Source organism: Triticum dicoccoides, chromosome 7B (assembly GCF_002162155.2).
Source record: "Triticum dicoccoides isolate Atlit2015 ecotype Zavitan chromosome 7B, WEW_v2.0, whole genome shotgun sequence".
NCBI classification, from domain to species: Eukaryota; Viridiplantae; Streptophyta; class Magnoliopsida; order Poales; family Poaceae; genus Triticum; species Triticum dicoccoides.
Window position 1 is genome coordinate 179,470,194 of NC_041393.1, and position 57,300 is coordinate 179,527,493.

The window sequence follows — 57,300 nt, forward strand, 5'->3', positions numbered from 1 at the left end:
AACATAGAACTACATTAGTGCCATGTTAAATTTTGGAATTATTCCAGGTTCGTTTGTCGTTTTTTATACATTAATTGAGTTTCTGGTCATTTAATGTGCATAAGTCAAATTTGAACTACAAGCACATGCTCTCGTGAACCAAAGTTGGTTGAAAAATCACATTTGTGTCCTCGGGTGAATTTCTAGGTCCCATGCAAGAAATGAGAATAAAATTAAAACATCTGGGCATTGTGGCTCGGCCGAGAACATTGAGAAACTTGGTTTTAAAATTCTTGTAAATAAAAACACGTCTGAAAATCATGAAACTTGGCATGGATGTCATGTCATGGTACTACCATGTTGTGGTAAAAAAATGGCCGAATAGGAACAAATTTTGGTATAAGCTTCTTGCAAACCGAAGCTTCTCTCAAGAAGGCTCGTGGTTCTGAGAGGGAACGTGTCACCTTTGAGTGCGAAACGATATACGTTGTCCCTCTTGAGTTTATTTACAAAGGCAACATAGAACTACATGAGTGCCCTGTTAAATTTTGGAATTATTCCGGCTTCGTTTGGCCTTATTTACACATTAATTGAGTTTTTGGTCATTTAATGTGCATAATTCAAATTTGAACTATAAGCACGTGCTCCCGTGCACCAAAGTTGGTTGAAAAATCACATTTGTGTCCTCGGGTGAATTTCTACTCCCATGCAAAAAATGAGAATAAGATTCAAACATCTGGGTATCGTGGCTCGGTCGAGAATATTGAAAAACTTGGTTTTAAAATCATGAAACTTGGCATGGTGTCATGTCATGGTAGTACCATGCCGTGGTAAAAAATTTGGCTGGATAGGAACAAATTTTGGTATAAGCTTCTTGCAAATCGGAGCTTCTCTCAAGAAGGCTCGTGGTTTTGGGAGGGAACGTGTCACCTTTGTGTGCATAATTCAAATTTGAAATACAAGCACATGTTCCAGTGCACCAAAGTTGGTTGAAAAATCACATGTGTGTCCTCGGGTAAATTTCTAGGTTCCATGCAAGAAATGGGAATGAAATTCAAAATTCTGGGCGTCGTGGCTAGGTTGGAAACATTGAGAAACTTAGTTTTTTAATTCCTGTAAATCCAAAACACGCATGAAAATAATGAAACTTGGCTTGGTGCCATGGCATGGCACCAACATGCTGTGGTAAATTTGCAGCCCGATTTGCGAAGGCGCACACATTAACAATCAACAAAGTCATTTTGGAATAAGTGTTGTCACATTACAATCGGAAACACAAGTATTATTGAAACCGTGGGCGTTCTACTTACTAGTACCATTTACGTGCCGCCACGCGTCCCCATTTTTTATTAGCTAGGAGGTGTCATGCAGGGTAGCTATTTGAGTATGAGAGGCGTGCGATCAGACCCCTGTGCGTGCTTATCGGGAGGAGAGCCCTTTGACCTCCATCTGCCGTCCACCTCTCTCCCAAGGTCTCCATTAATGGCGCCCGAGCCTTTGTTTAATGGCGTGGCTATGTCTCACTCGGCTGAGATTTAAGAGAGAAAAAGGAAAATCTGAAAGCACGGATCTTGATGTAATATCTGATGAACCTATATATCATCTACTGCGACTTATAGCAAGACTGATGAATATATAAGGATGATTTTTTTATCAAAGAAGGGCTTTCCCCTTCCGATTTACATTATGAGACGAAGGGAGTACCAGATTGAAATCGCAACATCCCAAGAGGCCAACAAAGGCCAAACATCCGCGCTAGAACCCAACATTCCACAACCGACGACACAATCCACATCCTAAACCGATTATTACATCAAAAGAAACCAGGAAACTGAAGGAAGCCCAGCAGCAACTAGAAGAACAACAACGCCAGGGTCGCCACAGCAAGAGTTTTCTTCATTCCAACCTCGCAACATTGATCTTCCATAGAAAGATAAGGACGATTAATTGTCTTACATAATTATAAAGATAATTAAAAAAGCCACATGCGGCTACGCCCGAAATACACAAGGGCAAAAGAAGAAGGAAGACAAGGATCTGGCTCGCTGATCTCTACTTTCTTGATGCGTTGCTGCAGGCCGCGGGAACTAGTCTCTGCGGTGAGCGGCGATGAGCTCTTTTGTGTCCTCAAGACGCTGCTTGAGAACATCCACGGATTCCTCCACCATCCTTTGGCGCTCGTTGCGGAGCATGTCATTCTCGTCCATAAGTTTCTTGACGATGATGCCGGTCCTCTTCAACAAGGCACTGGTCTCCTCCTGCTGGTCTGCACTTCGGACGATCTTCTTCCTCAGCAGGTCGCGCTCGGCCCGGAGCCTCTCATTGCCCTCCCTTATTTGTCGGATGACGCCAGTAGCCTGTTCAAACGAGGCTTTCACGTCGTCCTGCAACCTCGCCAAGCCGGAGATCTAATCCATCTAGCTATGGACGATCACATGCATGCGCCTATAACAGTCGTCGCCTGCCCGCGAGAAATTTTCCTAGGCCGCCACGGCGCGGCGGGACATCTCTGCTGCATTCATGGCGCGGAGGGACATCTCTGCTGCTTCCGCAGCGCGGCCGGACCAGTCTGCTGCATCGACGGCGCGGCGGGACCTCCGTGCTGCTTCAGTGGCGTGGCGGGACCTCTATGCTGCTACTTCCGTGCGGCGGGACATGTCGGCTGCTCTCGCAGCGAGGTGGGACATCTCTCGTGCTTCCTCTTCCATGCTCGCCTCTCCCTGGTGGCAATCTCTCGACCCAGAACTGAGGCTGGCCATGGCAGACGCAAGGGAAGGATGCTGAATGACTTGTTTGTTTTTCTGGATGAGGAGTTGAGGAGGAATGTGCAGTCATCTTGGCATACTAGTATTTATAACCGAGTACTAATACGCTCCTAAGTGGGAAACCGTTTAGGTTGTGATCGGTGTGAACAGGTTTGGAATTCAATATAGCGTGGTACTAATACGCTCCTAAGTGGGAAACCGTTTAGGTTGTGATCGGTGTGAACAGGTCTGCAATATAGCGTGGAGTAATTTGGAATGTGACGATACGCAAGCTCAAAATTTATAACTACCCGCATGGCAAGCTCTAGGATAGTCCTTTTTTCAGACGCATTAAAAGTATCTCTCGGGACTTCTCGCACACACCATCGTGCCACCCACAAAAACTTGTACTCCGAGTTTAGTAGTACGTTATACAGGAAGAGAAGAGGTGCACGCACACACACGTCTGTTTTTTCTCGACAAGGAGGATGATGACCCCCGGCCTCTGCATCTGGGAGTCACACACGCATCTGTAGCTACGAATTGTAGTGTTCTCAACCATCGGATTGGCTCTATCATGGATGTACCTATATACTAAAACATGTCTAGATACATCTATATTTTGACAAATGGAAGGCATGTATTGTGGAATGGAGGGAGTGCTTGTCATCAAAATGGATAAAAAGGGACGTATCTAGAACTAAAATACGTCTACATACATCTCCTTTTATCCATTTTGATGACAAGTAGTACTTCTTACCCAAAGGAACTTTATATCCAACAGACACAAAATATCCGTTCGACTGTTGGAAATTACTGATCTGATGTCGAAGTAATTGCTGCATCTCCACCAAAACCCACTATTTCTTAAGCTAAAGTAGACCAAGGTAATCCCTATATTAGCATATTACTAAGTTAAACAGAAGGAACTGTCGAAACATTTAGGACATGAGCTTGTCAATCTGAATGTGGAGGGACACAAGCTTAGCCCCGGCCAACAGCTTGGGCGGAACTGTCAAGAAGGTCAGCTCCTGCACGTCGACGTCGCCGGGATCCTTGCTGCTTGTCACCTCCATTTCCACCTCGATGACGTCGGTCATGCCTTTGGGCTCCCCCGGCGGGCCGTTCGCCCACAGCTTGGCCCAGTAGTGCGGCAGTGGGGACGCCCCCGCTCTGATGCAGACGACTGACACGGCGATAGGCGCGCCGATGTCGAGCACGCCGCCGACCAAGAAAAACACGGGGCGGTCCTCCTCCGCGAACAGCAAGAGCCATGGCTCTGACAGTGGCACTTGGAGCTGGAGCACCTTGCCGTACAGGATCTTGTGCACGGGCATGGGATGCGCGTTGCTGATGTGGTGGTAGAGCACCGGCGACGGGCCTTCGTAGCCGCAGACGGGCACGGGGCATTTGCAGGGCGCGAGCGGACACACGCTCTGGTGATCGGTGAGCTTGTGGTAAGTGACTTAGAGCCCACATCCTTCGTGCAGGCACTCCACCCTCAGCGACGAAACGACGGCGTCCACCGCTGTATTCTGCATGTCGAAGCCACCGCCGCGCTCGCACTTCTGGCACTACCGCTGGTTCCCGAGGCGCTCGACGCGGCAGTCTGCGCAGGCCAGGTGCCCTCCCTTGCACTACAGAAATCAATCGAACAACACATTAATCAAGAAACCTGCACCTTGCTCAATCAGCCGAATGGACGAGGTGTATTCGAACATCATACACTGGAGGCGTCAAGGGGTGGAGGCACAAGGGGCAGTGGAGCACGGTGAGGTCCATCGAGACCTTAGTGAGCTCCCTCGTCGGTTCCTGTTCCGTCTGCATGATCTCGCCCTCCTCGTGCACAACCATCTCTCGCTTGGGCCGGGGCATTACAAAGCTTTACCATCACATATTTTATACTCTACGCATAACTGTCCTCCCGCATACCAAGGAAGGCAGTAGTTTGAGTTTTCTGGACAAATTTGCCCCTGCGCATGAGTAAGTTGCATAAATATCGACAGTAAATGCGCATGCAATGGTTGGCTGGTCCTCCTTCCTTTTCGCTTGAGTTGGCTTCCCCAGGCGATCAAGCTGCATCCGGCGCTGCACGCGTTTGCCTGTAGCCATTTTCTGCTTTGGAAACTGGTGCGATTAATGGGGGCAGAACTAATCGAGCGGGGGCACAGATGGAAACCAACGCGGACGCGCAGACTAATCTGAGAAAAACAAGAAAAAGTTATACGCAAAGTAAAAGGAATCGGAGGGAGTACTACTTCAAGGTGCATTAAATCAACACATGCAAGTATCAAAAGGAGAGTCACGGCATGCATGCATGCATTGTAATTAATGCATCGGTAACCCTAAATTATTGAAATATATCGAGTGCAGTGCTTTGATGTGTCGCGTCAACTCGTACATCAACGAGAAGTTTGATTATCCTCTCCCTCGCGGACTTAACTGCACCTGCCTTTGGCTGTATGACAGGTTGGCCACACACCTGTCGGGCCCACCTGTCATACACGCAAAAACAGGAGCGTCCCTCCCTCTCCCATGAGCGTGGTGGCTGGCAAGACTAGGAGAAGCTTTCGCTACACGCTCTCCCTCCCGCACGCGGTGGACATGCAGCAGTTCAATCGGTGTCAGATGGCTAGAAGCGTACTGTAGTACTCCTCCAGTGCAGTAGTACACCATCATTGTTCGACTTCCCGAAGAGGCGAAGAGCCAAGCGCAGCCCGGACGCTCGTGTGGCAGTTTCATGTGTAGAGTAGTCTAGATAGCATGTACCGTGCCTGTAAGCTTAAAATCGTTGGGGTCGGCTCCATGCTATGTGGCCGTCTCGAAGTTTTTTTAAAATTAAAATAGTCTTCTGGCCTTACCTGTCACCCTGGTGATTGTAGTTTGCACGGTCATCTGGTCAAGACAGGAATATATATTTTAATTTGTTTTTTTTTTGAAAAGGGGGGACTCCTCGGCCTCTGCATCAGAACGATGCATACGGCCACATATATTTTAATTTGTGGTGGGTAAATGTTAGAGGTTGCAGCAAATATATTGTACATTGCGGGTCTTTCAGCCAAGTTTAAAGGCAAGCATGTGGGGCCAGTGCTATGATGTGTCGCGTCAACTTGTAGAACAAGGAGAAGCTTGATTTTACTACACGCCTTCTCCCTCTCCCATGCGCGCTGTTGCTTGGAAACGAGGACCGGCTTTTGCTTAGTAGTACTTCTACAACAAGCTATCTGTCCCGCTCGCGGTGGACGGACATGCAGCAGCGGATTCGACATTGTAGAAGCAGTAGTAGTAACATCATTGTTCGTCTTCTCGAAGAGGCGAAGAGCCAAGCGCAAACCGAAAGTTGCAGTTGCGAACATTGGAGCACGCATATAGCCAGGCTCTTGCATGAGAAAAAATTGCTATGTGAGCCCACTATTGTACTAGTACGTACAACTACTTGCTAGTATAGCCCTGTAAACCAGAAAGGAGTATTTTCCCTTCTAGAGATTTCAACAAGTGACTAGACTACACCGAGATGGAGTACATATGGAGCAAAATGAGTGAATCTGCACCATAAATAAATACGTACTAGTTCTATCGTTTTCCTCTCCGAGGTGCACAATATTGAGTATACTGACTAGTCTCTTTTTGACACGCATTTACATTTTTTTGACACAGTACAGATGCAAGCGCTCATATACATGCGCATACACTCACCCCTATGAATGCACACACGCACGGCATTATCATCTTGAAATTTACGAAGTCACCATAGGCACCTAGTCGTCGACGGGTCCATAGGTGCTTGAATGCCAAGGAGGAAGAGGGTAGCGGTTCCCGAGATGTTGAACGGTCAATGATGCATCCTCAATTACATGCAGAGGGAATCAATTGGGGAAGCATACTAGAGGCAGCACGATGTGAATGCAACAGAGTTTGGACTCTCATATAATAAAGGTGCCCCACCACTCCAATCCATCTACTCCCAAGTCTCTGCGCAACACTGCTCACTCCAATCCAAGACCAAGTGACCAGAAGCCACAGGCACCTATGGAGGCGATGGACGCGAGCTGCAGTCGGCTGTGCCAAATCATCCAAGGCGCCGGCCTGCGGCCCCGCACCGTGCAGCGTTTCCAGACGATGCTGACGACCGCAGGCATCGTAGCCCTCGCCGATGCCAGCTTCGCCTCTCGCATGGACGACATGATGGTCAACTCCATCCGCAAGTTCACCGCCGTCAAGAAGCGCGTGGACGATCTTGCCGTACTGCTCCAGCCCGCGCGCCCAGGCTCCTCATTGCCTGCCACCCTCATCGGCCTACATGGTGACAAACTCTTTCAAGCCCTGGTGGCCCTGCAGGTGCTGGAGGTCGCGACAAAGAATGTGCACCTCGAGGCCGCACTCGCCGCGCAGCGCCTCGCCATGCAAGAAACCGTCGACCTGCACATCCATGTCTACGAGGAAATCGTCTACATAGGCCACTACAAGGCAAGCGAGGACAGAAAGACGTTGGCCTTCTTCTAGCGGCTGGAATCTTTGGACGCCATTGTTCAGAAGCACGTCGACCTGGCCATGAAAGCCGCTGCTACTTAGGCGCCGTTAGGTGGGCCGGCGCCCTGAGTCGAGGAGGTGGACGTTGTCGATGGATGCATCTCTTCTTCTTGCCTCCTGTATCTAGCACTACATTGCCTCGTGGCCTTAATGTTTTATTAGTATAGTACTCCCTCCGTTCCCAAATATAGGTCTTTCTAAAGATTCCAGCAAGTGACTACTACATACGGAGCAAAATGAGTGAATCTACACTCTAAACTATGTCTTCATACATCTGTATGTTGTATTCCATTTGAACTAGTATCTAAAAAGGCTTATATTTATGAACGGAGGGAGTATATGGCATTTTTTATTCCAGTCATAACATTTTCACTGTGAGGTGGGGCCGCAGTTGAGCAAACCCACCCCACCCACCGGGCGTCGGCCGAGTTTAGAATTAGAAGAGAGAAACGAGGGAGGAGAGCTAGCTGTAGCACGGACGCTGTTGTCAGATGGGACTCATGTTTATAGAATAGGAGTACTGAGCACTCGTGCCTCTTTTTTTTGAGGGAAAAATTAGTCGTATGTCTAGTACCACTAGTTGGGTGCGTGCGACCTATAGCTGTCATCACTTTAGGTCTCCTTTTCGAACCGCGGCTACGCTTCACAGTACATATTTTTTCACGCATTTATCCTCCTATATGTACTCCTAGGCTATTTCCACGTGCTCCCATTCGCCGACATGTGGGACATAGAGCATCTAGGTCGTAGTGCATGTACAACTCGGAGCATATGCCAGGGTACTTTACATTTCAGACCTCACGAATTACATGCAAACACCCTGCAGAAGAATAAATAAATCAATGAATTACTACATGAAACCAGATTATTTTCGTGGAAACCAAAGCACATTCATTAAATTTTGGACATACCACGTTTATAAAAAATGACCGGACCTAAACCAGTCTAAGGGCCTCTTTGATTTTTCTTGAAAAAAAGGGCCTCTTTGATTCACAGGATACTGAAAACACAGGAATGGGGAAAGTATGATGGCGATGAACCGAGACGAGGAGAACTCTAACTCAGTTAGAGGTTAAAGTTAGATTCTAACCCTGAACTAACTCTAAACCAAAGAGGTGTATGGATGGCAGGGTTAGATTGACAATAAATGCTCTATCTCAATCATTTGACTACTTTGGACCCTATTTTTAGTCAGACTAAAATAAGTCCCTTGGATCCAAGCACCCTCTTGGTGTGGCCAGCTCTTCTGTGGCCTCCTCCCGCTCACAATTGACATAAACGAACCATCTATACAAATCAAGCATGCAAAACATGATAATTTTTACTTTGTCCATACAAATGAGATATCCCACTTAAACATACAAGTCGTCAATCAAGCTTCACAAAATAAAAAAACACTTCATGAAACAAAGAATGAGCTAACTCATCACGGAAGTCGTTCACGATAGGGAGGGAGCCCGGAGCCCCTCACGCACCGAGGGAGGAGCTCGCCATCGTTGCTCTGGAGGAAGGCTCTATAGAGCCCAAGCCCTGGGAACCCCTCCGAAACCGGCCCTTGCGAGTTGAGGTCGACATCGGCATGGGTAGCAGGGTCGCTTGCCGCCGACTGGGAACTTAATCTTTGGGCCTCTAGAAATAATGCAAGCCTGGAACTAAAATACCTAGAAAGGTAAACTGAATCTTTGGGCCTCTAGAAATAATGCAAGTCTGAAACTGAAATACCTAGAAAGGTGAATTGAATCTTTGGGCCTCTAGAAATAATGCAAGCCTGAAACTTAAATACCTAGAAAGGTGAACTGAATCTTTGGGCCTCTAGAAATAATGCAAGCCTGAAACTGAAATACCTAGAAAGGTGAACTGAATCTTTGGGTCTCTAGAAATAATGCAAGCCTGAAACTGAAATACCTAGAAAGGTGAACTGAATCTTTGGGCCTCTAGAAATAATGCAAGCCTGAAACTCAAATACCTAGAAAGGTGAACTGAATCTTTGGGCCTCTAGAAACAATGCAAGCCTGAAATTGAAATACCTAGAAAGGTGAATTGAATCTTTGGGCCTCTACAAATAATGCAAGCCTGAAATTGAAATACCTAGAAAGGTGACCTGAATCTTTAGGCCTCTAGAAAGATTTATTACCTCCTCAAGCAGCATCAAACAATTCCATGCATGCACTGCAAATCTATAGCAAGTTTGATCAGGATCTACTTTTCCAAATCAGAATTAGCGCTAGAGCAAGCAAGATCAATGATTATGTCCGTGAGACAGAGAAGGAACGAACAAACTCACCCCGCTCGCGACCTCCCTGGTAGATGCGCCGCCGTCGCGCACAACAGAGGAAGAAAAACGACTAGTGAAGGGGGAGCGGGGCGACCTGCGAAGATCAAGGGAGAGGGCGGCTGGAGTAGGGCGGCGGAGGTCGGAAGGAGAGGGCGGCCGGAGGAGAGAGAGGGCGAGCGGCGCTTGGGCGGGCGGCCCTATGGGGAACAGAGAGGAGTCGTGCGAGAGGGGGGAAGCGATCTGGTGCGGGCAGGTGAGTTTTTTTAGGGGAGCAATCTGGTATGGGTAGGTGAGATTTTTTTAGTTCTCTTTTAGTGGGCCCGAGGATAACTAACCCAATTAGAACCTCTCCACCGGGCTAGTTTTTTTAGCTGGGTTAGAGCAAACTAGCTCAAACTAACCCCTCTTGTTTTGATAATTTGAGGCTATTTCAACCCAAACTAGCTCTAACTCATGGATCCAAACAAAGAGGAGTGTTATTGTACATGCTACAGTGTGGACCGTAGCACATTGTTTTTTATGGCCATATCACCACATTGTTTTCTACTGCTGGTTCACTGGGCTACCGTGTTTCGCACGGCTGGTTCACTGGGCTGTCGTGGTTCGCACTCCTCTGACCCGAGTAGTACTCCCTCCGTTCCTAAATATAAGTCTTCGTAGATATTTCACTGTGGACCACATACGGATGTATATAGATGCATTTTATGTGTAGATTCACTCATTTTTCTCCGTATGTGGTCCATAGTGAAATCTCTTCAAAGACTTATATTTAGGAACGGAGGGAGTAGTATAGTACTAGTATATACCGCATCATTCTTTGCTCCTTCTTACTACTCCGACATGTGGGAGAGCCAGCATCCGGGTCGACGTGTCATGCACCAGATTAGAGCGCGGAACGGAAGGGGGGCATCACCCCGGTCGGAGCGCTAGTAATTCATGACTATAGTGAGTGGTCATATCACAAGTCTTTCCAGCAGTAACGCGCCATCAAATCGCACAACCCCACTCGCTCACCCTCCTCGCCTCTCTGTCAAATCGCCTACCCAAAAACTGTCGTGCGTACTACCCGGAAAAAGCCCCGCCCTCAACTTTTAACTACGCGAAAATTGTTCGAGCTTGGTCGTTCTATATAAATACAATACTTACTGTATGTTTATTCACCCGTGGGGTTGTTCAATGAATGGAGGGGCGGGGAGCACAAGTGAACAATACTGTAGTACTAAGTAGGAGTCGTAGAGTAGTCACCTTAAATAGAGAGTTTCTTTTCTTTAATGCCACGTACACAAATTGAAACGCTTGTTGTGGAGAGAAAAAACATAATCACTCCACTATATATGGACGCAGGGGCCTGAGCGCTTGATTTACTAGGGTTTCTCTCTTCATTCTCTTATCCTCTCTAGATATAAACAAGACAACGGTAGCAACATTTTCTCTCTGCTCACCGCTGGTCATAGATCCGGCCGGATCCCTTCGGCCGGTGTGTGTAGAGAACTAAAAGGTGCATCGTTCACGCGGTCATCGCCGCCGAGGGAGGAAACCCATAGCTGCCGGAGGGGCCCGATCCTCTGCCCGTGCCGTTCTCTTCGACACAGCGCCGGCTCGAGAGGTCCTCCGACCCTTCTTCCTCCCTGCCGTATTGTCCGCGGATCCGACCTGCCGCCGCCGACATCCCGGCGACCCTCAGGTATAAGTTCTTCGAAAGCGGCCTTGCTCTACTGCCCCAGCTCCCCATGTGTCTGCATGTGCATCTTTTTCTACTCCCATCAGCTCTTCCAAAGCCACCTAAATTTTTAGTATTATTAGAGGTAAAGCTACTTCATGCATTCGAATCTCGGGCTTTGTTCAAACAACGAAGAAAGGGGGGAAAGTTGTAGCATGAATCTAGGACTTGATTCAAAGAGGAAATAATATGGTGAAAGTGGTAGAGACCAGATACCCAACCGGTCTCTTGGTTGAAAAGGGAAATAATGGGAAAACGCAGTACAAAATGGATAAGGAACAAATCTATTATTGGTTGAAAAAAGGATATAAAGTGGCGGCTGGTGGACAAGTCAACAGAGTATGTCCAGGATTAGATTTGTTGCCATCACATAGTAAAAGGTCTCCAGGATTAGATTTACTGCCCTCACATAGTAAAAGGTCTCAGGATTAGATTTGCTGCCCTCACATAGTAAAAGGTCTCAGGATTAGATTTGCTGCCCTCACATAGTAAAAGGTCTCAGGATTAGATTTGCTGCCCTCACATAGTGAAAGGTCTCAGGATTATATTTGCTACCCTCACATAGTAAAAGGTCTCCATGATTAGATTTGCTGCCCTCACATAGTAAAAGGTCTCCAGGATTAGGTTTGCTGCCCTCACATAGCGTGAACAAGCTCGGCATCACCACTTTATGCCTCCTTGTAGGTACATTGTGTTGATGCGTCCACTGTCGCATGTCCTTATACCAACCTTTTGCTGTTGTTGATGTAAGGGGAATGTAAAATGAAGCGATCACACTGTTACCTTAGGGACATGTCTAACCAGTGTTATTGTTAATCTAATGCCTCCAGTGATAAGATGCAATTAAACTATGTTACAAATGGCACTCCTGCTGTTTTCCCCAGTATGATAAGTAAGTTGCTCCTTTACGCTACTGAGTGTCCTGGTGTCCCCACGGTCCCATGCCCTTAAACCAACTCTTTAGCTGATGTTGATTTACTGTGTCTGGTAAACAAGCAATGCCACCATTAAAGTAATCCCATATCTGAGGAATCTCATTGTTGATGGTAATGCTTCTGGTAACATGAAGCATTGCTGACGTTTTAAAATTTCTACTGTCCTTGCATGATTGCCATGAACATAATTAAGATGCTTATTTTCATTTTGTATATGTTTCGTATATTCTTATTGACCAGCAACTGTTTACTTTCTATCATTTTGTGCAGATAGGGATATCCATTTCACCTTGTTGCTATTGTGACCTTTTGGTGAACTGCACAAAACACTTTTTTTGGAATGAGTGTCTTGTGCAGTTCAACTAAAATGTCACGTGGGAAACATCTCTCAATTTTGGTGGAACTGCACAAAATGGTGATTGTAGTTTCCAAAATCTCCGTCAAGTTCTGCTGGTAATCTCGTGCAACATTTTATTAGCCTTTGCAAGATGGAGCCATCACTCTCACCACAATGGCACTTTATTTTAGTGGAACTGCACAAAAGGATAAGAAAATTATAGTTGCACCTTACATGAGCCGGACAGCCAACCTTAATGTTCCTCAATTTTAATGCAACTACTAAAGAAGAACCTGCCAGCTCACAAGAGCAAGTACTTCTTGCTAGCTGAATGATGCAATCTTTGCTTCATTTCAGGTGAACCGCAGAAAAAGGCGCATGAATTGAATCATGGAACTCCAGGCAGACCTCATCCTAGTGGAGCTAGAGGTTGAGTTCAAGGAGGCCGCTATTAATGTGAAATCATGCTCTCCTGTCTCCTTGTTTGTGCTGTGCAAACATGTTGTGCAAACGGGAATACTCAACTACATATGTTGTGACGGTCAAGAGCATTCGCCAAGTTCTTCGATTGTATGACATGGCTAGCCATGATGGATTTAATCCCGATATTCACTTTATTAAAAGGCTCTAATGGGTTGGTTCTGAATCTTGCAAGCTGGGAATTAATGAGATGTGTAGGCATCTTTGTTGTACTTATTATTTGAATCTTATTTGTTGGTTCTGAATCTTGCAAGCTGGGAATCAATGAGATGTGTAGGCATCTTTGTTGTACTTATTATTTGGATCTTATTTGTTGGTTCTGAATCTTGCAAGCTGGGAATCAATGAGATGTGTAGGCATCTTTGTTGTACTTATTATTTGGATCTTATTTGTTGATTCTGAATCTTGCAAGCTAGGAAACACGGCATGATGATGCAGAGGACAGCAACCATAACAAACAGTTCAAACTTGGTAGTATTATCTTTGTGAAAGTGCGACAAATGTGCTGATCATGTGCATCCTGAGAATAATAATTCTAATTGTTGTGCATGTTGATCCCGTGGCGCTGATAGAACGAGCCAATGCATTGCTTGTTTTAAGTATAAATTTCTATTAAAGCTAATTAAATTTAAGTAAAGTGACCACTAACTCCTGCTATTACAGTACCAATACAGACCCGCTCGTGAATCGACGTGTGGCCAGAGTAGGTTTTTTTTAATGGAGGCGTTTGAATGCGCCGAGGGTGCATCTTCTGCCAGGCGTGCAGCAGACAAGGGGGGGTAGTAACTGTTGTCGCATGTACACACTCAGCTTACTGTTGAATCCAGTTCCCCAAGAGCTGAAAAACAAATTGTTGCCACCGCCTACACACTCATCCACTCAAAGAGACTCCAATGGCAATCCGAGGGGTGAGCCTGCTGGATATGGACTTCAGCAAGGAGTTAGTTCGCCGTTCAGTCCTATGGCTGCACCAAGTTGAATGTGATGTAAACCAACGACACGGACTCGGTGAACCTCTGCCTCGCCTCAGTCCTATCGCTGCACCAGGTTCTGGAGCATTCGCCCGTTTCATCGGCAGAACCGACTGCACCTTCGCTACGGTTGAGAGAAGGAAGAATGCGACGATTCGGCTATCTGGTGCAACAAGCTTGTCGACATCCAGAAGCAATACAAGATCATCAGCAACGGGCAGGAGAAGGACTCCGTGGTTGACCTCGCTGAGACCATCATCGACCCCTGATATGCCAACGTGAAAGAAGACGACCTGAACGCGTGGGAGGTACCTCTGAATCTAGCCTGCATAACCTACGCGACCAAGGACGCATATGCATGCTACGACATGTACATGCAGATCTTAGACATGAGGGCGTGTCTGCTTCCCGTAACCGACGAGTACACGGACAGCCGCAGCGTCATGATCAAGCGTGCCAGGAAGGTCTAGATGTTGTACTTTATCTGTTTATAAGCACCTTTATCATCTGAGTGTTTCATGCATTAGCCTATGTGTCGTAATTATCTGTTTTGACTGAAATATTTCTTTTAAGAACCCATTAACCTGATTGCTTTTTTAGTGCCTATTTGCTTATGTATGTAAACTAGTTCACTTGTCCGTAAAAAAAATAGTTCACTCGGCTGTCGTGCTTTGAATCTCCTTCCTCCCAACATATTCCTCTCCTCAGGTGGACTCAGCAGGTCTCTGAATTTTCTCCCACTTTCTTTTTCGATGTAAACTGAGTTTTCTCCCAGTACTTTCCCCTAGAACCAACTCCACTGTCCCACGTCTAGCCTAAAAATAATAACACCCCACGTACTATTAACTCATCAAATTAAAATGATATTTTATTTCGTAAGTTGAAAGTCCTTACAAAATAATAATAATAATTGTTTATATATAACTTGCCAAGTTAACTCCTAGTGATTGCGTACATAAGCTTGCAAAGATTTTACTGACGTGCAATCATGTGTTTATGTTTTTATAACATTTCTCCGTCTAGCCCAACATGATATTTTCACCCAGCCCAGCAAGTCCGCGGATTTCGAGAAAAATGCAAATGGGATTTGAACGGGCTGCATAGATGCTACATCATTGTTTCATCCAGCCCACCAAATGAACTAAAAAACAAATGGACTGGCTGACATGTGGGCCAGTAGGTCGAAGCCTAAGAAGGCATTGGATTTACTTCCAACGGCTGGCATTCTTCTTCAATCTCTCGTCTTCTTCCCCCAGCGCTGCCGGGACCGCCTGCTCCAGCCTTCGGCATCCAGCGGCGTTGTTTTGCGCTCCTCAGTGAAACGCTATCTCGCCGACGGCCAGGCCATCCCTCCACTCCGCACCTCCTGTTATTCGCTGCCGAGTGTAGGCCCACCCCGCACCCGAACCAGTCAAGTTTCCCACTCCTCTCCGTCTGTGACTCCACTGCCGCGTCTTCCCCATCTCCGGGTCGTTCCAGTCTGGGGCCTTGCCGTCATCCACCACCTCGGTGCGCTCGGCGTAGCGTGATCAACATACGAGAGTCATCGGAGGAGGACTATACGTGGAGACCCTGACGGCTGGGACCCACGAGGTCCATGGTTGCATGCAATGAAAGTTCCTCCTTATTATGCACTGTACGTGCACTGTACGTGGGAAGGGCTTCTATATTTCGCGAAAAAAACGTTCCACCCGCTGACAGGTCGGACCCACCAGCTATATCTTCGCACGCAAGGAAGTGCCTCCTTATTACGCACCAAAAAATGAATACCCCCTGCTAGCTGGGACCAACCATAGTGGGTGGCTGACTTGTGTGCCTACTAAGTTGACGAGGACGGAGGGCTTTGTCAACTTAGTCAATATGAATGATTCTAGCTCCAGTGACCATACGATGTCCATCCAACGGCCATAGTGCTTCTTCAACCTCTGGTCTTCTTGCTCCAGCCGCCCAAAGTAGCGCCGGTCGTGCCGCGTGCTCTTGCCTCTCGTGGCCGGCTGTGATGTCGCGGAGGCCTCACCGCCTCCTACTGCTCCTACCGCTGGCCCAGGGTATCCCTCTATTGACCCACACCCCCTGTTATTCTGCGACGACAGCAGCCTCACGCTGCAGCCGAACCAGTGAACCCTCGAACTCCTCTCCGCGTGGGCATCCACTGCCGCGTCTTCCCCGGCTCCGCGTCATCCCCTTCCTAAGCCTCGTCGTCGTCCACCGCCTTGGTGCTCTCGGCGCGGCGTGGTCAATGTGGTCAACGACCAACTTCCATCGGAAGAGTACTGTACGTGGAGAGGCTGACAGCTAGGTCCAAGGCCACAGCCCAGTGTTTTTGTGATTTGCCAAGTAAGTCGCTTTGTCAGGCCTGTTGTGCTGCAAATCTTTCAAGACGAGGAGAGCTTCATTCGGCTGGCCGAGAAAATGGCCTATCAGTAATGAGAAATGGGATGTACATTTTTAAAACACATCAAACCGGCAATTAGTTTCAAACATCTTTTTTTCATTTCGAGATTTTAAATTACATTAATTTTTATCCATGGAGAATTTGTTGGATTTTATATTGATATACATTTATTTTTAAAATCAGTTTGAATGTGAGTCGAAATTTCGGGATTAAAAACAGTTCGGACCGCACCAAAATATGCAAAATTTCGTATAATTTTTTAACCGTGGCCACAATATGGGCTGTAATGCTAACAAAAAGAATATGGGCTCCAAAAAAACTTAAGAATTAGCAAATGGGCTGTAAATTATTAGAAATAATGGTAGATGGGTTGTATGCTATTTTCCACATATTTGAGGCTTTCCTCAAAAAAAGGTTGACGCACAAACAGTGACTGTTGGATGTCCATCCAACGGCCGTCGTGCTTCTTCAATCTCTGCTCTTCCTGCTCCAGCCGCTCAAACAAGCACCGGCGGGACTGCCTGCTCCCTCCTCCCTGCGGTCGGCTGTGCTTCCGCGCAAACCTCACCGCCCCACCGTACTCCCATTGCTGGCCTAGCCATCCCTCTACTCACCCACACCTGTTGTTATTCTCCGGTGACGGCAAACGAACCAGTAAACCCTCGTACAGTCGTACTCCCCTCCGCGTGGGAAACAACTGTCGAGTCTTCCCTGCCTTTGTGTCGTTCCCTTCCTAGGTCTCGCCATCGTCCACTGCCCTGGTGCTCTCGGCGCAGCCTGGTCAACGTGGTCAACGACCGACATGCATCTGAAGTGGATTGTACGTGGAGAGGCCGACAGCTGGGTCCACGGCCGCACGCAAGGAAATGCCTCCTTATTACGTGCAAAATAATGATTCCTCCACCTGACATCAGGGACCCACCGAAAGGGCCTCTGTATTTCACGAAAAAAAATGTTACCGCCGCTGACAACTCGGACCCACCAGCTATATCTTCGCACGCAAGCAAGTGCCTCCTTATTACGCACAAAAAAATGAATACTCCCCCTGTTAGCTGGGACCCAATATAGTGGCAGGCTGACTTGTGGGCCGACTAAGTTGACGGGGACGGAGGGCTTTGTCAACTTAGTCAATATGCACGATTCTAGCTCCAGTGACCGTACGATGTCCATCCAACGGCCGTAGTGCTTCTTCAACCTCTGGTCTTCTTCCTCCATCCGCCCAAACCAGCGCCGGTCGTGCCTCGTGCTCCTGCCTCCCGTGGCCGGCTGTGATGCGGCGGAGGCCTCACTGCCCCCTACTACTCCCACTGCTGGCCAGGTCATCCCTCTACTCACCCACACCCCATGTTATTCTGCGGCGACGGTAGCCTCACACCGCAGCAAACCAGTGAACCCTCGTACTCCTCTACACATGGGCATCCACTGCCGCGTCTTCCCTGGCTCCGCGTCGTCCCCTTCCTAGGCCTCGCCGTCGTCCACCACCCTGGTGCTCTCGGCGCGGCATGGTCAACGTGGTCAAGGAATGGCTTCCATCGGACGTGAACTGTACGTGGAGAGGCTGACAGCTAGGTCCACAGCCACAGCAAGGAAGTGCCTCCTTATTACGCGCAAAATAATTATTCCTCCACCTGACAGTGGGGACCCATCGGACGGGCCACCGTATTTCGCGAAAAAAAACGTTTCCCCTGACTGCTAGGACCCACCAGCTACATCTTCGCACGCAAGGAAGTGCATCCGGGCAAAAGAACGATTCGCCCCCCTGACTGCTGGGACCCACTAGCTACATCTTCACAGGCAAGGAAGTGCCTGACAGTCGGGACCCACCTGGTCGAAGCGTACGTAGGGTTGTCATTCTGGTCGCGAACGTGTACGTACATACTGGTCGTTGTAGAGGCACGCACGTGTCGTAGTAGAGGTGCACACGTAGCATGTACACGTACGTACAACGACGAGGGTGCAAGAAAGAAAATACGGCCACGTACGTACATACGGGCAGGGTCTCGAACGCCTACTCGCGCATACGTACATGGCTGGGTCAGAACGGAGAAACAGCGTCGTCGTCGTGTTCATGGGGAGCCAACCGGCTGGGTTGGAACGGAATGCGTGGTCGTGTTCATCGGGAGGGCTTGGACGGAACAGGCGATGGAAACGAGGCCTGGCGTACCGCACAACAGAGGAAACGGACCTCCTACATTCGGAATGGGGTCCTGTTGATCGGGAGGGGTGTGGTGTACCGCAAAACGGAGGAAACGGACCTCCTACGTTCGAAACGGGGGTCCTGTTGATCGGGAGGGGTGTGGCGTACCGCAAAATGGACGAAACGGACTTGTGTTGGAGCGCTACGGTCGAAACGGGGGTCATGTTGATCGGGAAGGGTGTGGCGTACCGCAAAACGGACGAAACAGACTTGTCTTGGAGCGCTACGGTCGAAACGGGGGTCCTGTTCATCGGGAGGGGTGTGGCGTACCGCAAAACAGACGAAACGGACTTGTGTTGGAGCGCTACGGTCGAAACGGGGGTCCTGTTCATCGGGAGGGGTGTGGCATACCAAAAACGGGACTTCGCGGTATACTGTTCATCTCCACCGTCGACCTCCTCCAGCCTCCATGGGCAACCGTCGACCTCCTCCAGCCTCCACGGGCTCCTGTTCATCTAGCCTCCACCGTGCGCTACTCCACCGGCTACTGTTCAACCACCCCTCCATCGTCTACTGTTCATCCAGCCCTCCACCATCTACTGTTCATCCATCCCTCCACACCACGGGGTCCTGTTCAACCACACCTCCACGGCCACCCCTCCACCGTCTACTGTTCATCCAGCCCTCCACACCACGGGGTCCTGTTCATCCAGAGGCAACGCCACCGCTCACTGTTCATCCAAACCCCCTCGCAACGCTCACTGTTCATCCAATCGATTGGCTTCAGTTAGCAGCAGTAGCGTAGGAAAGTTAACAGCCAATCGATCGATCGCTCGGGTTCAGTAACGTGTAGCTTGCAGTGCAATCGCTCGGGTTCAGTTAGAGCCCAACGCCTCGCTCGGGTTCAGTTAGAGCCACCGCCTCGCACACACGCGCGTACGTGTACAAGAGAAACGCACATCGCTCGGCCCCCGACCTCCCACCGTAACCGGCAACTTCCGAAATTTTCCTTCCCCTCGCTTCTACCACGGTTTTTCCCGTCATGGACGGCCCAAAGAATGTCATGCAGCTGCGTGTCCGGCCCGCCCATGACGAAAAACCCATTTTTTGTCATGATTTTTTGTCATAGAGGTAGGAGCCCACCACATCTGTGATGATACCGGGTTTTGTCACAATTATCGTCATAGATGTGTCATATGTATGACAGAAAAAAATTCGTTCGGCCCAAAATGTCACGGATGTGTCTTTTTATTGTAGTGTATGCTTGTTTTACCTTCCTATGCTAGTTGATTATTGTTCCCATAAGTTGTTTGCACACAAAATCTCTATGCATAGGAAGTGGGTTAGACTTAAATGTGCTAGTCATATGCTTCATGATGCTCCCATTATTTTTCAATTCTTATCTTTTATGTGAGCATCATTGTCATCATCATGCCTAGCTAAAAAGGCATTAAAGAAAGTGCTTGTTGGGAGACAACCCAATATTTACCCTTACTGTTTTTGTGTGTTCACATGATTATGCTACTTTAGTAATCATGTTTTATAGGTTTTGTTTCAATAAAGTGCCAAGTAGAACCTTTGGGAAACTTGGGTGAAGTCTTTATGATCTTGCTGTAAAAAACAGAAACTTTAGCGCTCACGAGAATAGCTGCCATTTTTTACTGGAGAGGGATTTTAGGTTGATTCTTTTTGCAGATGATTAATATACAAATTCCTCAGGTCCACCAATTTATTTAAGAATTTTTTGAGTTCTATAAGTATACGTTTGATACAGAGTGCTACAGACTATTTTGTTTTTGAAAGATTCTGTTTTCTATGTGATGTTTGCTTATTTTGATGAATCTATGAATATTATCGGAGGGTATGAACCATAGAGAAGTTGGAATACAGTATATATTACACCAATATGAATTTAGAATGAGTTCACAACAGTACCAAAAGTGGTGATTTATTTTCTTATACTAACGGAGCTTGCGAGTTTTGTTTTGAGTTTTGTGTTGTGAAGTTTTCAAGTTTTGGGTAAAGATTCAATGGACTATGGAATAAGGAGTGGAAAGAGCATAAGCTTGGGGATTCCCAAGGCACCCCAAGGTAATATCCAAGGACAACCAAGAGTCTAAGCTTGGGGATGCCCTGGATGGCATCCCCTCTTTCGTCTTCGTTCATTGGTAACTTTACTTGGAGCTATATTTTTATTCACCACATGATATGTGTTTTGCTTGGAGCATCATTTTATTTTGTTAGTATTTGCTTTATGTTATTTAGAATAATGTTTTTCTTATATATTCTCAATAAAAATGTCAAGGATAGCCTTTGCCATGCTTATTTTGCAAGTATACATGTTGCTGTTTCAAAACAGAAAGTTTACCGCTGTTGGAAAAATTCCCTAGAAAATTCAGAGAGTGATATAATGTTGAATCTTTTTGCATAATGAGCTCTGATAAACCTTCTACAGCGTAGTAGTTTTCTTATAATTTTTGGAGTTGGGTAAGTATGATGAATCTTGCATTATTTACAGACTATATTGTTTTGGCATATTGCTGTTATGTTTGCATTGTTTGCATATATTTGCTTGTTTAATGATTCTATTTGAGGATAGGAGTATTAAATATGCAGAGACATTTAGTATGAAATGTTGAATAATAATGTTAGTAATTTGTTACAGTAGAAAATGATAAGGTTATTGCATTGTTTTATACTAACTTATCTCACGAGTTCTTGTTGAGTTTTGTGTGGATGAAGTTTTGTTTTTGAGATTTAGGAAAGCCGTGATATGAGAGGAATTAAGGAGACACAAAAGCTCAAGCTTGGGGATGCCCAAGGCACCCCAAGATAATATTCTAAGAAGTCTCAAGCACCTAAGCTTGGGGATGCTCGGTAGGCATCCCACCTTTCTTCTTCAACAATTATCGGTTAGTATCGGTTGAGCCTAAGTTTTTGCTTCTTCACATGAGTCGTGCTATCCTTGCAATGCTATTTTATTTTGTTTTGCTTGCTGTTTAAATAAAATACCAAGATCTGAAATTCTTAAATGAGAGAGAGAGAGTCTTCATATAAGCTACATAATTATTTAACTACTCATTGATCTTCACTTATATCTTTTTGGAGTAGTTTGTCATTTACTCGTGTGCTTCACTTATATCCTATGAGTAAATGGTTGAATGAGTTGAATGTCACAAATCTGGGGAGTAATGACTTCACATCTAAGAAGTAGAGGTAGTAAATTTATTGAAGGTTAGCAGCATTGTATTGGTCATTTGAACAATTCATGAAAGAATATTGAAGGAAGAGAGATTTCACATATAAATACACTGTGTTAGACATCGTTTATAATTGTGAGCACTCATTAAGTATGACATGCTAAAGAGTTTATGTTGGACAAGGAATACAACGTAATGGGTTATGTTTTCTCACATCTCAGTTAAAGTATATTGTCATGGATCATTCAAACATGTTGAGCTTGCCTTTCCCCGTCATGCTAGCCAAAATTCCTTGCACCAAGTAGAGATACTACTTGTGCTTCCAAATATCCTTAAAACCCAGTTTTTGCCAAGAGAGTCCACCATACCTACCTATGGATTGAGTAAGGTCCTTCAAGTAAGTTATCATCGGTGCATGCAATAAAAATTGCTCTTTAAATATGTATGATCTATTAGTGTCAAGAAAATAAGCTTTATATGATCTTGTTATGTAAGCAATAAAAGCGACGGACTGCATAATAAAGGTCCATATACAAGTGGTAATATAAACTGACGTTCTTTTGCATTAAGATTTTGTGCATCCAACCATAAAAGCGCATGACAACCTCTGCTTCCCTCTGCGAAGGGCCTATCTTTTACTTCATGTCTTTTACTTTATGCAAGAGTTAAGGTGATCTTCACCTTTCCTTTTTTCATTTTATCCTTTGGCAAGCACCTCGTGTTGGAAAGATCCTGATATATATATCCAATTGGATGTAAGTTAGCATGAACTATTATTGTTGACATCACCCAAAGGTGAATACATTGGGAGGCGACACTATAAGCCCCTATCTTTCTCAGTGTCCGATTAAAATTCCATAACCATAAGTATTGCATGAGTGTTAGCAATTGTAGAAGACTATATGATAGTTGAGTATGTGGAGTTTGCTAAATCAAAGCTCTGACATAGACACTTCCTGAAAATAAGATGAATTGTAATTGTTTGATGACTAAGAATGAAGTTTGCTAGTTTTCAAGAAAGTTTATGGTCTAAGCCTTAACATGTGAATAGCTTGTTACTTGATCGTGAGAAGTTTTATGAGATGAACTACTGTTTGACATATAATGATGCTAGAAAAGGTGATTGAAATTATCATTGATCAAACTTGTGCACCTGCTAGCATTCACACTTCATAAATTCTTTCTTTTATCATTTACCTACTCGAGGATGAGCAGGAATTAAGCTTGGGTATGCTGATACGTCTCCAACGTATCTATAATTTATGAAGCATTCATGCTATTTTATTATCTGTTTTGAATGCTTATGGGCTTTATTATACACTTTTATATTACTTTTGGGACTAACCTATTAACCGGAGGCCCAGACCATATTGTTGTTTTCTTGCCTATTTCAGTGTTTCGAAGAAAAGGAATATCAAACGGAGTCCAAACACAATGAAACCTTCGGGAGCGTTAATTTTGGAACGAACATGATCCGGGAGACTTGGAGTTCATGTCAGAGAAGCTTCGAGGAAGCCACGAGCGTGGGGGAGCCCCCCCCCCCTACTGGGCGCGCCCCCTGTCTCATGGGACCCTCGAGCATCCCCCGACCGACTTCTTTCACCTATATATTCCCATATACCCTAAAAACATCGATGGAGAAGATAGATCGGGAGTTCCGCCGCCGCAAGCCTCTGTAGCCACCAAAAGCCAATCAGGACCCTGTTCCAGCAACCTGTCGGAGGGGGGATCCCTCATCGGTGGCCATCTTCATCATCCTGGTGCTCTCCATGACGAGGAGGGAGTAGTTCACCCTCGGGGCTGAGGGTATGTACCAGTAGCTATGTGTTTGATCTCTCTCTCATGTTCTCTCTATGGCACGATCTTGATGTATCGTGAGCTTTCCTATTATAGTTGGATCTTATGATGTTTCTGCCCCCTCTACTCTCTTGTGATGAATTGAGTTTTCCCTTTGAAGTTATCTTGTCGGATTGAGTCTTTAAGGATTTGAGAACACTTGATGTATGTCTTTCCGTGCTTATCTGTGGTGACAATGGGATATCACGTGATCCACTTGATGTATGTTTTGGTGATCAACTTGTGGGTTCCGCCCATGAATCTATGTATAGGGGTTGGCACACGTTTTCGTGTTGACTCTCTAGTACAAACTTTGGGGCACTCTCTGAAGTACTTTGTGTTGGTTGAATAGATGAATCTGAGGTCGTGTGATGCATATCGTATAATCATGCCCACGGATACTTGAGGTGACAATGGAGGAGCTAGGTGACATTAGGGTTTTAGTTGATTTGTGTCTTAAGGTGTTATTCTAGTATGAACTCTATGATAGATTGAACAGAAAGAATAGCTTCATGTTATTTTACTACGGACTCTTGAATAGATAGATCAAAAAGGATAACTTTGAGGTGGTTTCGTACCCTACCATAATCTCTTCGTTTGTTCTCCTCTATTAGTGTCTTTGGAGTGACTCTTTGTTGCATGTTGAGGGATTGTTATGTGATCCAATTATGTTATTATTGTTGAGAGAACTTGCACTAGTGAAAGTATGAACCTTAGGCCTTGTTTCCTATCATTGCAATACCGTTTGTGTTCACTTTTATCATTAGTTACATTGCTGTTTTTATACTTTCAGATTACAAATACCTTTATCTACCATCCATATTGCACTTGTATCACCATCTCTTCACCGAACTAGTGCACCTATACAATTTACCATTGTATTGGGTGTGTTGGGGACACAAGAGACTCTTTGTTATTTGGTTGCAGGGTTGTTTGAGAGAGACCATCTTCATCCTATGCCTCCCACGGATTGATAAATCTTAGGTCATCCACTTGAGGGAAATTTGCTACTGCCCTACAAACCTCTGCACTTGGAGGCCCAACAACGTCTACCAGAAGAAGGTTGTGTAGTAGACATCATGGATCTCTTTTGTTCCAAAAAAAAATTGTCAAAAAGTTTCGACTCATTTGGAGAACTTTCATTTCTGCACAAAAAACAACACCACAATAGTTCTGCTGAAAACAGCGTTAGTCCGGTTTAGTTCCATGCAAATCATACCAAAACCATATAAAACTATTGTAAACATGGCATGAATACTTCATAAATTATAGATACGTTGGAGACGTATCACGCTCCAATGGAGTTCGGCGAGCATAAAGTGGAGACCCACGCGAGGGAGACGGATCTCTCGATGGTGTACACCAAAGACCCAGCCGTAGTCGATGACTACATCAACATTATGGAGCAGTTGCTTGCTCGAGATAAGTACAAGGTGGTCGGCATCAACCTCCAGTACACTGATGGTCATCCGGCAAAGATCAGAAGGTTGTCGTTACCCAGTTGTGCGTGCGCCATCATGTGCTCATCTTCCACTATTGCATGGCCACAGAGCCTTGCGGCTGTTTCGACGGGTTTGTCAACAACATCGACTACAAGTTCTCTATGGTGGAAGCCTGCAATGTGTAAAGGCACTCAAGGTTACAGGCTCAGCCTTCAAGAACCTTGTTGAAATCCGTGGCCACTACAGGGTATGGGGCAACACGAAGAAGGACTCCCTGGTTGAACTTGCCTCAGCCATCATCGACCCCTACTACGAAAAGATGAAGCAGGATGCTAAGAGAACAAATTATGTATCCTAGCACGGGGCCTGGACGCGGCAACTGGATGAACCTCACCTCAGGTTCGCGACCAAGAGGGTGTACACATGCTACGAGATGCACGGGCAGATCATTGACAAGACGAACTGCCTCGTTACCGAAATCGATGAGGTCGGATCGAGCCACAAGCAGAGCAGTAGCGACAAGCGTCCCAAGAAGTAGATGATGATCAGATGATCGTTTATCCTAGTTAATTATTTATGTAATATATAGTTGATTTTGATGTGTGAAATTTCATGTGTGTAGTAGCCGATGTAATTGGATGTTTAATTTGGTTATTCAACCATGTCCCTATAAGTGTGTGTGTGTGTGTGTGTGTTGTTGTTGTTGTTGTCTTTTATGCAATCCCAATGCACAGCACACACGTATTATTAGCAGCAAGCGTCTGTGTTATTATTGTTCTTCGCACACATTTCTGATTACAGGCCTGTTTGCCATGTATCACACACATCTTGTTAAATTGAACCGTCTCTGTTATCTTCGCTCAACGCAAACAGTTCATCCGAGTGAACTATTTGCCCTCTATCGCACACACCTTGATCTGACTGGCCGTTTCTTTTGTTCCTCCTAATCACAAACAATTCATCCGAGTGAACTGTATGCCGTATATCGCACACACCTTCATCTGGATGCTCGTTTCTGTTCTTTTGCCTCATTGCAAACAGTTCATTGAACTGAACCGTATGCCCCGGATCGCACACGCAACTAAATTCTGAACCATGTTTGATGTATCCGCCATCGCAAACGTTTTGCATCTTTTTGACGATTTTTTTACATCACCGTTTGTGACTAATGCATTGCACACAGTTTCGTCGAAGGGTCTCTGATTGTAGTGTCGCGTTAGCAGTATCCTACAGTAGTGGTATGTTTTCTTTCAAGAGGGAAGCCTCTAGTGAAACCTATGGCCCCCGGGTCTATTTTCCTTCATATGGTCTTAAATCTCATTTTGCTCATCTTGAAAATTTAGTGGGCCAAATTCCCGATGAACAAACTGAATTGGTAAATAAGATGACCGCTAAACTGGATTTTTTAAATAATGATGAAGATCTTAAAGTGATTGGTGTGGCTCCTATTGAATCTTTGTTTTCTAATATAAATCTTTATAAAGGTGGGACTGGAGATGAGTCAAACTAGATGATTCCCCCGCGCGTTGCTGCGGGAATTCTTAGTCCTACGCCAGGTGGTAATGCATAAATAAAATAACTTGTTTGAATAAGATGGATATATGATCTTAAGATGATATTTTTTTGGAATGGACATAATACTTGCAGTATAATTATAAAGATAGCAAATATATTTTTATGGCATAAGTAATCTCATATCATTTACATTAACAATATTGTATATAAACACTCTAAGAGCCGGATTCTCAAACGGAGATGCGATGAAAGGTTATGTACAAATTCCCATTACTTATTGTGTATTATATGTGAGTCCTGTTGTAAATATATCTTCTGCATGTTATTACATAAGCTCTACATAATATGACCAAGTTGTTCATACATAAAAGCAAGTGTAAAAATAGGGTGTGTTGCAAAAACATTAGTTTGTTCTTGTTTTAACATCTCTGGTAGCTTTTATAATAATTAGTGTGAACACCTACGAACATATTCCTCTTTCCAAATGAGACGGGTATGCTCTGAGGTGAAGCTAATGCAGGTAGTAGTAGCGGATACTTGACATGAAGGGATGATACCGTACTCATGCTTCATCTAGCTAATGATAATATGAAATCCCTACTATGAAATCTCTACAAAATATTAGAATGGGCTAATGAGTCTGGGCATTATATGCAAGCCATACAAAATTCTGATAGATCGTACACTGAGATTGGACAAAGATCAGTAACATTGTGCATGTAGAATATAAGTAAAGAAGATGGAACTTCACAATTGACAGAACCAATGAATATTTTGAGGAGAGATCAATTAATATTGCAGCTGAAAGAAAATAGAAGGTGCCTGGAAGAAATGACGATGTAAGTGAAAGCAACATATCAATCACCTGCTACTTGAGCAGGAAAAAGAAGGTACCTACGTACACATACATGGAGGTAAGAGGGCAGAGGGAATTGCAAGCTTTCCCTTTTTAATAAAGTGTCTAAGGCATTAAGACAATCGGCAAGAGCACCATCGAAAACTAAAAAGTGCACTGGAATAGCACCACTTGAGCTATCAAATGCTTAATAAAAAAATTTAATGGCACACCTGCTAGTTTGATTCACAGCGTTAAAGCTTGTGCTAAGCAATTCAGTAAGCATATCCCAACAAAGCAGTAGGAGCAGCAAATGAGCAGAGATATTGAATTAACTTAAAAGGTGGGTTCCTCCAGAAACAATGACATAAAATTAATCTCTAGAAGAAAAACTATGTCTGAAAACTATAGATGTTCTAGGACTAAAGGTGCCAATGACCATGGGAAATAAATAACAGGAATTCCAGCGCTTTAAGCATGGAATAAACAGAATAATAAATGCATGAATAGTAAGGAAAATCAGGTGACTATGAAAGAACAAAGTAAAGGCACATGAATTTCATCTTGGCAAGGTGATGATCCATGGTATGAGCCATGGAGATGGATTCAAAATCACAATTTCTTGGCTGCAAATATATGGGCATGAAGTCAGGTATACTATTTAATAACTTTTATTTTGAAAGAAAAGGCAGAGCAGTTTCTGCCTTATGCATTTCAAAACATGTATGGAACATGACTGACCGAGGTCAATTACGTGAAGGTAATGTTACGTTGTGCGGAAAGTACAGCTGGCCATTACCAAGCTGTGTTAAGCTAGAAACAGAGGAGTGGAAAGAGAAAAGAGGTACAGGTTATGTATTAACTTTGTTAACAGGTTAACTGAACCTTGGTCCTGTGACTTCTGGCTGTTGGGAGCAGTGATTAAAATATGCTTTTGTACCTGATTAGATTAATTACGTTGTATCTGATTGTGTACCTACAATATGCAAGATCAAGTTAATTAGGCAGATCCCAACTGCAAAGAGCCATGTTCTTCCTCGCCCAATGCAAGGCACGCCTACCGGCTCGCCGAGCTCATGCCAGAGCAAAGGGAGGACCGAAGGGGCTTCACGACGGGAAGCAGCAAGGTTCATGTTGCCTTGCGATGGAGCGGAGTGGAGTGTGGAGGGCGGCTCAGCCGAGTGAAGCGGATGCGGAAGGTCAGAGGCGCCCGGCTAGGTGAAGCTGATGTGGGGCACTGGTCAGGCGCTGCAGGTCCCCGACGACACCTTTCTCTTCTCTTTTTTGAAAGGTACACCGCGCAGTATTACTGGACTTGTATTAAGGTAGTACTCCTACAACAGTACAATACGCAAAGGACGACGAAGCCGCAGACGTAGAAGAACACCTGCAGCCAACCCTGGTCACGGAGAAACACCATCGCTCGATGCTCTCTGCGCCGCAGTTGTAGTCCGCCCTTGAAGGAGAATCTTGAAGGCGATAAACACGCATCAGACGGAGACACCCTCCATGCCTCGTCAAGATCGTGGCGGAATACCCCACCTGAATAGGTTGAGGCCTGATTCCGCGGAGATCGAGCCACATCTTTGAGAGCTGGATTCTGGCGGTGGCGACCGAAGATGAGATGAGCAGACGAAGCACTGCTTTGTTCATTAGAGAAAATGCGGTGAGAGCCGTGGAGGTGGAGCCATGGAGGATACGATGCATCTGGTCTTTTAGAATGATTTGTATGTATCGCAAGGAGAAGCAGTATTGCGATCATATGGAGATCAAGCTAATTTATAGGGAGGGCAAAAAAAGATGCAAGGAAGGGGAGAAGACGGCGAGCGGCGATAGCGTGCTCGGGCGCGCGCGCTCCTGGTATGAGAGCGAATGGAGCATGGTCACGTGGCTGGTGGCAGTTATGACTGCCGGAAATGCAGATTCGTATTAGCGCGATAAATGGCGGATACACTGTAGTGGCACCGTATACTCGACTTGGCGGAACGATGCATTGCCGTGAAGGAATTCCACCATGATGTACGGCTGGACTGGTGGTACAGGTCCTATAGAACGAGGTGTCCAACAAGGGGTGGGGCCATTTAATACGACACCTCAGGTTGACTGGACCTTTTTTTCTGTATACCCTCCCTCTGATGCTTATTGAAGAATCAATTACATTTTTATAGTTTGCCTCCTGGTCGTTAATTACATTCGGTGTAGATTCATACATAAATTTTGAAAAAATGATACGAGCCGGCCTTACAATATGTATTTCGGGTACGTTTGATTACATTTCCGGTGTGTTCGTTAACTCTATGTTAATTCAGCTGGCACACGCTCAATACCTACGTGTGAGTCCCACCTGTGAGTAGCAAGGAAAGAAAGAAAAACCATTATACAAAAATAAAGTGATAGCCGCTGCACCACCTGGTAGTTTCTGTCAATAGTGGAGAAAGACGTTACTTATACTCTTTAGAAGAATAATTGATTTGGAACCAAAACGTTGCATCAAGGTTTGAACAAGTGTTTTTTTCTTCTTGATTTTGGTACTTTTCATTAGATTGAAAAAATTGAAGTGATATTTTATTTTGGATTCAAACTCAAGAGTGTCGCACGTGTCCCGCAGTAGCAACTGCACCACATGCTATTTCTGGTTAATGTTATGTAATGCTATATATATTTAATCCGGAAAATTGTCTTCAATCTAAAATGTGTGTTGCACGGGTTTACTGTGTGAGTGCTTCTCTCATCACCATTTTTCCTGGTCGATCGGTTATGGAAAATTCCGTGAGCCCATTTTTTAGAAGATGCTCATATGCAGATGTTTTCACATAACAACTTTTGTCCAAATGATAGGGTGTGAACCATAACGGCTCATATGCAAAAGGTATTGATGGAGAGTTAACGACAATTACATAAATGTACTCAAAAGTATCTGAAACACAAGTTGTAGGATTGATTTATGTCAATTTCAAGTTTATGTATATATGTGTACATCCAGTGCAAGTTTATGTATCAAAATTCTACCTAACGAGAGTGGCGTTTTGGCACATGGGAGCATATGCTCCTGGATTTTAAATTGTGTTGAAACATATTTTGAAATGTAACAAAATTCTGACAAAATGATTCTCGCGTACATCTTGACATTCTAAGTGCATACAAACTCGTTTCGTAGAAAACCGACAATTTTTGTGTCACATGCAAAAAAGACAAAATTTAGTGTTAAAAAAAGGATTTTCATGAGACTTTTTGTGTCTTTTTTACACAAGGCATATAAAATGTCGGTTTTTCATGAAACTTGGCGTGCGCACATACAATGTTGAGATGTGCGTATCAAATTTGTGTCCGGAGTTTTTTGACATTTTGAAATATATTTTTTGATGGCAGGAGCATATACTCCCATGTCCAAAGGGAATTCCTATCTAACGGAAGCGGTATATTGGCTCTCGGGTGTATATGCACCCATGGGTGAACAGTGGAATAGTTAAAATAGTTTTTAAAATCTTTTTTTTGGTGATGCGATATGCTCATGTACATGAAGTCCGTGCCAAATTTTGTAGAGTTTAGACATTTCAGTAGCTCTTAGTAAAGAAGACAAATTTTGGGCCTATGAGAAACTTTTGAAAACAACACTTTTCGGATCTCTTTTTTTTCATGAGCTCCTCAAATGTCATTTAGCCACGAATTTTTTCATGCACCCGGCGCACTGAATCATCCTGGATTCAAATTTTCTTCAGTTTTGTTGAATTATTTTTGCTATTTTTATTTTATCGTTCACCGGGGGTGCAGATAAGCTTGGGCACCAAATCAAATGTACAGCAAACAGTTGATGTATATGGTTCAACGTCTGGCTCTACTAGCGCTATCCGTTGACACATTTGAACGGTGTCTGCGGACGGACATTTAGTGTGTTCATTTTGATGGACAGCGCTTGGAGGCCTAATTATTCTTTTATTCTTTCTTTTTTTTTGCGGTGGAGGCCTAATTATCCATCGGCACATAAGTACATTTGTTTCCGGATGTAGAATGGCATATAAGCCAGCGCTGGGAGCTCCAGTTATCGGAATCCTCGAGGGTATATGCTCGTCGCCCAGCTGAAAAAATCTCTATTCTTCTTTTTTCGGGGAAATCTCTACCATAGTCGCTTCCTTGGAAGTTGCAAGATTTTTCTGCAAATCTAAAAAATGTGGGGCTCCTTAAAATATGATTGCGATGAGACACCATCGACGACCGACCTGCCGGGCGTCAGTCACGGATATCATTTTGACCGAACAAGCAGGCTGGTACAGGACACAGCGGCTCTCACGTGCCTGGCGGAAAGCTCTACATGTGGGTCCGCTCTTTACCTATATGGCAGGGAATACTTAATTTGCGTCTGTGCTAGCTATACACCCCATAATACCTGATACATCCCGCATCCCCATGCAAACGTGCGCTTCTCGATTCCGGGAGCGAGCGAGCTCGTCCCCTCCTGTGAATTACTGAGAAGACGGTTCTTGATCGCCTAGATTAGTTCCCGTCTAGTCGTTTCTCATGGATTTCGTGAGTATCTATGATGTGGGCTACTTTAATTGCCAGTTCGCTAGTGGGAGAAAAGAAGAAAGTATACTTTTTCCCCTCAAATTCTTCCTCAGGCCTCGTTTGGCACAAAGGGATTTGGGAGGATTTCGGAGGAGGGGATTTGGGAGGATTTGGTGAATCCCTCCCTTCCACCCAATCCCCTCAAAACCCCTTGAATCCCCAAAACCCCTCCATCCCCAATCCTCTTCGTCTAAAATTTCTGTTTGATAGGCAGGGTTTGCCAAATTGACATAATATGGTATAGAACATCTAAAAATTCAATCTTTACAATGTAACTAACTCCCTTGTATCCTTGCTACGGAATTGTAAAGGCCACCTAATAAAAATGAGAAAAGTTGCTACAAGGGGGACAATTTAGCTGTAGTTTTTCCCAGCAGCAACATAATTTTGCATGACTCGAAATCAATATATCATCACAACATCATAATTTATCATAACAACATGACTTCGAATCCCAAATCCCAGGAATCATAATTTATCATGACAACATGATCTTTCGCAGCAACAACAGTTCATCACAGCCCCAACATAATTTTGCAGCAAAGATAACGCAACACAAGTACTTCTGGAATAGCTCAAGATCAGTTATAATTTCGCATACAGATATATCCATCTTTTGGTGTCATGATCATCTATCTTTGAGAATCTGAGAGAAAGTTATCCCTCCAGCTTGTTTATTGTTGCTTCTTTTGGTGCTTGAGAACCTGATGAAACAAAAAGAGATGAATATTAGAGTGCCTTCAGAATAACTTATAACTATAAGTTTTGCTAGATGAACATTAGAGTGCCTTCTGGAACATAAGTAGGCCTGTAGTACATCAAGTTTCAGGAATAGAACAAGCAAGGAGTATTGTACTTGTAGTAGGAGCATTGTACTACTAGCAAGAAACAAGAAATAAGTTTGTTGGCAAAATTATGTATTCTAAGCTACAGAATGGTCATCATCCATAACTTATGAAGAGTTGAGGTTTCAACGCTCAAGAACAAGTCCATTATATGACAAAATAATAAGCCACCACGCCTAACGACATCCATGCTCCGAGCACCGCCACCCAGATGCAGCAAGGATGGACAAGCATCGCCATGCCACCAATCTCATCATTGCAGTTCACATACCCAAGCACTCTCTTAAAAAAGGCATACTCAAGTCAAGCATTCAAACTTCCGAAGTTAGCTGTCGTTCAGTTAAACATAAAACCCAAACATTCCAACTTCCCAGTTTAGCTACCGTTCAGTTTCAGGAAAAAAAGGAGTTACTTCCCCACAAAAAGAAAACGGAGAAAGGAGTCAGCTAGCTTTCTTGCAGACTATACGTACGTGTGAAACATAGAATCAGATCACGCAAGTTATACAGCAGGTCATACATATGTTTAGAAAACAAAATAAAGCAACAGCCAGCAGATAATCTTGAGCAGATGCAGCAGAGTGAGCTACAATATGAAAAAACCACTGCAACTATGTAAGCCACAACACCCATACAAATACATGAAAACATCGCCACACTTCGCCAACAGCAAACCGCCTGATGCCTATGTATTATATATAGGGGTGGAACGAAGTAGTCCCAGATTTAAAATAAATATAGGAGTTCAGGAGAGACAAAGTTGAGTTGTTATAAATACTGCAAATGGGGTTGTGTGTATGTGCAGGTTCGCCTCAAGGCACACAACCATGAGATGAACTATAGTGCGAGTTTTTTGCCAGGAGCTTCAGAGCACAAATAAGTTTAGACAGAATTGCCAGAGTTTTCTAGACAGATTCAAACATGTAGACTAGACAGATTCTGTCATATGTAATAACTCGGCACCACCAAAAACCTTGGCAGATTTGATTTGATTTGTTAGCCGTACTACAACAAAATGAGGGAGTGCTAAATGATAGTGACACTAGGTTCATGAGATATTATATTATCAACTAGATAGATGTTCACAGGAGCAAGAACAACAATCTTAGTTTTCATGAAGTGGGGCAAAATGTCAAAAGAGAAATGGAGTAAGGTAGCTTACCTTAAGTACGTTGAGTCAACTCTGCCATTTCGCTCCGAAGAAACACTGCAGCACTCTCTTCATCTTCGGCGGCAGAATTAAGAAAGATCTCACGGTTCTCAACACTTTTGAACACTTTGTAGGCAGTGGCTCGTTCATCGCGGCGGATGCTTTCCATCTTGTGCAAAACAGCAATGCACTTGCTGATGGAGAATTCTTGGGCATTTTTTGCCCCGACCAATAGAGCAGACTCCTCCTCCGCTTGCTTTCGTTTGATCTCCACATATTGTGACATCACTTCCACCATAGGATCATCACGCTTCTTACCCTTCTTTGATTCCTTCACATGCTTGTTGCTTGAAGTAGCAGCACCACCTCTTTGTGTAGCATCTCTTGAACCATCACTTGGGGCAGCACCTCTTGGACCATCACTTGGGGCAGCATCACTTGGACCATCACTTGGGGCGGCATCTCTTGGATCATCATACATGTGTAAATCATCACCGTATTGATTCAGGTCAAAAGAGAAGGCAGTCTTCTCTCTTTCAACTTCGAGATCACCATCACTCACTTCTGTAACCTCAGTTGATGTGAAATTGAAGTTACCTTCTGCTATATGCCCTGCACAAACACCCAAGTTGTCATTAAAGGCCACACAGCAATGAAATGAAAATTCATTATAAAGGACAACAAAAAGAGAGGAAATGAAAATCCATTCAACTCAGTAACTCACCATCATACAGATCACCAAGCTTATCGTAGAGGGGAAAGGGCTTATTCTGGAACTTAGCAATTTCTGGCCACGACTGTATATATAAAAGAAATGATTTATCAAACTTAGACTGCTCAAAAATAAGATTGATTACAAAAGAATGGAATACAAGTCATCAAGTTTTGCAAAGACAAAATGTACAAGAAAAAGGCTAACTTCTCCTCCACCTTAATTCTTTTATCCGATATCAGATTTTCTCTTCTAAGGTAAGATGCCAAAGCCCGGAAGATACGTGGCTCCATCCTATAAGCTACTAGGCAATTCTTCACATGGCCTGTAAGGATATCATCAACCCGCTTCTTGCCATATAAGATGGAGCTATGACGCTGAGTTCTCTCGATTGGCCCTCTACTGCGCATTCGATGCAATACGGGCAGAATAAAGGACATCATATCTTCATCATCCTCGCTTCTCCTCTTCCTAATTCGATCGATAATCTTGGAGTTCATCTCAGCACTAAAACTAGAATCAGGAAGCAACAAATAAGAACTACATTTTAATGGTTTACTTGACTTGAAGCAAATTATTAATAAGACATACACACATAGTAAGACTACAAGAGCCATCAAGTAGGATATAGTACTTCGGTTAAGACATGATAGAAATAAGGTCAAGAGGCCAAAAAGTTGGTGTATATTACCGAATTTAGGCGTGACAACTGGATCCCAAGATGGACGCAACTCGTCCACCCCAACAAGAATCCAAGCAGCAGGCCTCTGTCAAAATAAGACATACCAGCAGCATGTAAGATGACACACAATCATTCATATATACTATAGAAACAAACATCCCTACTGCATTGTTCCACCAACACTCGTGGAGAATTAACCAAAAGTTACATCTTACCGGGGAAAAGGCCAGCTCTTCGGTCGGGGTTAAGGAGGCTGATGGTGGTTGAGCGTGGAAGAGGCTGCAAGGTCCATGGAGGGAGAATAAGTTAGCAAGGTCCATTACATAGATTCAGTTCAATGGAAATGCTAGCTAGCTAGATAATAAATGAATGACAGAAATGAAGTGAGATAATCTAAATCTTATGATAAATAATTCTGAATGTTGACAAATAACTTGAGCACATCAACCATGTATAGATGTGTGTATGAGTATATGAAAGACAGACTGGAAGATAATAACCTAGCAATTTTTTTATAACGAATCATCACAATCTGTAGGTGACACAGAAAAAATATGACGTCTCCCTCGAATGGGCTCATTTTTCATTGTTGTACATTACTGTTGGCCTGAGGAACTGCTGAAAACAAATTGTAGTGCCTCTCAAGTTTGTTGTCATTGCACTGGAACACAACATTTACATTACTTTCTAAAAAGATACGGCAGTATTCAGTTTAGATGAATAGAAAAGCCAGTGTTGGTAAGATCGTCACTGATATAGATATAGTAGTACCACAGAAACTACTACTACTTGCAGATAAGCAGAGTCAGCAGCAGAGATACATCAGCCAGCCACAATTGTCACGGCAAAACTAGTTCAGTACAATACTAAATTGAACATGGACAAGTCTTTGGCCCTGGAATAAATTTACTCTTAAAATAAGAAGATATCCAAGCGGTAGGATTCTATCAAAATAAGAACATATCTAAGTTGAGAACACAGGGAGAAGATAGCACAAGGCCATCCTATCCTGTACACTGCGGCATGCATGTTCCTGTGAGAGCATGTTCATTTTGATTGTATCCTGTATATTGTTGTACTATGTCACACAAATATGTAGGAGTGATCCGACTACTCATCATAGAAATCTCATATGAGAACATCCATCCAAAAATTTCATGACCAAATTATACTGAAAATCAGGTTGGCATCCATCCAAATATAGTATACAAATTGCATATGTAATCAGGGTAGTTCTAATACAATGTAAGATGCATGGGAGTTGCGTGTTGCAAGAAAAAAGCATCAGTCTATTAGGACAAATCAAGTAACGGACATGCTTCAGAATTCAATTTCAAAAACCAATAAACACCAAAATTTGGTAATGGTATATATATCAAGCATGAATACAATTTATGTAAACACAAAATCACAAGGGAGGATTTTATGTTCTAATCATATGACTATATTACAAAAGCGAGCAAATGAGAAAGCATATGTCGAACATTCATAACACTGACAGCTGGTTATCAAGTACAAGTATCCACTTCCAGCAAACCCTGTACATACCAAGTTGCCGACTAATGATCACATTGTCAAGTCAGATTAAGCGAGTCAGTAGTTAGTTCCCCAGAAAAAGTGCAGAGCATATATATATTGAGCGATATACATGACCATATCCACTAGAATTAGAAATGGTTGTGCTCTCCTTGACAAGGAGCAAAGCAAGAAACAGTTGTGATAGATAGTGACATCGTAGACACACTGTACAGTACAGGCAATTCCCTGCAAGATCTTAACAAGTCACTATCTGCAAAAGCTCTTGAGAGGATAGTGGAAACAATTTAACTCATTATCTGCTCATTAGCTATACACTAAGAGCAAACTGATTTACTTGTTTACATGGTAGCTTACAGGCCAACATTGGCAGGTTCAGAAAGAGTAATTTGGCCATTAACACGAGATGTTCAACAAATCCTACAGTACGACGAGCAATCACCATCACCATCAGAAAATCACGGCAATCTCGCCGGATAGGGTTAGGGTCCATGTGGAGTTAGGGGTAGGAGACGGCGTTCTTGGCGAGCTTGCCGGTGATGACGAGGCGGACGGAGGACGTGCGGGATGTGGCAGCCATGGCGGCGGGGAGAGGAAGGGGGAGGAGGGGAGGGGCGGGGCGGCGATGACTTACCACCGGGGAGAAGGCCAGTATGCTGGAGGAGTGACACCGGCGTTGAGGCGTTGAGGCGTCGGGGCGTCGGGCAGACTCGGGCGGCGGCGTCGGCGCTCCTCCTCTCACCGGCGGGGCTCCTCCCCTCCGTGGCGGCGGCGTTGAAGATCCGGCAGCGGGGCTCCTCTCAGTGGCGTGGAGGAGGCTGGCGGCGTGCGCTGGGACGAGAGATTCCCTGAGTCCTTCGACGAGGGTTATGAGTCGCGTGGGTTCGGGAGGATCGAAGGGGATTAGAGAGCGAAACTGCTCCATGCACGATGCTCATGCACGATCTTTGCACGACCTGTAATCCAGCGGCCAGTGCCCTTTTAGCTCATACCATGTCCGGCTGGATTTAACCATCGTGCGTGAATCGTCTGAAATCTGTCGTGTGTATAGCACTTCTCATTAGAGAGGATCGGCCCCTGAACTTTAAAACCGGATCAATCACCCCCTGAACTTTGCAAAACCAGATAAATGTAACCCCTGAGCGATTTTGAAAGGAATTGAAGGTGGTTTTCTTACCAATGATACCGACTAGGCTGTTAATGATGCTGACTGGGCAGCGGCAAGGAACGGTTTGGGGTTAAATTTCCCCATTTTCTCGACCTTCCTTTTTGCCTCTGTTCGCCGGCCGCCGGCGTCAAATTCCTAACCACCGTTGCTTCCCCGACCGCCCTGACTTCGCCTACGAGCTCCCGTGCGCCCCTCTTACCTTCTTCCCTGTCCGATTCCCTCACTCGTAGGCGTCGCCCCGCTCGAGCTCGAGCTCGAGCTCGGCCGGCATGGCCATGGCCGAGATCGGCCGTGCACGCGCCCGCCCAGCCACACCGCGCGCCTAGCCTGCAACCTCCCTTGGCCGCAACCCTGCAGCTTCGCAAACGCGCGTGCCCTCCCCTGGCCGGCCCCTCCGCTAAGCCGGCCGTGCTCGGGCGAGTGTTGCTTTCCTGGCAACTCGTACGATGCCGGGCGGGAAGGAACGAGGATGATTACACAGTGAACAAGTGGGGCTCTGCAAGTAATAGCACTTGGACTTAGTTGGGACCAAAATCGCATGACGAAAATTACGTGAATCCTAGACGCCTCACATGAACAACAAAATTGACAGGGAAGCAAAGACCGGATTAATAGAACGACAGTGCTCAGATTGGTCAGAGAATCCCGGCTAGCTTACCTCATAGGCTCGAGGAGTGGAAAGAAGGGAAGGCGGAAAGATGCAAGTAGCGGCCTGAAGCACGACCGGGGTGGGTGCCGTACGAGTTCCTCCCGGCAGTGTGCGACCTTTGCCGCTGCTGCCATGCGTGAGAAGATTTACAAGGAGGCTGTCGGCGACAAGGTGCAGCAAGACAGCGGCAGGAGTGACGATATCGGCGACGTCTACATCGGCGAGATCACCATGGGACTTGCAGCATTGATCTGAACCTGTACAACGAGGTGGAGCTTGATGGATTGCTCAAGGACTGGATTTCATGGCGAATCTTTCACTGCCACGTCAACATCATTACTTGCCTAGTTAGTGATTATTGATAGACTTACTGGATCAACTAGGAGTAGATCAGTGGGATATAATCTGTATTCGGGTGTTTACCTTAGCGTTCCGGCCATTGCTGGTTCGTCGTTGGAGGTCTGCGCACGGGCAGCGACGGTCGGTGTAGAAGTGCACGAGTGGCAGCGGTGGAGTGGCTGGTGGCGCTTCCCATCGCTTCAGTGCCGCCCTCTGGATCGGATTAGGGTTAGGAGTGGGGAAACAGTGGCGGCGACGAACCTCGTACCCTGTGCCCTGGTCCCCACCTCCTCTTTATAGCACTGCGCGATAGGGGCCCACCAGCCTTGCTTGGGCTGGACGCCCCCGATCAGGGCGTGGGTCAAGGGCCCAATGAGCCGTTGGGCCCATTGGAGGAGAGATTAATCTAACAATTATTACCAGCCCATTCAGCATCCTTAATAAGAAAACCACCTTCAATTCTTTCCAAAACCGCTCAGGGATGAAATTTATCCGGTTTTACAAAGTTCAGGGGGTGATTTATCCGGTTTTGGAGTTCAGGGGGATTTGATCCATCGAGGCAGATTTGAGGGGGAAAAGTATACTTTCTTCGGGAGAAAACAAAATGACTGGAAACAAATGGGCTGCCATGTACGCTAGACTAATGGGCTGCCAGTTTGCTAGCAACAGAAAACTGAACGGGCAGAAAAACAAACCATGGGACAAAAACCGAATAGACACTTTGTAGAGAGCCGATGACATGGCCGGATAGCTGAGGTGGATAGGTTGATGAGGTGGATAGGCTGATGAGGTGGATAGGTTGCATGTGAAGAGAAATAAGATAGTGGGGATCAACTATTTAGGTATTATAGATTTAGCTAGAAGGCCTCCCAATGATTCAGAGTAAAGATCTTAATGCAAAAATTGATAAAAGTGGGATTGAAGAGGTCAAAACTTTAAGTAGTGATGAACCCACTCTTTTGGATTTCAAGGACTTTAATTATGATAATTGTTCTTTGGTAGATTTTATTTTCTTGTTACAATCAATGTTGAATTCTCCTCATGCTTATAATCAAAATAAAGCTTTTACTAAACATATCATTGATGCTATGATCAAATCTTTTGAAGAAAAACTTGAGTTGGAAGTTTGTATCCCTAGAAAGCTTTATGATGAGTGGGAACCTACTATTAAGATTAAGATTAAAGATGATGATTGCTTTGCTTTGTGTGATTTGGGTGCTAGTGTTTCAATGATTTCAAAAACTTTATGTGATGTGTTAGGTTTCCGTGATTTTGATGAGTGTTCTTTGAATTTGCATCTAGTGGAGTCCACTATTAAGAAACCTATGGGAAGGATTAATGATGTTCTTATTGTTGCAAATAGGAATTATGTGCTCGTAGATTTAATTGTTCTTGATATAAATTGCAATCCTACATGTCCTATTATTCTTGATAGACCTTTCCTTAGAACAATTGGTGCAATTATTGATATGAAAGAAGGAAACATTATATTTCAATTTCCATTAAGGAAGTTCATGGAACACTTTCCAAGAAAGAAAATTAAGTTTCCATATGAATCTATTATGAGAGCTACTTATGAATTGCATACCAAAGATGACAATACCTAAATCTATGTTTTATGCCTAGCTAGGGGCGTTAAACAATAGCGCTTGTTGGGAGGCAACCCAATTTTATTTTTGTGTTTTTTGTTTTTGGTTCTTTTTTTAAATAAATACACATTATTGCTTCTCTAGCAATTGTGTTTTGGTGTTTTAGTTAGTGTTTGAGCCAAGTAAGACCTTTGGGATGGCTTACGATGATAGTTGTTTTGATCTTGATGAAAAACAGAAAAAATTTGCGCTCAGTAAAATAATTTTAAAAAAATCACAGAAACGTGCTTTTGATTTAAATTTTTTACACCAGATTGATATACAAATTACCCAAGTTATCCTAATGTTTCAGAATTTTTAGGGTTACATAAGTATACGAAGTCTCCAGATTGCTATAGACTGTTCTGTTTTTGACAGATTCTGTTTTCTATGTGTTGTTTGCTTATTTTGATGAATCTATGGGTAGTATCGGGGGGTATGAAGCATGGAAAAATTGGAATACAGTAGATATAACACCGATATAAATAATGAATGAGTCCACAACAGTACCAAACCGTGGTGATTTATTTTCTTATACTAACGGGTCTCATGAGTTTTCTGTTGAGTTTTGTGTTGTGAAGTTTTCAAGTTTTGGGTCGAGATTTGATGGACTATGGAATAAGGAGTTGCAAGAGCCTAAGATTGGGATGCCCAAGGCACCCCAAGGTAATATTCAAGGACAACCAAGCATCTAAGCTTGGGGATGCCCCAGATGGCATCCCCTCTTTCATCTTCTTTCCATCGGTAAATTTACTTGAGGCTATATTTTTATTCACCACAAGATATGTGTTTTGCTTGGAGCGTATTATATGATATGAGTCATTGCTTTTTAGTTTTCCACGATCATCCTTGCTGCACACACCTTTTGAGAGGGACACACATGAATCATGATTTAGTAGAATAATCTATGTGCTTCACTTATATCTTTTTAGAGCACGACGGTGGCTTCATTCTATAGAAATTGTTGAACTCTCATGCTTCACTTATATTATTTTGAGAGTCTATAAACAACATGGTAATTTGCTTAGGTTATGAATTTAGTCCTAATATGACGGGCATCCAAGAGGGATATAATAAAAACTTTCATATAAATAGCATTGAGTACTATGAGAAGTTTGATTCCTTATGATTGTTTTGAGATATGAAGATGGTGATATTAGAGTCATGCTAGTGAGTAATTGTGGATTGGTAGAAATACTTGTGTTAAAGTTTTTGATTCCCATAGCATGCATGTATGGTGAACTGTTATGTGATGAAGTCGGAGCATGATTTATTTATTGATTGTCTTCCTTATGAGTGGCGATCGGGGACATGCGATGCTATTTTCCTACCATTCTATGAAGGAAATATGCCCTAGAGGCAATAATAAAGTTGTTATTTTATATTTCCTTATTCATGATAAAGGTTTATTATTCATGCTATAATTGTATTGATCGGAAACTTACATACATGTGTGAATGAATAAACAAATACCGTGTCCCTAGTAAGCCTCTACTAGACTAGCTCGTTGATCAAAGATGGTTAAGGTTTCCTAACCATGGGCATGTGTTGTCATTTGATAACGGGATCACATCATTTAGGAGAATGATGTGATGGAAAATACCCATCCGTTATCTTAGCATAATGATCGTTCAGTTTATTGCTATTGCTTTCTTCATATCAAATACATATTCCTTCGACTATGAGATTATGCAACTCCCGAATACCAAAGGAATATCTTGTGTGCTATCAAACGTCATAACATAACTGGGTGATCATAAAGGTGCTCTACAGGTATCTTCAAAGGTGTTTTTTGAGTTGGCATAGATCAAGATTAGGATTTGTCACTCTGAGTATCGGAGAGGTACCTCTGTGCCCTCTCGGTAATACACATCATAAGAAGCCTTGCAAGCAAATGACTAATGCGTTAGTTACGAGATGATGTATTACGGAATGAGTAAAGAGACTTGACGGTAACGAGATAGAACTAGGTATAGAGATACTGATGATCGGATCTCGGGCAAGTAACATACAATGGACAAATGGAATTACGTATGTTGTCCTAATGGTTCGACCGATAAAGATCTTTGTAGAATATGTAGGAGCCAATATGGGCATCCAGGTTCCGCTATTGGTTATTGACCGGAGAGGTGTCTCAGTCATGTCTACATAGTTCTCGAACCCACAGGGGCCGCACGCTTAACGTTCGTTCATGATATAGTGTTATATGAGTTATATGATTTGGTGATCGAATGTTGTTCGGAGTCCTGGATGAGATCACGGACACGATGAGAAGTCTCGAAATGGTTGAGACGTAAATATTAATATATAGAACGATGGTATTCGGACACCGGAACAGTTTCGGGATGCATCGGGTAGTCATCGGGTCACCGGAAGGGGTTCCAGACACCCCCCCCCCCGGTTAGTGTATGGGCTTAATGGGCAGATGAGGGGACAGACCAGCCCACAGGGGTGCCCCTCTCCCTGGCCGGCCAGCCCTAGGGAAGGAAAGGGGGAGGGCTAGCCCCTCCTTCCTTTCCCTTCTCATGGGAGAAAGGAAAAGGGGGCGCCTCCCTCCCCTGCCTTTCCCCGCACCCATACATGGCAGGGGGGCACCACTTGGGAGGAGACCCCAAGTAGGATTCAACCTACTTTGGGCGCCCTCCTGGCTGCTCCCTCCGCCCCCACCTATATATATATATGAGGGAGAGGGCTCCTAGCACACCAGAACATCATCTTAGCCGTGTGCGGCACTCCCTTCCACCGCTTACACCCCCAGACTTATTTTCATAGTGCTTAGGCGAATGTTGGGGAAATGAGCACCTATGGGATCACAAGAATCCCTTCTACGTTCGGTGGGGAGAGTAGCTTCATGAAGAGCAGGTCTAGGAGTCAGCACAAGGGGATTTTACCCAGGTTTGGGTTGCAAAGATGCGTAATAGTCCTTCTTGTCTGGATATATGTGTTCTTGAGCTTTCGAACTAGCTGCGGTGCATGCACAGTCCAAAAAGTCTGAATCCTCTCCTAGTATGCCTCGGGCCTCCTTTTATACGTAAAGGGGTTTCCATAGTGGCACACAGGAGGTGGAAAGCAAGCTACAGTGTATGAGCTTATCGCTCGGCACCGTAGGACAAATGCATTTAATGCGCTGCTGATGTCTACTACACAACCTTCTTCTTGTAGATGTTGTTGGGCCTCCAAGTGCAGAGGTTTGTAGGACAGTAGCAAATTTCCCTCAAGTGAATGACCTAAGGTTTATCAATCTGTGGGAGGCATAGGATGAAGATGGTCTCTCTCAAACAACCCTGCAACCAAATAACAGTCTCTTGTGTCCCCAACACACCCAATACAATGTAAATTGTATAGGTGCACTAGTTCAGCGAAGAGATGGTGATAGAAGTGCAATATGGATGGTAGATAAAGGTATTTGTAATCTGAAATTATAAAAATAGCAAGGTAACTAAGGATAAAAGTGAGCACAAATGGTATTGCAATGATAGGAAACAAGGCCTAAGGTTCATACTTTCACTAGTGCAAGTTCTCTCAACAATAATAACATAATTGGATCACATAACAATCCCTCAACATGCAACAAAGAGTCACTCCAAAGACACTAATAGCGGAGAACAAACGAAAAGATTATGGTAGGGTACAAAACCACCTCAAAGTTATCCTTTTTGATCTATCTATTCAAGAGTCCGTAGTAAAATAACATGAAGCTATTATTTCCGTTCAATCTATCATAGAGTTCATACTAGAATAACACCTTAAGACACAAATCAACCAAAACCCTAATGTCACCTAGATACTCCATTGTCACCTCAAGTATCCGTGGGCATGATTATACGATATGCATCACACAATCTCAGATTCATCTATTCAACCAACACAAAGTACTTCAAAGAGTGCCCCAAAGTTTCTACCGGAGAGTCAAGACGAAAACATGTGCCAACCCCTATGCATAGGTTCATGGGCGGAACCCGCAAGTTGATCACCAAAACATACATCAAGTGGATCACGTGATATCCCATTGTCACCATAGATAAGCACAGCAAGACATACATCAAGTGTTCTCAAATCCTTAAAGACTCAATGCGACAAGATAACTTCAAAGGGAAAACTCAATTCATCACAAGAGAGTAGAGGGGGGGGGGGAAACATCATAAGATCCAACTATAATAGCAAAGATCACGATACATCAAGATCGTGCCATAGAGAGAACACCAGAGAGAGAGATCAAACACATAGCTACTGGTACATACCCTCAGCCCCGAGGGTGAACTACTCCCTCCTTGTCACGGAAGCGCCGGGATGATGAAGATGGCCATCGGTGAGGGATCCCCCCTCCGGCAGGGTGCCGGAACAGGGTCCCGATTGGCTTTTGGTGGCTATAGAGGCTTGCGGCGGCGGAACTCCTGATCTATCTTCTCCATTGATGTTTTTAGGGTATATGGGAATGTATACGTGAAAGAAGTTGGTCGGGGGACGCTCGAGGGTCCCACGAGACAGGGGGCGCGCCCAGTAGGGGGGCGCGCCCCCCACCCTCGTGGCTTCCTTGAAGCTTCTCTGACGTGAACTCCAAGTCTCCCGGATCATGTTCATTCCAAAAATCATGCTCCCGAAGCTTTCATTCCGTTTGGACTCCGTTTGATATTCCTTTTCTTCGAAACACTGAAATAGGCAAGAAAACAACAATATGGGCTGGGCCTCTGGTTAATAGGTTAGTCCCAAAAGTAATATAAAAGTGTATAATAAAGCCCATAATCATTTAAAACAGATAATAAAATAGCATGAATGCTTCATAAATTATAGATACGTCGGAGACGTATCAGCATCCCCAAGCTTAATTCCTGCTCATCCTCGAGTAGGTAAATGATAAAAGAAAGAATTTATGAAGTGTGAATGCTAGCAGGTGCACAAGTTTGATCAATGATAATTTCAATCACCTTTTCTAGCATCATTATATGTCAAACAGTAGTTCATCTCATAAAACTTCTCACGATCAAGTAACAAGCTATTCACATGTTAAAGCCTAGACCATAAGCTTTCTTGAAAACTAGCAAACTTTATTCTTAGTCATCAGACAATTACAATTCATCGTATTTTCAGGAAGGGTTTATGTCAGAGCTTTGATTTAACAAACTCCACATACTCAACTATCATATAGTCTTCTATAATTGCTAACACTCACGTAATACTTATGGTTATGGAATTTTAATCGGACACTGAGAAAGATAGGGGCTTATAGTGTTGCCTCCCAACGTATTCACCTTTGGGTGATGTCAAAAATAATAGTTCATGCTAACTTACATCCAATTGGATGTATATATTAGGATCTTTCCAACACGAGGTGCTTGCCAAAGGATAAAATGAAAAAGGGAAAGGTGAAGATCACCTTGACTCTTTCATAAAGTAAAAGACATGAAGTAAAAGATAGGCCCTTCGCAGAGGGAAGCAGAGGTTGTCATGCACTTTTATGGTTGGATGCACAAAATCTTAATGCAAAAGAACGTCACTTTATATTGCCACTTGTATATGGACCTTTATTATGTAGTCCGTCGCTTTTATTGCTTCCATAGTAAGATCGTATAAAGCTTATTTTCTTCACACTAATAGATCATACATATTTAAAGAGCAATTTTTATTGCATGCACCGATCACAACTTACTTGAAGGATCTTACTCAATCCATAGGTAGGTATGGTGGACTTTCTTGGCAAAAACTGGGTTTTAAGGATATTTGGAAGCACAAGTAGTATCTCTACTTGGTGCAAGTAATTTTGGCTAGCATGAGGGGGAAAGGAAAGCTCAACATGTTTGAATGATCCATGACAATATACTTTAACTGAGATGTGAGAAAACATAACCCATTACATTGTCTTCCTTGTCCAACATCAACTCTTTAGCATGTCATACTTAATGAGTGCTCACAATTATAAAAGATGTCTAACATAGTGTATTTATATGTGAAATCTCTCTTCCTTCAATATTCTTTCATGAATTGTTCAAATGACCAATACAATGCTTGCTAACCTTCAATAAATTTACTACCTCTACTTCTTAGATGTGAAGTCATTACTCCCCATGGGATAAGAAAATGAAACATATTTAATTTCAGATTTATGACACTCAACTCATTCAACCATTTACTCATAGGATATAAGTGAAGCACACGAGTAAATGACAAACTACTCCAAAAAGATATAAATGAAGATCAATGAGTAGTTAAATAATTATGTAGCTTATATGAAGACTCTCTCTCATTTAAGAATTTTAGATCTTGGTATTTTATTCATACAACAAGCAAAGCAAAACAAAATGGCATTGCAAGGATAGCACAACTCATGTGAAGAAGCAAAAACTTAGGCTCAACCGATACTAACCGATAATTGTTGAAGAAGAAAGGTGGGATGCCTACCGGGGCATCCCCAAGCTTAGATGCTTGAGACTCCTTGAAATATTATCTTGGGGTTCCTTGGGAATCCCCAAGCTTGAGCTTTTGTGTCTCCTTAATTCCTTTTATATCCCGGTTTTCTAAATCTCGAAAGCTTTATTCACACCAAACTCAACAAGAACTCGTGAGATAAGTTAGTATAAAACAATGCAAAAACATTACATTCTCTACTGTAACAAATTACTAACATTATTATTCAACATTGCATACTAAATGTCTCTGCATATTTAATACTCCTATCCTCAAATAGAATCATTAAACAAGCAAACATATGCAAACAATGCAAACATAACAGCAATCTGCCAAAACAGTATAGTCTGTAAAGAATGCAAGATTCATCATACTTCCCTAACTCCAAAAATTATAAGAAAAATATTACACTGTATAAGATTTATCATATCTCAATATGCAAAAATATTCAACATTATATCACTCTCTGACATTTCTAGGGAATTTTTGCAACAGCAGTAAACTTTCTGTTTTGAAACAGCAACATGTATACTTGCAAAATTAGCATGGTAAAGGCTATCCTTAACATTTTTATTGAAAATAAAGATGCAAAACATTATTCTAAATAACAGCAAGCAAATACTAACAAAAGGAATTTATGCTCCAAGCAAAACACAAATCATGTGGTAAATAATAATATAGCTCCAAGTAAAGTTACCGATGAACGAAGAAGAAAGAGGGGATGCCTTCCGGGGCATCCCCAAGCTTAGGCTCTTGGTTGTCCTTGAATATTACCTTGGGGTGCCTTGGGCATCCCCAAGCTTAGGTTCTTACCACTCCTTATTCCATGGTCCATCAAATCTTTACCCAAAACTTGAAAACTTCACAACACGAAACTCAAAACAAAACTCATAAGCTCCGTTAGTATAAGAAAATAAATCACCAATTAGGTACTGTAATGAACTCATTATTTATTTAAATTGGTGTTAAAACTACTGTATTCCAACTTCTCTCTGGTTCATAACCTCCGATACTACTCATAGATTCATCAAAATAAGCAAACAACACAATGAAAACAGAATCTGTCAAAAACAGAACAGTCTATAGTAATCTGTATCAAATGTATACTTCTGGAACTCCAAAAATTCTGAAATAAATTGGTGGACCTGTGGAATTTGTCTACTAATCATCTTCAAAAAGAATCAACCTAAAATCACTCTCCAGTAAATAATGGCAGCTAATCTTGTGAGCACAAAGTTTCTGTTTTTTACAGCAAGATCACATAGACGTCACCCAAGTCTTCCCAAAGGCTCTACTTGGCACTTTATTGAAACAAAACATATAAAACATGATTACTACAGTAGAATAATCATGTGAACACACACAAAAACAGTAAAGGTAAATATTGGGTTGTCTCCCAACAAGCGCTTTTCTTTAATGCCTTTTAGCTAGGCATGATGATTTCAATGATGCTCACATAAAAGATAAGAATTGAAACATAAAGAGAGCATCATGAAGAATATGACTAGCACATTTAAGTCTAAACCACTTCCTATGCATAGGTATTTTGTGAGCAAACTACTTATGGGAGCAATGATCAACTAGCATAGGAAGGCAAAATAGCTTCAAAATTTTCAACACATAGAGAGGAAACTTGATATTATTGCAATTCCTACAAGCATATGTTCCTCCCTCATAATAATTTTCAGTAGCATCATGAATGAATTCAACAATATAACCAGCACCTAAAGAATTCTTTTCATGATCTAGAAGCATAGAAAATTTACTAATCTTCACATAAGAAAAATTCTTCTCATTCGGAATGGTGGGAGTATCATAAGAGACTTGAATACTATAAATTGTTTCCACATTAAAAGAGTAATATTCAGAAAAAGGGTAATCATAATCATGACAAGTTTTATAAATATAATCATCACTACTATTTATAGCATAAGTTTTATCACAATAATCATCATAAGTAGCAACTTTGTTCTCATCATAATCGGTTGAAACCTCTTCCAAGATAGTGGAATCATCACTAAATAAAGTTGACACTCTTCCAAATCCACTTTCATATTCATCACGATAAGATTCAACATCCTCCAAAGTAGTGGTATCACTACTTCCTAAAGTTTACACTCTTCCAAACCCACTTTCATCAATATAATCATAAGTAAGAGGCATGTTATCATCATAACAACTTTACATATCAAAACTTGGAAGGCTAAAAATATCATCTTCATTAAACTTAGCATCCCCAAGCTTGGGACAAACATTAATTTCAGCAAATATATTCTCAAATATGTCATTCTCATCAACCATAGCTTCCCCAAGCTTGGTCCTTTTCATATCATAAGCATAATCACTCTCATCATTAATAGTATGGATAGGACCAATAGTATAGCAATTATCATCATCACAATGAGTAGTAGGAGCAACATCATTAGAGAGAGATAACTTTTTACCTTTGTTTCTCCTTCTTTTATTTTTCTTCTTCACATTATGTGTGAGTTCAACCTTCTTCCTTGAGCTCCTTATTAATGAGATTGGTTCAATAGAAAGTTCCTCCTCGTTACCTGATTCATCATAAGAAATAATTGGAGGATATTGGGAAGTCTCTCCCCTTTCATTAGTATTCTCTCCATCTTCCATTTTCTTTCTTTCCTTTATCTAATTGGCAATATAAGGATTTTCAATGCAATTCACCACACAATACATATAAATTTCCTCTAGATCAAAATCAAAGAGTTTCTTAAGGGAAAATTCTGGAAGATTCTTAGTTAAACGTTTCATTTCTTCATAACCCAAAAGCAAACTAAGTTCATTATAATGTGCAAGGGAAATCAAATCATCACAATTTTTGGACACAATTCGATCATGAAATAATTTGCATCGGAGACGTAAATGACCACGTTCATTGCAAAGTTCACAAGTACGGCAAAGGAAATGTGATTTTTCAGCATTCTTATCTAGCCTTTCTTGCAACAATTTAGTTTCTAAATGCTTATGCCTCTTGCAGTATCTATTTTCCCTATTTGGTGTGTACTTGCAAACCCAGTGCCCTCCACAAAAATTGACATGCTTATAGGAGACATTTTCATCATAACTAGTGCAATCATCATTAGTACTATGGATATTCAAGGAGTTCATACTAACAACATTGCAATCATGCTCATCATTCAAATATTTTATGCCAAACAATTTATAGACTTCTTCTTCTAGCACTTGAGCATAATTTTCCTTTCCATCATTCTCACGAAAGATATTAAAAAGATGAAGCGTATGAGACAAACTCAATTCCATTTTTTTGTGGTTTTCTTTTATAGACTAAACTAGTGATAAAACAAGAAACAAAAAGATTCGATTGCAAGATCTAAAGATATATCTTCAAGCACTCACCTCCCCGGCAACGGCGCCAGAAAAGAGCTTGATGTCTACTACACAACCTTCTTCTTGTAGACGTTGTTGGGCCTCCAAATGCAGAGGTTTGTAGGATAGTAGCAAATTTCCCTCAAGTGGATGACCTAAGGTTTATCAATTCGTGGGAGGCGTAGGATGAAGATGGTGTCTCTCAAACAACCTTGCAACCAAATAACAAAGAGTCTCTTGTGTCCCCAACACACCCAATACAATGGTAAATTGTACAGGTGCACTAGTTCGGCAAAGAGATGGTGATACAAGTGCAATATGGATGATAGATAAAGGTATTTGTAATCTGAAATTATAAAAATAGAAGGGTAACTAATGATAAAAGTGAGCACAAACGGTATTGCAATGATAGGAAACAGGGCCTAAGGTTCATACTTTCACTAGTGCAAGTTCTCTCAACAATAATAACATAATTGGATCACATAACAATCCCTTAACATGCAACAAAGAGTCACTCCAAAGACACTATTAGCGGAGAACAAACGAAGAGATTATGGTAGGGTACGAAACCACCTCAAAGTTATCCTTTTTGATCTATCTATTCAAGAGTCCATAGTAAAATAACATGGAGCTATTCTTTCCATTCAATCTATCGTAAAGTTCATACTAGAATAACACCTTAAGACACAAATCAACCAAAACCCTAATGTCACCTAGATACTCCATTGTCACCTCAAGTATCCGTGGGCATGATTATATGATATGCATCACACGATCTCAGATTCATCTATTCAACCAACACAAAGTACTTCAAAGAGTGCCCCAAAGTTTCTACCGGAGAGTCAAGACGAAAACGTGTGCCAACCCCTATGCATAGGTTCATGGGCAGAACCCGCAAATTGATCACCAAAACATCTATCAAGTAGATCACGTGATATCCCATTGTCACCACAGATAAGCACGACAAGACATACATCAAGTGTTCTCAAATCCTTAAAGACTCAATCCGACAAGATAACTTCAAAGGGAAAACTCAATTCATCACAAGAGAGTAGAGGGGGTGAAACATCATAATATCCAACTATAATAGCAAAGCTCGCGATGCATCAAGATTGTGCCATAGAGAGAACATGAGAGAGAGAGAGAGATCAAACACATAGCTACTAGTACATACCCTCAGCCCCGAGGGTGAACTGCTCCCTCCTCGTCATGGAGAGCATCAAGATGATGAAGATGGCCACCGGTGAGGGATCCCCCCTCCGGCAGGGTGCCGGGACAGGGCCCCGATTGGCTTTTGGTGGCTACAGAGGCTTGCGGCGGCGGAACTCCCGATCTATCTTCTCCATTGATGTATTTAGGGTATATGGGAATGTATACGTGAAAGAAGTCGGCCGGGGGACGCTCGAGGGTCCCATGAGACAGGGGGTGTGCCCAGTAGGGGGCGCGCCCCCCACCCACGTGGCTTCCTTGAAGCTTCTCTGACGTGAACTCCAAGTCTCCTGGATCATGTTCGTTCCAAAAATCATGCTCCTGAAGGTTTCATTCCGTTTGGACTCCATTAGATATTCCTTTTCTTCGAAACACTGAAATAGGCAAGAAAACAGCAATATGGGCTGGGCCTCCGGTTAATAGGTTAGTCCCAAAAGTAATATAAAAGTGTATAATAAATCCCATAATCTTTCAAAACAGATAATAAAATAGCATGAATGCTTCATAAATTATAGATACGTTGGAGACGTATCAGCTGCCTACGTGCCCTGTTACTTTATTGGGGACGACAACATAAGCCATCCCGTCCGTCGTCGCCCCTCGTTGTTTTGACGTGCATCCAGGTTGATGAGGCATGCAGTGCCACGCTTGCTAGCTGGCTGCTATGTTGGCATGGTGGTAGAGCCTCCACGAAGATCTGCATGCCGCCATGCAGGCGCCTGCTTAATTGGCACACTGGTCGTCGTACTCGAGTAGTGGTGAGGTGGCAAATCCTTGTCGGGCGCGGGCCTGGCCGAGGCCCATCAATCGTCCCCGGTAAGGCTTGCCGGGGGCCTCGGAGTCGTCCCCAGCAAGGGTCTTGCCAGGGGCCTTCTTCTTCTGGTCCCACGTGGACCCGCAGGCTATCAATCTTCATGAAGATCAGCATGCTACCATGCATGCATTCCTAAATCTTGGTCTTAACATTTTCGATGGTGTCAGAACTCTAAGCCTCAAGGGTGATGGGCTTGCTGGTGCTGTGCAGTTTGCCCCGGCAAGGATGTTGCCGGGGGAGGTCCAGCTTGCCTTCTGCTCCTTGTTTCTTTGACTTGAATATCTGCCTTGGTAGTCTTTTGTTCTGTCTTCTGCTGTCCTGCCGGGCCTGTCCATAGGCGTGGCTACAACTGCCCGTGCACAAGTAAGGGGTACAAAAGAGCCCGTACTTTTGTACACCGACAGGAGCCCCCGGGCTGGGCCACACATGAGTGCAAGGCGTAGTTGGGCCAGTCCCAAAGCAGTGCACGGGCATGCGTGGGAGAGACTTAACTTCCACGATCTCTTCACAAGTTGCACTTCCCCATTGCCTGTGTTGAGTGTGTGACGTGGGGGTGATGCATGGGATGGCGTCAGCATGCTTGAGTCACCCCACAGTCGATAGTAAAGAGGCGGTCTGTGCTTCCTTTATTAAAAAAGGAATCTGCAGGGGCACTACTCATTTACTAAGCGGGCTCGGGTCGCAGTTTGCATGGCGCTGCACCCACAATCAAGGGGTGGAAAACGGTCGCTCCACCTGTCCTCACGCCCCTTTCCGCTCGCCACATGTCCCCCATGCCTTGGGAAGGGCATGCGGTGGATGCAGAGGACGTGGGCATTAATGCCGAGGCAGGAAATGAGACGTCACTGATTGGGGCAGTGGGTCGGTCTCGGTTCCTTGTGCTTCACGAGGCCGCATTGGCCGTGCGGGGCGGCCACCCCTTGGGCTGGGAGGCCAGGCTCCGGCCCCGCCCTTCTATAAAAAAGGAGTGGGACGGTGCCTTTCTGCACTCGCCTTCTTCTCCTCCTTCTGCTTGGTATCTTTCCTCCACTCGTCATGGTGAGAGGGTGTGCTGGCGCTTCGACATCGGCGACGAGGGTTTCTGCTGGACAGCATGTTCCTCCTCCCCCGGAGCTTCCGGCAGTGGAGCCCGCGGCGAGAGGGAGAGGAAAGGGACGAGGCCGAGGTCGCCATGGTACTCGTGGAAGAGGAGGATGGGGCGGTGCGCCGGCTGTGCCTCCGCTGGCGGCCCCTCCTCCAATGGACGGCCATGTCGGAGACCAGCCTTACGTGTTCTTCATTAGGCTGTACAAGCGTGTGTGCGGCCATCTTTGCCTTCCTACCCCGTTTGCTTGGGTGATGGAGCAGGATCCTCCGCAAGCTGTTAGGCTACACATGAGGGGCTGCGGGAATGATAGCACGTGGGTCGATGTCGGCTTCCCCCGCCCTCACGTCATGTACCTTCGCCTTGGGTGGAAAACTTTTGCATGTGCCCACAGCTTGTCGGAGGGGCACGTTCTCCATTTTAAGTTAATGGAGAACGGCATGCTCTCCATCAAGGCCTTTGGGAGCTCAGGAATCCGCTTAGGGTGTTGCGTGGAGAGTTCCACTAATGACGAAAGCTCCTCCTCGAACGACAATGACAAGGAGGACAGCGCAAGCGATGATAACGGTAGCAGGTAGGAGGAAGATGACTCTGACTCCAGCTGACCATCAATGACAGCACCATCATCTGCTCTGCCTCCTCCCCTGGCAACACGCCTTGTTGGGGGTTGCGTCTTGCTGGCTCTGGCATTGATGGTCGACGGGCTTCCCTGTCAATCTCTCCATCGACGCGTTCCCCATGCTTGTCCCTGTCTTCACCTGTTGTGCCTAGGAGGAAAGGGGCAAGAACGGGGATTATGGGGCACTTATCTTTTTCTAAATCTGTAGACATTTGCCAAATCTTAACTTCCTAGAAAATGTAATCTCTCGAGCCCATGCTTATGTTCTATAACATCTGTACTTGCATCAACATATCAATGAAAAAGATTAGCTTTTGCCGGGAACCCATGCACGTATGCGCCCGTGCAGAGGCGAAATGCCTCTTTAATAAAAATAAATGAGTTTTCCTAGCAAGCTACCTTGCCGGTGTCCTCCGTGCCTGCCGGAGAGTCACATCTGCCAGGTTACAGTCACAGGTTCCAGCCCCCTACCAATCCCTTTTTACCAAAGGTTACTGCGACCATTCCGACCGAAGCAGCGTTCGGGTCGGGGATGGGAGCACCTAAGTCTAAAAAGAAAGGCGAGGTTTTCTAACGCACAAGTCACAAGTTACGAACATGGATGGGCAAGAGGTGAACTTTATCTGTTTGTTCCACCAGGGATTGTCGTGCCGGGTAGTCTCCTCGACTTCTTGCCGGAGTGTCACCACTGTGGCTGAAAGGAGGAGAGGACAGGAGCACGGAACCCTAGCAGCTCATCTGTACCTGCTTAGATCTAAGATATCACAATATCCTGGACAAGCATGCATGTATATACGCATGTACATAAACATGGAAACTAGCAGGAAACTTTACATACTAAGAGTTATCTAACTGCACACAGGGTCTGCGCCTGGCTCTGTACATAGGGTTACATGCCTTGCCGGCAAGGCTAGTACAAAAGGGGGTTGCCTAGGCTCCCGGCAACTGCGCCCTACAGGTAAAACTTGCGAAGATGTTCTATATTCCAGGAGTTGCCCACCGGAATGCCATCTTCGGTCTCCAGGCGAACTGCGCCGGGCCTGGTGACTCGTATTACTCGATAAGGGCCTTCCCACATTGGCGTCAACTTGTTTGAATTCTTGGAAGACTGAACACGCCAAAGAACAAGGTCGCCTTCCTCAAGGCTTCGGGCATGAACCATGCGGCTATGATAGCGGCGCAAGGCTTGCTGGTAGCGAGCGGCTTATACGTCCATTTTGCATCATCCTTTTATATCAATATTTATTGTATTATGGGCTGTTACTACACATTATGTCACAATACTTATGCCTTTTCTCAATTATTTTACAAGGTATGCATGAAGAGGGAGAATGCCGGTAGCTGGAATTCTGGGCTGGATAAGGAGCGAATATTAGAGACCTATTCTGCACAAGTCCAAAAGTCCTGAAACTCCACGAAAGTCAATTTGGGAATATATTAAAAATATTGGGCGAAGAAAGCACCAGAGGGGGCCACCCACCCTCCACGAGGGTGGAGGGCGCGCCCTACCCCCTGGGCGCGCCCCCTGCCTTGTGGGCCACCAGGCAACCCCCCGATGCCATCTTCTGCTATATGATATCTTTTACCCTGGAAAAAATCATAAGGAAGCTTTCGGGACGAGACACCGCCATCTCGAGGCGGAACCTTGGCGGAACCAATCTAGGGCTCCGGCGGAGCTATTCTGTCGAGGAAACTTCCCTTCGGGAGGGGGAAATCGTCGCCATCATCAACACCTCGATCCTCTCAACGAGAGGGGATCAATCTCCATAAACATCTTCACCAAAACCATCTCCTCTCAAACCCTAATTCATCTCTTGTATCTGATCTTTGTCTCAAAACCTCATATTGGTACTTGTGGGTTGCTAGTAGTGTTTATTACTCCTTGTAGTTAATGCTAGTTGGTTTATTCGGTGGAAGATTATATGTTCAGATCCTTTATGCATATTAATACCCCTCTGATTATGAACATGAATATGATTTGTGAGTAGTTATGTTTGTTCCTGAGGACATGGGAGAAGTCTTGTTATAAGTAGTCATGTGAATTTGGTATTCGTTTGATATTTTCATGAGATGTATGTTCTCTCTCCTCTAGTGGTGTTATGTGAACGTCGACTACATGACACTTCACCATGATTTGGGCCTATGGTAAGGTATTGGGAAGTAATAAGTAGATGATGGGTTGCTAGAGTGACAGAAGCTTAAACCCTAGTTTATGTGTTGCTTCGTAAGGGGCTAATTTGGATCCATATGTTTCATGTTATGGTTAGGTTTACCTTAATTCTTCTTTCGTAGTTGCGGATGGTTGCGAGAGGGGTTAATTATAAGTGGGATGCGTGTCCAAGTAAGGGTAGTACCCAAGCACCGGTCCACCCACATATCAAATTATCAAAGTAACAAACACGAATCATATGAGCATGATGAAAACTAGCTTGACATTAATTCCCATGTGTCCTCGGGAGCGCTTTAATTTATATAAGAGTATGTCCAGGCTTGTCCTTTGCTACAAAAAGGATTGGGCCACCTTGCTGCACCTTGTAACTTTTCTTAATTGTTACCCATTATGAACTATCTTATCACAAAACTATCTGTTGCCGATAATTTTAGTGCTTGCAGAGAATACCTTACTGAAAACCGCTTGTCATTTCCTTATGCTCCTCATTGGGTTCGATGCTCTTACTTATCGAAAGGACTACGATAGATCCCCTATACTTCTGGGTCATTAAGACTCTTTTCTAGCGCCGTTGCCGGGGAGTGAAGCGTCTTTGGTAGATGGAATTTGGTAAGGAAACATTTATATAGTGTGCTGAAATTTACTGTCACTTGTTACTATGGAAAATATCCTTTGAGAGGCTTGTTCGGGGTATCTTCACCTCGACCAGAAGAGCAAAGAGTTGCTCCTCAACCTACTGAACCTACTGAAAATGTTCACTTTGAAATTCCTTCGGGTATGATAGAGGAACTGCTAGCTAATCCTTTTACATTAGATGGAACATTACATCCTGATATGCACCTAATCTATGTGGATGAAGTTTGTGGATTGTTTAAGCTTGCAGGTATGCCCGAGGATGTCATCAAGAAGAAGGTCTTCCCTTTATCTTTGAAGGGAAAGGCATTGACATGGTTTAGGCTATGTGATGATATTGGATCATGGAACTGCAACCGATTGAAATTAGAATTTCATTAGAAGTTTTATCCTATGCATCTGGTTCATCATGATCGTAA

General features: G+C 44.0%; 1 protein-coding gene across 1 annotated transcript; it reads right to left on the reverse strand.

Moving 5' to 3' along the window:
* Positions 1-32,279: 32,279 nt before the first annotated feature.
* LOC119337779 lies at positions 32,280-37,747 on the reverse strand. Its single transcript, XM_037609963.1, has 7 exons — positions 37,453-37,747; positions 35,498-35,561; positions 35,292-35,367; positions 34,819-35,113; positions 34,613-34,685; positions 33,901-34,500; positions 32,280-32,598 (listed from the first exon to the last, which is right to left on the reverse strand). The coding sequence occupies exons 4-6, from the start codon at positions 35,098-35,100 to the stop codon at positions 33,902-33,904; spliced, it is 954 nt and encodes a 317-aa protein (XP_037465860.1). The 5' UTR covers positions 35,101-35,113; positions 35,292-35,367; positions 35,498-35,561; positions 37,453-37,747; the 3' UTR covers positions 32,280-32,598; position 33,901.
* Positions 37,748-57,300: the final 19,553 nt, after the last annotated feature.

Excerpts from the sequence above, each read along its gene's own strand:
- LOC119337779 (XM_037609963.1), bottom strand. The coding sequence starts at position 35,100 with ATGAACTCCAAGATTATCGATCGAATTAGGAAGAGGAGAAGCGAGGAT. Across the intron at positions 34,686-34,818 it reads TATCGGATAAAAGAATTAAG|TCGTGGCCAGAAATTGCTAA; the intron begins GTGGAGGAGAAG and ends TTATATATACAG. Across the intron at positions 34,501-34,612 it reads GCTTGGTGATCTGTATGATG|GGCATATAGCAGAAGGTAAC; the intron begins GTGAGTTACTGA and ends GTGTTTGTGCAG.